At 39.1% G+C, this 61,012-nt stretch overlaps 3 protein-coding genes across 3 annotated transcripts in view; 1 reads left to right on the forward strand and 2 right to left on the reverse strand.

Moving 5' to 3' along the window:
* Positions 1-20,359, reverse strand: part of MGARP (mitochondria localized glutamic acid rich protein) — a 21,902-nt gene extending 1,543 nt beyond the window's left edge. Inside the window, exons 1-6 of the mRNA XM_056489724.1 lie at positions 20,207-20,359; positions 18,781-18,884; positions 17,649-17,751; positions 13,217-13,556; positions 2,202-2,250; positions 1-407 (exon numbers count right to left, since the gene is read on the reverse strand). The exon at positions 1-407 is cut by the window's left edge and continues 1,543 nt beyond it. Coding sequence (XP_056345699.1) covers positions 2,244-2,250; positions 13,217-13,556; positions 17,649-17,751; positions 18,781-18,884; positions 20,207-20,291 — 639 coding nt within the window. The 5' untranslated portion in view covers positions 20,292-20,359 and the 3' untranslated portion in view covers positions 1-407; positions 2,202-2,243. The remainder of the gene's footprint in view (positions 408-2,201; positions 2,251-13,216; positions 13,557-17,648; positions 17,752-18,780; positions 18,885-20,206) is intronic.
* A 952-nt stretch (positions 20,360-21,311) lies between these two features.
* On the reverse strand, positions 21,312-24,404 carry NDUFC1 (NADH:ubiquinone oxidoreductase subunit C1; the record flags this gene model as incomplete). The annotated part of the gene is made up of 4 exons (XM_056489794.1): positions 21,312-21,481; positions 22,229-22,320; positions 23,154-23,257; positions 23,885-24,404. Coding segments are annotated over 4 exons (717 nt in total), but the record flags the coding sequence as incomplete, so codon positions are not given.
* Positions 24,310-58,555, forward strand: NAA15 (N-alpha-acetyltransferase 15, NatA auxiliary subunit). The gene is made up of 20 exons (XM_056489599.1): positions 24,310-24,554; positions 37,667-37,751; positions 38,594-38,698; positions 39,320-39,477; positions 41,207-41,341; positions 41,514-41,667; positions 42,055-42,174; positions 42,829-42,924; positions 43,059-43,165; positions 43,574-43,646; positions 44,239-44,408; positions 44,941-45,093; positions 47,102-47,230; positions 49,635-49,848; positions 50,638-50,831; positions 52,924-53,032; positions 53,412-53,510; positions 54,222-54,365; positions 54,809-54,906; positions 57,086-58,555. Exons 1-20 carry the CDS (start codon positions 24,501-24,503, stop codon positions 57,284-57,286), a joined length of 2,598 nt encoding a protein of 865 aa, XP_056345574.1. The 5' UTR covers positions 24,310-24,500; the 3' UTR covers positions 57,287-58,555.
* Positions 58,556-61,012: the final 2,457 nt, after the last annotated feature.

Genomic DNA, 61,012 nt, shown 5'->3' on the forward strand with positions numbered 1-61,012 from the left:
TGCCTACATTTTAGCATGGAATGTTACACGGGTGTAACTATGCACAACAGTTTGGACCAAAGGTAAGAAATCACTGTACATATCAAGACAATAAAGACATGGGAGGAGTTTTTCTGGCATGGTTTAGTTAAGTCTACTGCTTCTCTTAGCACATGTATTTGGGACATGCTGAGTGGCTTGGCTGGATGCTACTTTCTACAGCAGAGATGTTAGTCACAGAAGCGTTTCTCTAGGCAGCAGAAATCATCTCTTGCAGCACTGGATGCTGGCTGTGATGACCAGTGTGTGGTAGGACAAACTGCACAGTTTTATGTCTTCAAGGAAGAGTATGAGGTTTCACACAGGAATCAGCTGGTTGGTTGCCACAAATATTTGCATTAAATTCCCAAAGGCATCCGCACTGCTTACTGGGAAAAAAAGAAAAAAGATTCTGATTTAGAGGAAGCAACAATAAATGATTAGCAACAGACACAATTCAGCAGGTCATTTTCTTTGCAAGCATTCAAAGCACACTGTAAATTTGCCTGCAGGTTACCAGTTAAGTGAATTACAGAGTACACACAGCACTGATGTGTAAATCATGCTTATCTGATGGCATGAGTGAATTCCCCTGCATGCTGAACTTCTACAAATAGCTACATGCTTACCTTTAAGCACAAGGTAAACCAATTGTTTTTGCTGAGATTACTGGTACAAGTAGTCCATAGCAGCATCAGTCTGGGCCCAATAACCACACTCAGTGGAATGGCTGAATATCTTTACTAAGGCATGCTCTGAGCATCAACTTAGGGCTTTATCTCAGGATTTAATCCATTACTTCCTCTATCACTTCACCAATAATCAGTAATTTTTAGAAAAAGTTAACTAGATAATGATTTCATTCTCACATCAACATCCTTTTAATTTAATTTTCTTTGTCTTGAATTCCTTAAAAGTATAATGTGTTTGTAAAATCAGAGTTAAGTTTCATACTCTAAAGTGTTTACAATCAAAACATACACACACAAAAAAAACAAACAAAAAACCCAACAAAACAACAACAAAAAAAAACTACCTGGGAATGCAATGTGGTTCTACACTCATAAATTAGCCAAATCACAACCAGTAATCTTTCAGCATCAAATAGTAAAATATTTCATAAAACTTTTTCCCCCTGCCAACAATATCAAATTGAAACTGAGTAAGAGGCCCTTTTGTAAACCTGTGTTGCTATACTCATGTAAAAAGGAATTTTTTTTTGGTCAAAAAGAGTCCAAGCAGTTTAAGCAGAATTGAGTGGACCTGTACACTAGTAGGAGATGAATCTATTTTTTCATCTATTTTCAATCTGTTATATCAAAGATGTTTCCTACAGCTTGCCTTCCCTTCACCTTTTCAGTTACTGTCTCTGCCTTCATTGACTGAGTTGGCTGTAGAGGGAATTTGTTGTCTAAATCAAAATCTGGAATAGCAACCATTTGTAAGGTTCTCAGATATTTACAAGGAAAAAAAAAAAAAGATTCCTAACTCAGCTTCCTAACTCAACTGCCTTCTCTATACCACAGCATTTGTGTGTTACAGAGAAGATAGAATTTCTTGGTTATTTGGTTTTCTGATGTGGTACCTTCAGGTATCCTTAGTTTTCAATTTGAACAAAAATAAAAACCTTGAGAGGCAAATGCTTGCAACTTTTCTGACAATAAAAAAATAAAGCCACATGAGAACAACAGTAGCAAAATAGAAAAAATATTATATTTAGTATTTTTCAATAGCACAAATTGAAAGTGCAGAGAGACTGATGATGAAAACATTATTTAAAATAAAACAGTCCAGAGGGCTGTTGCTTCATTGTATAGAACAATAATCCAGAAGTAAATATATATGCAGTATATAATTTAAATCAAATATCCAAAGAATATTTTTTGCCTGGAAGAAAGCTACAACTATCAGGTCTTTATCCAATTTACTTGGGACTAAGATAAAGCTATAAATAAATACACAGCATGACAATTGATATAGGATTTGCTCCTTAAGCTCTAAAAGATGCCAGCAATGGTTCTCAAAAAATAAGAAATACTTCAATAAAGTTCTTTTTTGTTGAGAGCAGAAATACAAATTCAGCATAAGTGCATGTGCACTTACCACATGCTGCAATTGCCACTAACTGAGAACAAAAGATAGGTGAAGAGCAGAAAACCACATGCTGCAACTGTACTGTGTACCTTTAGGGCTCCTTAGCAACTTCTTCAGGTGTCTTCTCCTCCTCAGAAACTGAAAATGGAGACAAAACACCAGTGAGAAACACTGGAAATTATTTATTCAATGGCATGTAGTCAAATAAGTTGTTTCCCTTAGCCTAAAGGATCCTTGGACTAAAGAGATAGAATTTACAAAGCTGTGTTAGGTATGCAGACATTTTTCCTTTTAGCTTTTTAATTCTAATTTTCAAGGAGTTTAGAAGCCAAACTTCTAAACTCCTGCTTAAAATCTCCACAGTGATGATTTTAACACACTTTTTCTTTGCATTCAGTTACATCATTCAACTTTAATAGCAACATGAGATTGTTTATGGTTGTATCAAAGCACTGCAAGCTTTATTCGTACCACATGTGCTATATTTTTCTTTGCACCCATGCCATTTAAGAAAATTCTGTCTTTCAAATCAAGACAGATGTTGAAAAAAATGTGTTATATGCAGCACAAGGAGAATTTCAAAGTTCACATCCAGCCACTTACTGAGCAGGGCACTGAGCTCACCACACTACTGCACAGCACCTAATTTCAAAATAAGATTTTCTGCTAGCACTGTGGTGCCAAACACAGCCAACACTGCATCACTTGGGTTCTGCATGCCCTTCCTTGTCACTGTCTAACTTTTCCTCATGGGCAGAAGAAGCTGCAACATCCAAGACTTTACTCACAGATTCTAGGAATCACATTAAAGAGATAATTGTCTTCTCTTTCCATTCCCCATCATAAATGAGAGTGAGCAAGCAAGGCTCACAAAGTATGAAGTACCTGCCCAACACATATGCTTGAAGTAGCTGGAGACAAAAGGATCTATCAGATGATTAAATTTTATCCTGCAAATAAAACTTTGCAAATGGAATTCCAGGGAAAATCCACCTCTTTCCAACCCTGGGGCAGAAACCTATAAACTGGAGCTATTTTCATGTATTTAAACACAGGCAGATATTCTCTAATGTATAATTTATCTCTTGCAGATACTGCTGCTTTGTTTTCTGATTTCTGTCAAATTCATAGTACATTACATTTACATAACCTTGGAAAGACATCATGGGTAGCTTTAATGTCAAAACATTCTAACATTAGGCTGAAGATTCAGGCTGCAGTTCCATGATTGCCACTAGCTATTTTCCAATACTCCTTTCAGCATAAAGCAACCTGTCTCTACAAAAAGCCTGTAATAGGTAATATTTAGTAACAGGCAGTCCCTACACAGACACACTCTGCAGGAAGACTGGACACATCACCCAGCAGTTGCATGTTAAATTTTACTTGAGTAAATTCTCTCATACCCTGTTCTCCTAACCTTCCTGTCAGAGGTTTCCATCATCACACTCTTTTACTACTCAGTAGGAGGTTTGTCTCTGACTTTCTTGTTTCATCCTGTACTAAGCTACATTAAACACAGCTAAGTAAACAGCTTATTTCAATAAATGCAGCAAATAGCAGTTTTATGGAACTAGCATCCCATACCTTTCCTCAAATATCACCTTGCAGCTAGTTAAATATAGCACATTCTGAACATCAATTATTTCACTTTATTTTTCAGAGTGCTTTCTGGAGTTTGAAGAAGCAACAGGAAAAGAAATGCTCAGGAATTGTCACTTTTGCCTTTATAGGGAAGGGCTATGCAACAGAAATAGTACATTTGAAATTTGGAACTTCAGATATTTTACAAGCAATACTTGGTGAAATGCCATATATTCACTGTGGTAACAAGCTGCTGGGTTTCAGCTTGTAACATCAAACATTGAGCTTATATTACCAAAAATTCCTTCTCTGGCTGACAGTATTTAATTTTATTTATTGTGAGTGTTTTAATTTCTTTTGCACTAGGAAGAGTAGATCAGTAGGCAACTAGAGGGAGCAACATGGTCTTTTCTGCTTTTTTAACAAAAACCTCATTTCCTTTGGATGAGAATTGTGTGCTTATTTGTCATCTACATGAATACCTGCCTTGAAACCAAACATTAACCACTTGTACTGAAAAAATTGTCTCTGGTCCGAACTATTCCTTATGGCTATGAGAAAGGCAATCTAATGCAAAAAAATATGGATTCCTCCCAAGGTGTCCATCCATGTCTGTGTGGAGTAGCTGTCACTGCCTAAAATTCCAAGGGTCTTGTGGCAGGCATTGCATTTTGAAAGCCTGTGTCTGTAGGATGGGTGTAGTATGTTTAAATACAAAATAGCCCTTGGGTAGGGCACGAATCCCCAGCTGGTATTTGTATTCAAGTGGCTTTGCCATCCATCCCTTGAGCTGGACTGGCTGGAGTTCCATCCTTCCTGGTGCCTGGTGCATACTGCCCAAGTGGCTTCTGGTGTTTTGGGCACGATGAAATTAGGGAGTCTCCAACCTCCTGATGGCTACCCTGAGCGTTCATCTGATATCAGAACAAATCTCAGCCTGTTTTTTGGACAAGTCTTGGAACAGACACTCTGTATTCCCCTTACAAGGCCTGCACATTTTCCCCTGTCCAAGGGAATTGCTGCGATCCCAGGGCAAAGCCAGAGGAATGATGCCCTGGCAAGCTGAGAATGAACCCCTCCTATCTCAGATTTGGGACTGACATTTGTGTCCTTCTGCAGGAAGAACATCAGACATACTGCCTGAGTCCCTCACATCCTCCCCTACTCATCAGCTGGCAGCACAAAGCCTTACAAAGTTTAGGCATTTCTCCTTTGTGTTTCCCTGGATGTTAAATTTAACCCCAGTGCTATTCACACCCTGGGTTTTATTGTTGGTTTGTTTTGTTTGTTTGTTTGTTTGTTTGTTTTTATAATCTGCATGCATTACATATTTTTTCAATCCAGTTTAATCTCTTGCAGTTGCTCCATGTAAAATCCTGCAGTAACACCCTATTTCATACAAGATATTTTAATCTCTGCCTGGTACAATGGTGACTCATTTTCCATAATCCTTGGATGAAGGATTTTCTGTCTGTTCAATTATTGCAAAGTTGTTAATAAGCCTGTCATGAACTTTGCAGCAAATAATGCATGTAACTGAAATCACTTCTAATGTTTGTTAGTTCAAACACTAAAATATTAAGCTTTTTTATTTTTTCAGAACAGTTGTAGAGGAGTTACAGCATCTTCACTGGTTCTGTGTTGCTTCCTGAATGATGATTACCTTGAAAACCTGAAGTCCCTGCATTTCTTCATGCAGTGATTATTATGATCCATTTTGTCTATTTATGCCAGATTTCTTACCATTTCTACAGGCTGTAACTGAACAAAATAATCTGAATCGTGCAACTGCTTCTCTGCAATGAGGGCACATGGTATTTAATATTATGCTTTTTACTGAATGCCCAGCTGCTTTATTATCCTTATAGAACAAAACCACTCCAGCTCTTTAACATCTTTACCAAAACACCCACTTGCAGCATTCCTGCCAAATGGATCTCAGTCAAGTGATAATTCCATCCTGACCCATACAATTTAAAACTTGCCAAAAATTATCTTGTTTCCCTTCATATCCACAAAAGTGGGGTTCACTGAGCTCTTTCTTAATTCTCTGGGGAGAAACTTCCCCCTGCACACATGAATCCTTCATCAAAAGCACTGGAGTTAAATGGCTTCATAATTTTCCTGCTTCATTTGGAGTGTTGTGCTTCCCCCCATCCTAGTAGAATATACTATTCTACAGAATATACAGAATATTACTCTACAGAATACACAGAATATTACTCTACAGTATACAGAAGGTGTAATTCACAGTTTCATACAAGATATTATATTGGTAGCAAAAATCTCAGCCTGTATGTATATAATTAGCTATTTTTTTCTGAAAAGTTGATTTTTTTTTCCCTTAAGCTTTTTCACTGGTTATTTATCAATTTGCAGTTTTCTCCTGGGATGAGTAGCTGCATCCCAGTATTGCTGGCTACAGCTTTCTCCAATTTTGCCAGGTATTTATATATGCACCATAGCACTTACAGGTCTGAATTAGAAGCTTATCTTTCCTGTGATTTCAACAAAAGACAGTATAAAAGAACTTCAAGCCTCAGAGGAACCAAACTAATCACATTTACTAACTGCAGTCAAGGGGCTTTGCACATGGTATCACCAGCTGTTGCCAAAGCACTCAGAAGGATTTGGACATGAGGGATTTTGAGGGCAAGCATCCCCAGGTTAGTTAGAGCCACAACATAAATCCACTACACAACCACCAGTGAAGAACATCTGTGCAATACCCACTGCTGGTGTGGAACAGGGAATCCCAACCCAATCCCAAAACACTTCCTGCTCCTGCCCACGATGGCTACAGGCACTCCCAGGCAATCCTCAGCTCCTCTGCTTTAGGAGACAAACATTTGGAGAAGAAGTGCATCCTCCCAAATTGCAGGAACAGAACATGACTGGGCAACATTACACATGCACCTAATGCAGTAGCAAACCATTTCTGTTGTGGAAGCACATCTGGCTTGGGTTGAATAAATAGAGAAAAGGAAATTAACTTTACAGACAAAAGAAAATTATGGATTTGTTTTGAAAGCTTGTGTTCAGTTGTTTGCCTTTTTATTTTTTTTCTTTTTTCCTTTTTTTTTTTTTTTTTAATAAGGCAGCAGATTTAGGAAGCTCCAGTAGCTTATTACCACAATATCCAATACTTCACTTAGAAATATAATTTTTAGGCAATTATCTCTATCATTTCAATGAAAAAAAAACCACCCCACCAAAAACTGCTTCCTGTGTAAAGCAGTAATTCCTGCAGTCTTTAAAGACAATATTTACAAGTGCTGAACTTGCAGCCCTAAGAGTGATGCAGAACTGTACATTTCTGTGCTCTTACAGTAGAAAACAGTCCAAAGACAGGGTGATTCTGCATGCTCATGATGGTCAGTTTGAATTGTGTGAATATTTGTGAGCTCAGCATTCCCCCAGCAGAACAGAGTGGCAAGATAAGCAGGGACTTGTGTGCCCTGTGTGACTGACTCATCTTTGCTGCAACTGATTAATAATAAAAAATAACACACCCAGATTGACTTTCTCCTGCTGGTAATAAAGGAAACCCCCATGCAAGTGCATTGACTTCCAGAACCCAGATCCTACTGCTTGCATAGCTTCTTCCCCCAAAGCCTTCAAACTTTTAAAACAAGCTTTGCAACTTTCCTGGGACAGTTTTTATGCAGAATCAGCTTGAAATTTTGTCTGGTGCAAATTTGGCCAGCTCACACTGGCAGTCATGTCCTTCCACCTAGTAGAAAACATGTTGTAAGATGACCTTGAAGCAAGGGGGTGGAATTATATTTTTTAATCTTACTAGATTTTAAACTTCTACCTTGTATTTTTAAGTGGTTTTCTAAGTATGTTTTCCTTATTTAAAATAGAGATGAAGAAGACAGCTGTTGCAGATTTCAAAATGAAAGCTGTACTCAGTCTTTTCCTTGCTTAGGGAGAGGTGGGGATTCCTTCCAGCAGGACAGAAGTTTTGTAACAAGACCATACAAGATAACCCCAGCCTTCTCAGGATACAGTCTGTATTCTTCGCTCAGTTTTGCATTTCCTTACCAAGACATTTAAATATAACATGCTTTGATTCTAATCCTAATTCTTTGATTCATTTAAAAGTGATCTTTCCAGTTAGAAACAACAAAATTTAAACAGGCACTAGTACCCTGCAATTTTTAAGGGTATTTTAAAATACACTTTTCTGAGTGAATCACTTCACTTAAAGCAGTATCCTTCATATCATGATTTTTTTTCTAGGCAGTCAAGATGAGGCTGGTATCTGTAATGCCAAACACCAGGTTCAATTACTTTAAAAACATTCTTTGCAGAAGAATTTGGTTTTACAAAGCTAAAACAATACAAGTTAGCCAGCATGATACAAATGGAATCCACCTGGAGCACGCAAACCAAAGCTGGAGTGCAAAACAAGTCCTTGATATTTCAAGCTGCCTGTAACATAACCAATGCCACACACTAATTCCAAAGAGGGGGAAGAAGGGGAAAAGTCAAATTGAATTGTGAAATTAGAAAGAGTATTTTATTTACAGTCTTTTAGAGACCACCTTGCATTAGAATGGGATGCTTTTGTTTACAGAAATCTTCCTCAGTCAGGTCCATTGAAGGTCTCAGGGTGTCCCCTGAAATCTTAAGATAAGCAGAGCAAAATATTCCCAATCCCTTTTCACAGTTTAAAGTCCTGCCAATGGAAAACTGGCATTGGAGTAGAACTGGCTTTTTAAAAGTCAAATTCTGTCACGTTTGGAAAGCAATTCAAGAACTGATTTGAGAAAACCTGCAAAACAGAGCACAAGAAGCAGGGGTACTTGGCTCACTCTAATCCAGGGAGGAAAACAGCAGTAGCAGCAAGAAACTGTGATTCCCTCCAAGAGCAACTTCACATATTTTGGTTCCATCAGCCTTAGGGAAAATGGAGAGGGAAATTGTCCCAAATCCTGAGGGGGTGATGGCAGCTGAGGTCCCCTTCCATGCTATCACCAGAGCACCTGTCACCCAGGCATGGCTGGCTTGGCTTCCACACCTCCTCACTCTGCTCACAGAGGCTCAAACCACATCAGTAGGAACAGGGGGAATAATAACCAGTGAGGCAGTTAGGAACAGAACAGGCAAAGCTGTGCAGCTGTCCCTGTAACGTGACCAATTGGCCAGGAAGGTCCAGGCAGCTCAGCATGGAGGGATGCAGATACCCACCAGCAACATCCCACCACCTGGAATGTCACTCAGGAACATCTGAAATGCTCTCTCTCTCCTCTCTGGCATTTTTAAGTGAACATTTAGGATTCCAACAGCTGGAGCAAGTTACCCAACTTACTGCTTGGAAAGGGAAAGCACTTAGCACCTAAACATTTGGCTTAGAAAGGAAAAAAGGTACTGGGTAGTTGACCACAGACTAATGCCTCTCTACAACACTGTGAAATCAGCACTTGGGAAAAAATAAACTTTTTAGTTCCAAGCAGAGTCAAGGAAAGAACAATCACTCAGAAAAGCACAGATTATTTTTCACCCTGATTGCTCCTGTCCTTGAACACACAGGATAGGAACTGGCTGGCAGCTGATGGATTGTTTGTGGAACTGCCCTGGCCTGATCGTGCTGTTACTGGGACACATCATCAACCTCACCCTCCCTCACTAGAGCCTGTGGGCACCAGGATTTAGTCCCTCTGGCATTCCAGCTATTCCATAGGATGAACACAAACCAAAGGCTCAGTTTCCCAAGGTCTTTGGGAAATTGATGCAGAAAGGAAAGCTGGGATTTCTAACAAACCTGCCACTAAACAAATATGACATATTTTCCTTTTTGCAAGCCATCCACAAGCAATCCAGATAAAAACCCATGAGGTCCAGCTGAGAGCCTAAACCATGGCATCATGAAGCACATTATTAAGAATAAAAATTTTCATCACTGCATACAGAAAGAGAAACATGTTCAATCAGCCAAGCACATCACAGGTTGTTTGTGCCTGATGTAGGTCACTAGTTCCCAAGAAAAGCCTCATTAGTTTCTACTAATGACCAGAAGATTCCCTTGAAGAGAGTTTATTCTACAATCTATGATTAAAAAATATTCAGAGATGCCTCTAATGGTCACAATAAAAGAATAACAATGCATGTCAAATTAATCCAGAATACTTTATAATACCTCATAAAATTTCAAGAAATTTGTTTTATATGCTGTGGAATTGTAGCAATGAAAAGCAACTCTGTTTGTTTGTTTGTTTGTTTGTTTGTTTTAAACATAGATCAATCGTCAGTTACTGATTGGAATGGATCACAAAGAAAACTAGCATGAGTTAATATAAATGGTGTGTATGAAAGCACCCTAATAATTTGATGTATTAAATCCTTCAGGAGTTCTAAAAAAACTTCTAATTAAGACATTTTCTTTAGCATTCCTCATACAAAGTAATGCACCAAATTTTATCCACTTACACAGCTTTTAAAGGAGCAAAGTTGTTGTTTTAAAAGATGTTTTCCTCTTATTTGGGCAATAAGAAACATTACCTAAAAATTAACACCAAAATCCTCATCATTCCCATTCTGGTTTGAACTGCCACCACAGGAAAACAGCAAGGGGAGCCTGTTGCTGTCTCTTCTCTAAAGTAGGAGACTAACAGTATTCCTGTGGTTGTTGCATTTACAGGAAAAATTCAAACTCAGGTAATACTATGTGCAGTAAATTAAATGCCAACAGATTTTGTTGCCCAAAGTGAGTTGTGGCTTTCCAATTTAAATATATACAGTTATTTTAAGTTTCTTTTTAAGTCCTGACAATGAGCTATTAATACTAGCAAAAGCAGGGCATCTATTTTCTCCTTAATAGTGACATTCATTTAGGTATTATTATTCACTGTATGTCCTCCTACCATTTTTGAGAAGCTACTTGCCCCCTTGTTCTAGAATAGACAAATAGGAAGACAAGTTATTTTAGGCAGTTCTCCCCCTCTTACTCGTTTGCACTCTTAGCTGGGAACTTCTAGGGATTTTTCTATTTCACCAAAATCTTCCTCCCCAGCCCAGTGCATGCTGTAGAATTCTCTTTCTGGCTAAGCTGATCAAAACTGAACAGTCTCACCATGCACCAACAGGGGTCTTCAGAAATCTTTTTTCTAAATATTGTTCACTTTCTTCCAACAGAGATTTTCCAGTTATGCTACAGTGACTCATCTAAAATTCAGTTTTATGAAGGACAAACAGGAGGAAGAAGAAGAGACTAGTGGCCAGTGTATGGCAATCAGAGAGATGTAAGTGCAGCAGTTCAAGAGACAGACAAAAGAAAGTGATAAATATGAAACAGAAATACCCAACAGAAGGTCCAGATACAGATACTTCCCTTGTAGGATAATATGTATGTAATTCGATTTCTTAGGGCTAGATCAGTCTATCATAATCAGTAAAGAGAAAAAAGTCCTCATTCCTCCATCTCACACAAACAGATGCCTGGAAGGATGAGTCTGTTCCACTGAGCAACGTCATTCTGAAAGCCTCTGAATGAGTATGAGCAGTTGCAAATCACCCTGAGGACTCTTCAGTAATTTCCTAAGTGCTAACAGTGTCAGCACACCCAGAATTTGGTAACTTACCAAGCCAAGCCAGCGTGCACTGATTCTATCGGGTGCTTTTGTCTGCTTGGCATCACTGCGTGATGGGGTCAGCAAAAGTCCCGTCCCAAAAGCAGCAGCTCCTGCCCAGAGCAGCCTCCATTTGTTTCTCTAGGCTGCAGACAACTGGCATTGTAGTGGGTTTGAAGCTTAGCATGGAAAACACTGGCACATTCACACACTAATCCTCCCCAAACCCAGTCACTCACTCAAATGGCCTTGGAAATAACAGAGAAGAGACCATGCCCTTCAATACTTTCAAGGTTAGGAAAAAAAAAATTATGCTACAGAACTCAGGAAGAAGTCTTGAAAAGCACAGTCTAGGGACACCTTCCACTAGACCAGGTTGTTCAGAGCCCCATCCAACCTGGTCTTGAACACTTCCAGGGATGGGGCATGCACAGCTGCTCTGGGAAACTGTTCCAGTGCCTCACCACCCTCACAAAAAAGAATTTCTTCCTAATATCTAATCAATTTATGCTCCATGTTTCTCAGGGAAGACCCTCTTCAATAAAATGGCAGAAATATTTACCATACAGAAGATCCCACCTCATCCAAAAAATTAACAGTTATTCATAGCTAAGCATTGTGAAAGGAATACACAACCACTTCCAGACACAGCCAAGGGCTTATGAAATTAAAGGGAAATTCTGCAATTGCTCTAAGTACTGCAAGACATTTTTAAACATATCTCTTAATGGCTCTAATTCACCCAATTTAACATTCAACAGACTACTCCCTTTCTAAATGAAGTGGTCTAAATATTCCATAGAAATGGTATTAAGGCTCTAGGTATTTTAATTACTACCTTATAAATATTTCTATATGTAAGCAGTAATAATCACTGCCAAGGTACTTACTTCTTCTTTCTGTAAACTCTATTACAGCAGATCAGATTATGTATTGTTTTAAAATGTTATTTGTAATAGATTGTTTCACAGATAAGCACAGGAAATATTTATATTTGAATTAAAATCACATTCATACCTAGACCTTTCATAAAACTCAGCAATTAAAAGTGCTGCACTATTTCTCAAGTTTACTTGTAAAAAAGGCAATTAAGTTGCATCCATTCTTCATTGGAGTCACCAAGGAAAAAAGTGAAAATAATTCCAAATCTGTGAACACCTTTGACAGTACTATGATAAACACCCATAATGTCAAAATAATTTTAATTTCAGTTTGATCTGTGTTTTAGACATATCCTCTCAAGATTAGTGGTAAAACAAAATTTAAAAATACTTTAAATACTGCAAGATTAAATTATAATCCTGTATCTTGTGCATATTATGGATAGTTTTGCATTTGTACTATTGCAATTCTTTTAAAAAGCACAATAAACCAAAATATTTCAAACACCCTGACTGCTCAAAATACAGAATGTTTTACCATTTATACATTTCAGTGTTTAACAACAATTTGATGTTTTATTGTGTTATGAAAATTTAGCCTAATATATCCTTAAGATTGAGACCATGACGTAATTTTCTTTGCTATGGAAGAGCCTGTTTAAGTTACATTGATAGAACAGATATAATTATTCAGTGTATCTTTGGTATGGCTAGGGAACTAAAGTGTTTAGATTCCTTAACAAACCCTTGAGAACTTGATCACTGAAACAACTGTTTAACAGATCACATGATATGCTCAACCTAAGAAATTGGATGGGGTATTAAAATAAACATTTGACTCTACTTGTTTTAGACAGTAACTCTGGTGCCAGAGGCAGGATGCCTTCAGAGACACTGATTTAATAAACTTAATTACCTCATGCTCATGATATCTCAAGTCAATGCCTGTTTTTACTGTAGGACAAACTCCACTAGGAACACTGATGATCATTCTTAATGTCCTGTAAGAGGCAGAGCTTTAGAACCCACAACACACACACTCAAAAACCACATTCATAAGTTAACCTTGCAGCAGCTTCTGAATTAGCAGCAAGTTCCAAATTTGCAGCAGCTTCTGAATTAGCAGCAGCTTCTGGATCAGCAGCAGCTTCTGAATCAGCAGCAGCTTCCTGCTGTGCTTCCTCCACAGCAGGGGACACCTCTGGAGGCTGTAAGTCATCCTCCCCTCCAGCTCCTGGGGGTGGCCCAGCACTCTCCTCCTGTGCTGTGGGTCCAGCACTCTCCTCCTGTGCTGTGGGTCCAGCACTCTCCTCCGGTGCTGCAGGTTCACCAGCAGCTGCTGCATCAGCCTCTTCCGTGGCCTTCTCTGCTGCAGGGACTTCATCCACCTCTTCTCCATCACCTTCTAAGGATTTATTCAATACAATAAAGAGAGTAAAATGCATGCATGCAACAAAAATTTCACCAACTACTTTTTGTCATCATCCTCATTTAAATTTAAAGTGGGAAGCTAAGATTTGGGGTCAGAATTAAGAAAATCAGTAATTAATCCCCCACATTGCTAATGTGGCATCAAAAAACTATGTTTATAAGATGAGGAAACCATATCCTTAATTACTGAGTTCCATAACATGTTTCAGTGTGGTAAGAAAAGAAACTGGCTTAAAGCAAGTGTTGGAGGTGCAGGGCAGGATAACAAAGGACCTTGCCAAGTGTTGTTTCAAGCCACTCTGCTGAAAGGGCCAGTGATGGTACACACAGGTGCCAGAGGGAATTACCACGTGGAGAATAAGACATTTGGTCTTATATGAGTAAAAAAATAACTAATTTTAAGTGGTCAGAGTTAACATCCTTAGAGATATGACCACTTATGACTATTTTCTTTTTACAGCTCACAACTCTCTTTTAAAGACTTGTTCACATCACTCTGGGTCCGACTCCTCAGAACCTGAAAAACAGTGTTTCCCAGTCATGCATCACTTCAAATTCAGCTGAGGCAAGTTCATTAAAAACTTACAGAGCAAAGCAGCAAAGATGCTCAACCACCATGCAAACATGCACTAACATCAAGTTCACAAAGAAAAAGTTATACACCAACTGTTGTCACAGGTGCACCACTAGAACCAAATCACCACGGGGGAAAAGAGAGAAACAGAAACAGAGTTTGTAATACAATGTAAACTATGTGAGAATTGAAACAAAAGAGCTTAAAGAGACATAGTCAGAGTTGATACTTTTGTGTCTGTTTATAAACAAAACAGATCAATTTTATTAATTGGTCGTCTTATGCCAGTGAAAACCTATCATTTTGTGTTCAGGTTTCAAGACAAGTCCATTCATTGCTAAAAATCAAAACTTGGCATTATGCAACTGATTGTGTCCCTTTAAGAAAAAAATTGTTTAAAAAAAGAAACAAACCTGAATCCATTACACAAAGAACAGGCTAACAGCCAAGCTCAGCATTCAGTACACTTTATTGGACAGTCAAATATAGAGTGCATTAATTCAGAACAGCCAGCTTCTCCATCTCAGAACTGCCTTCTACAAAGCAGATTCAGTAATAAGCTCAATATGGTTTGGCCTTGCAAACATAGGTAGTTGTTTTAAAGTCTCACAGGAATGGAGTTTTACAATAGAAGGTATAAAGTCATCCCAAGGTAGGCTGCAATGTACCCAATGGTAAACGATTGTCCTTTGTTTGTATTTAACTTCCTCAGGTTTGGAAAGAGATTTCCCTTGTGTCTGGAAAGTGTAAAAGCAGAGTATAGATTAGAAAGTCTGGAAAGTGTAAAAGCAGACTACAGATTAGAAAGATTGAATCAGCTTGTGACAAGTTAAAAAGAAAAATCATTGCTAAAATAGAAGGAAATCAGGAACAAGCTCAAGGGACACAAACAACAAATGGAAGGCAAAACTCAGTATTCACTAAATAAGCACGGAGAACATCCTGCAAGCCAAACATCATTTTACATTTCAAATGATGTCCAGGATTTTCTACTGCTACTTTGAGCTACTTCGGGGCTTTTTAAACCCCTCCCTAATTTGAGAGTGGCTACCAGTTAAAAAGAGCCACAGAAAATTTGCTATCAAATCTGTTTCTAAATATCTGTTATCATTAATTAAAATACCACCACATATAATTTCAACACTAATAAACAAAGAACTCTGGAATGATTGTTTCTCTTGTTTTGACAGACTTGTTCACCAAGTACAGTTCTCTGCAATAGACATTTTGGGTTCAGGCATAACGGGAAAATCTTCCCCCATGAGAAACCATAAAAATCCTATCAAAAGAATCTTTGTTCAGCTGCTCTCTAGTATTAAGTTCTTCCACCTAGAAAGTTTTTTTACCATAGGCAGCAAATATGCCATGAAAATGCTGCTTGGCATACTGCTTTTCTATCCACCACTTCATATGGTTATCAGCTCTGGTTTAGAGTTTATTTTAAGCTTGATATAATGTGCCCCTAAAAAAATACCAGAATACTTGGAGAACAGAAATTTTAACTGCTCTTATCAGCAATGCTTGCTGTGAAAAAGTATAAGGACTGACTCTAAAGAATGCAATGGCACTTCTGGGAAAAGCAATACTATGCTAACACTCTGTGACAAGATAAACACAAAAACATGACTATGCAGGGAGCAGGAGAAAAAGGGGAGGAAGAGGGGTGTCAGCTCTTTAGAGAATGCACACAGGGGATTCTGTAGGAAAAGTAAGAACAGAACTGATGCTCGTTCTTAATGTTCTGTTCTTTTGGGTGTACACAGCTGGGAATAAAGAAGGATTTTAAAAAATGAGCTGATTCAACTGTGGTTTTGTACTGTGAATTGGAATTACCTACTCAGAAGTCCAACTAAAAACTGGTTTGAGCATTTGCTCAGGAGTCAAATGTTGAAAATAATATAGGAAACAAGTTTCAACTGTATTCATTGAATGGTCTTAGAAACATTTTGGACTTCTTACTATCAATAAAAAGGGAGGTAGCAATCATCTGCCACTGGTTGTGGCATTTATGTGACTTATCAAGCAGCACAAAGCAGCAGATGATGGGATGCCTGGAGAGTACCCAAGTTGCTGAGCACTTAGTACTACAGGTATTTCACTGCAGCATGTGGGTAGGCCAGGGCCAAAACTCAGTACCTTGCAGAAGTGCACCTAAAGATAAAAGAGGGAATACACTGACATCACTGGGAATATATTGGAAGGTTTGCTTAGTGCTTCTCTGTTCTCCCAGCTATGGCAGTCAGAATGTAATAAGGATAATCCTCACTTCTGCCCTGAACAGCAGGAGACCAGGTCCCCTAGGAGAGATCTACTTTGGTCCTGGTCACATTTTTCATTTTAGGGACAATGAAGGATTGCAAGTTGTGGCTGAATGCTCAGCATTTACTTAAACAATTGAGTTTTTAAACTACATAGTGTTCAGCTGCTTTCTTTTTTTGGAAATTAAGGTATTTTACTACTTTAAATCTTAAGATCTGTAATTTTAAAGTTCTGAAACTAAAACATGTATTGTAGAAGTTCAAGGCTAACAACTAAGGAAATAATTATAGAGGCAATTTAAACCATGTCCACAAGCTGAAAAAAAACTTAAATTGAATCTATTTTATTCAATTCTATTATTCATGTACACAAAAATATTAAATCAATTCCCTAGATGCCAACAATAAAAAAAATAAAAAATAAGGAAGAGCTTCAGGTGCTCTGGCTTCAATACTTTATTTACTTTTTAAATAACAACCAAATAAAAATATATAAAGATCATAAAGAAATTTTTCTAATTGCTTTTCCTAGCAAGGCGATGCTTGCCAAAGTTCCACCTTTTACATTAATTCTATAACACTAATTGATGTAGACAGGGACAACATTCCATTACAAGTATTTGAACTAACAAGGTCTAATTATTCAAGCATGAAGAGCTAAGTAAGGATTTGCTATATATTTAGGTAATGCCTGCGTTTCATTTAACCCCAAATTAGAAAAGACAAAATCAAAGTTGTAGGACAAAAAATTGATCCAAGTTAAATTATTTTTTTAAATGTATTTTTTTTTTCCCTATTGAGCTGTATTTCCTGATGGCATACTGCCTGAAGCCAACCTGTTGACTGAAAGATATTATCTTCTCCCCCCACCACTGAAAACAAAAGAACAAAACTGATTTTGACAGCATTATGTACTCAGTCAAGTTTCATTAAGCTTGCAGTAAATCAAATGCCCATTACACAATTAATAGCATTCACACATCAACTCTTTCTATCCAAAGAGACTCCACAGGTGGATCAAAGACCAGATTCACTGCCTGAACATTAAGGCCACTACCAAAATTTGTGCAGCAGCAGCTTTGTAACAGAACACTACACAACCACCTCTGTCTTCACTCCCACTCACACAGTTCAGACAAGGACTTGGACAGTGCTAAAGCCTGATTAAACAATCCAGAAATCTGTTCCAAATCCTCATGTACCCGGGGAAAAAAGAGAGAAGAGCTCAACTCACCCTTCCTGGACCAAAGATTGCTTTTCTGCTCCTCATCTCTCTCACGAAGAGCATTTGTGTGTTCAATATACTTGCTGCGTGATGAGCTGACTGCTCTGTAGGCCTGAAAGGGAATTATACCTGAATTTACAGCTACAACCCCAGAAATTTACCAAGCACAAAGAGGGGAGAGGGAGAAAAGGGATTTTAACAAGTGCTACTGCCCATCTTAAAATGCATATAAAATTCATCCTAAGCAAGGTTAAAAAAAGTTAACAATCTGCTATACTAATATTTTAAAGTATTTCATATTTCTCCATTGTTAGAAAGCAAATACAATATACCATGCAGCTTTTGAAGTGCTGCAGTGTTTCAGGAATTGAAAACAGCGTTTTAAAAGATAATTACATTAAGATTTCTATTTTTGTAATGTGGTAAAAAATCTGACAGCAAAAGAATATGTTATTCATCCAGAAATGCAATCACATATGTTTGATATTTTGAACAAATAGCTACTTACCATTCAAGAGGATTACTTTGTGGGATAGGGAAATATGTACCTCTCTGGGGTGTGCTAGCCACTATCTCAGTCTTGGGGGAGAGGGGTAGAAGTAAGCTATAAAAGGGAGGATTTAGGGATGTGAAGCACAGAATCAGATATATTTAAAAGCAGGGAAGAGAATGGTTACCAAAAACCTTAAAAAAAGCAGATGCTTTCAAAACTTTAACATGCTTTCTTGAAGTAAGTAATCTCTTCTTTTTTTGTGCCCAAATTAACAATCTTATTTCACATCTGCCTTGCCCACTTTGAGATATTGCTAATGTTTGTAGAGGACAAAGACAAGGCAAGGGGTTAAAGACAGGTGCCTTACTCCATCTTTGGGCACACTCATTTCACATATGTTTTAGATATGCTTTCCACTAAGAATGACCCAGCACTACTTACCAAAGTAACAGTGAAACAGGCAAGCAATAAGCTTTCAGCTTCACCAAATTCTCTTAAGCTGATTCCTAAGTTAGGCTGCCCTTAGCTATATGCTACAGTATCTACATTCATTGACAATTTGCATCTTGACCACACTCTCAAACCCAGAACACATTTTACACCATTCCAGCTCACAAAGCACAAACAGCTCCATCCCCAAACACTTACATAAAATAAACCACCAAAAGCAGCAACACCAGCAAGGAGATAGATCATCATGCTGTCTCTAGAAGAGCCAGGAACATTCCCAGTTGACATCTGGCGAGGAGGTGCTATAAAAACCATTAGGTAAATTGATGCAAAGTGCTGCTAAAATATGATCACGAAAAAGAATGATGAATTCTGAATCTGTATGGGAAAGGATGATTCAAAAAGGTTATAAAACAGAGAAGTACAGCTTATTGATGAATCCTATGACTGAGTAACACAGGGTGTGGTTCTCAAATGAACTGTCCATGGCGAGCTCTTCCTAAGAGATGTTTTTCTGTGAACTAAATTGTCCACCATCAGCTTCCAAGTACTGGGCACAGTCTATAAAGACTGAGGAATGTCAAAAAAAAAAAAAAAAAAAAAAAGGAATGTAAAAAAGTTCCTGACTAAGGCAGGTAAAATAATTAAACTGTCCTTATTCCTTATGATCAGCAGAAGTAATGAATTCTCTCTTCAGGCTAATAAGAGGGATTTTTTAAAAAAAGCTTTTTCATTTGAATTTATGGTCTTTCACTCTCAGACTGCTGACTTTGATACATGCCCTTCACCTTGTGCATTGGCCAACAGGGCAAAGAAGTAACATTACACAGTTTTTTACCTGATTGGGTACATATGAACTCTAACAGCAGTGCTACCCATTTATTTGTTATAAACTGATTCTTACTAGTCTTGGATTCCATCTGTATATCTCAAAAAGAGACCTATGAAAAACACGTAATTCCCTTGGTCAACAAAGCTTTCTTGCAGAATTTTGTGATCCCAGATTGGAAATGTCTCATTAAAAAAGAGCTCATGAAAAATAAAATGGCTGTGAGCATTGCAACTGACAGCTGCAAAACTAATCGCAACATCAAAACATTGCCACTGTGCTCCAGATTATGTTTAGCATCATCTGTCTCATGACACACTTCTCAGACTGCTCTCCAATAGCCGGGCACCCAAATGGATTTCGGTACATCTCTATTCTCGTTCAGCAGCAGTGTGTCCTTATCCCTCTCCCCCGGGGCTGCTAGCTACAGCAGGACAGCGGTCGGTCAGCAAGCTGCCATCGCCCAACACGGCCGGCAGATTTTTTTTTTGCCACTGGTTACACAACTCCTGATGCGCCAAAAGCCATGGATGCGGTACACCGGGTGCCCGGGGCCGGCAGCCCTGCGGAGGCACCGCCGCTCCGGCTGCTCCAGCGGGGGATGCGCGCCGCTATTTCCTACGGAAGGGAAGGCAGCAGCGTTTTGCCGCGGGGTGAGGATGGGGGTCCCGGGCGGCTCGGCTGCCCAGCGGATCGCGGCGATGCGAAGGATGCCCGAGAGCCGCGCCCAGCTCCCGCCCCTCGCCGCGACCCCCGCGCCGCCCCGCCGCCCTCCGCCCGGCCCGGCCCGCGTACCACGCTGCTGGAGGCGGCTGGCGGCGGCGGGAGCGCGGCTCAGGCGGGAGGCCAGCGCCTGCGAGGCGGCCCTGCAGAAGGACATGGTGCTGGCGGAGCGGCCCGGCGGAGCGCAGCCGGCTCTCGGCTGCTCGCGGCGGCGGCGCTGCCGCGGGTACCGCGGGGCGGGCCGACCGCAGCCCCGCCCGCGCACCTGCACCGGGCTGCCCCGGCACGGAGGGAGCCCAGCCCCTGCAGCGGGGGATGCGGCTTTCCGGCACAGGACCGGGGGAAAAACGAACATAAGTCACTTCAGTATCTTGGCTACTGGCGTTCGGTACTGACTGCAACGCGGAGTAACAGCGCTGGCATTTACCGAGGACAGAGAAAACAGATAGGGCAGAACTACTGCTTTGCCTAAAAAGGAATTTCTCCAACAGCAAAAAAAAAAAAATAAAGTAAAATTCAGAAATAACTAAATTCACGGCGAAGGGCAGTCGGGTTAAGCCCCGTGCCAAAGGCATGCGGTGCTGGCAGTGAAACGCTCGCAGGGAATTGCTGCTCTGGGATCACGTCCCCTGCCAGTCATGGGCGGCTCCGGGTCCGACCTGTGCAGCTGTCCTTGTCCCACCCACACTGGTAGGCAGCTGCCCTGTTTCTCCTCCTGTCTCCATACAGAGCTTCTTTGTCCCCTCCATGATCCAGCTAATGCCATGTGCCATTTTTCCAGCCTTTGTCCTTGACTGACCTTGATGCACAGAGGGCAGAAGTGTTCAGAAGGCAGGGCTCACACCCACGGCTGGCACGGGCTGTGCACTGCCACCACTGTGGGCACCTTTCAGGCAGGGCCAGTTCTCACCATGCTCACGGAAAACTCGTATTTTAGCATCTATACAGACCCTATTCCTGTATTTGCTTATTTCATACCTTTAGTAGCGAAAGTGATGGCAGAGCAAGAATACACTTCCGGAATATTTACTGAACTTCATCTGAATGGATGTCTAATTTTGTAATATACCTTCCAGAACAGCAAAGTACTGAAAATAAGACTGATAAACTGTGAAATGGAAAAGCCACATAGAACAACTTCAAGACCAGCAGAATGAAATACTGATGGCAAAGAAAGTAGTTTCCGGTTTCTCCCAGACTTTATAATTTATTTTTAATTATGCACGTGAAATGTATGAACATACAAGTAATTAGATAACTTTTAACTTCTTCTGTGCTCATTTGCAGGACAACAACCACGTACACTTTGCCCTGTAGTGCACATCTCTTTGTGACCATGTCATCAGCCTAAGAAAGAAGAGAAAAAATTATTAGCAATAACAAAAACAGATGTGATGAAAGTGGTCAGAAACATCTCTTAACATCCTGCATTTTTATCTGGAGAGGAATGTTTATGGGGTAAAATAACCACAGCACCACAAGCTTTTCTGTAGTATGAGGAATTTTTTCATGTGGCATATTAATTGCTCTGAGGCCATAATCCCCAAAGACTTCTTAGCAGGCAGAAACACAAATTATGGTTTTTATACTAAAAAGGGACAATGACCACATACACTTTGCCCTACAGTACACAACTAAATAGCCAATGTAAATTGAGTTTACATCATTTTATGTGTAATATAGAAGTGAAACTGAGAAAAAAAAAATACTCCACTGTATACAAGTTAAAATAAAACAAAAGATGAAAAGATAAACTATAGTTAGTCACTCCTGTTTTCTTGCCAGTGAGACATTTATAGGTATTTAGTTTACAATCTTGATTTATTGAAGACAGTGTAAAGAGACGTGTTATTTTCTAGGAGTCTGCATATTCAAGATAGAAAGGTGAGAAGGAATAGGCACACAAGTGAATATATGAAAATACAGATCAGCCACTTTGTCATTTTAAAGCTGGGAATGAGTTACAAGAATAGCAAAAGCCAAAATGCAAAGTACTGAGGATAAAAAGAAGAACATAAGTCAGTTCAAAAGATGTCAAAGATCTTCAGAATTTGTGTTCAGCTAAGTCAAAAGCAATTGTATGTGCACACTTACTATGAACATGCTGAACATTCCTCACACTTATGTTTTCTCTCTCGCTTTCTTCTTTCATATTCCATCTCATCTTCTGTATGCTCCTTGATAAGCTGTAAAATGGCAACAATTATAAACAGCTCTACAATTCACAGCTGGATCCAGACAACAGAGTTCTACAGAATATAAACTAGCTGTTATCAGAATGCAAACCAGTATGTAATAACTGGATCCATCCAGAACACAACATATGTAAATTAACAACTTAAAAAGGTGTGGAAACAATGCCTCATAGGACAAACATTTTCTCTTGACCAGATGGGAGGGCTCCCACTGCAAATCAATTCACCACCCCCAAAGAAGGGGAAAACCCCAAAGGGAAGCCATCCCACCCCAAAAGCACTGTGCTGTTTATCCTGCACGATTCTTCCTGAGAGCTGCTACACTCTGCTTACTTTAACAGCATAAAGTCTGTGAGTTCTCTGAAACAGAGAATATCTGCACTTTGGTGAGGAAAAAGGGGTCTGAATCTATTGAAATCAGCCAAAACCACCTTAACCAGCTGAAAAATAAGAAGAAAATGGATTGGTAGTCTGATAAACTCAACATTATCTGGGCACACCCCTAGGTCTTCTTTCTTTTTAGAAAGACCACGGGGAAAATAATGCCAAAGCATTAACCCAACAGGCTTGAAGAATTAATTCTGTTGTGGCTGTTTTAAGTTTACAACAGAGAGAAGATCAAGAAGCTGTTCATTTCTTAAAATAAGAGCACAACATAAAGCTGGGAAAACATAACTAATGAACATAATCATGCTTCGATCTTGACACCTGCTATGACCACCCATTACCCAATTAACTCAGTAGGTTGCAGTCACTGCATTCTTATCACTATTATGATTTTTAAGGAATAATTAAGTCCAACAAAACCAAATGAAAACACTTACAAAGCCCCACAAGGCAGCACTGGTGCCAAACGCCATGCCAACTCCCAGCCAGTTCGGTTGCCCATTATTCGCTTTTTTCACCACAGATGCAGAACGAGTAAAAGCTAAAAAGGCATAAGATTACAAATGCATTAACACTCAAGGTTAGACTCATAAAACCAAGAAAAAAAACCAAACCACAACGCAAACCCCAAATGAATGCAATGATGAAGTGGTCTCCATAACACTGTACAGCCGATCCCCGTAGGATCCTCACAACTCCCTGATCCACCAGAGAGACGGGGGGCTGCCAACTCAACAGCAGTGCTTTTTGCCCGTTCTCCAGCCACAATAATTATTTCCTCCGGCACTTTCTGCTCTATAAGGATGCCCTTCTAAAGCTCCCAGCCCCGGGCCTTCCCACCTCCCATGCTCCGCTAACCAAGCGCGCTCCGGGCAGGCACCATCGCGGAGACACACGGTGAGCCCTCCCCGAGGCTTGGCAGCAACACCAACTCCAAGCAGATCAAGAAAAGATTAAAAAATAACTAAAAAGCTTCGATTATAAACAGTAAAGGGAAAGAAGCTACCACCGAAGCTTTCTGTGACCCCAGACGCGGACTGGGTGGCGGGGACACCCCAGCGCCTGCACAGGCAGCGGAGCTCCCGCGGCCCCGGGTCCATGGGCTGGGCCGGAACGGGACAAACCCCACCAGCCTGCCCCAAACGGCTCTCGCCCCGCCGCCGCTCACCAAGGCGCGGTGGTGCCGCCGCCGCCAGCCCCCAGCGCCTCACCGCCCTCAGCCCCGCCGCCATCTTGTCGCCCGGACGCGGCTCCGCCCGCGGGGGTGGGACCTGCCCGCCCCGCCCGCGCCCCGCCACCCGGGCGGGCGAGCTCCGCCGCGCCGGGCCCGTCACGCCCTGCGCAACCCCATGGCTCCCCGCCCTTCCCAGCAGCGCCGCCGCCGCCGCCGCGCCGCAAGCACGGCGGGCCGGCCGCGGCTGGGCGGCGGAGCCCTGACCACTGGCGGGGCGGGGCCGGCGCGGGGCCGCGGCGCATGCGCGGGGGCGCCGTGACCCGGCTGGGGAAGCGCGGCGCTGCCATTTTGGCGGCGGCTCGGCGGCCGCTCGGGACCACGTGAGCGCGCCCGGGGCTGGCGCGGGGAGCCCGGCGCGCGCGGCGGCCGGAGGGGCCGGGAGGCACCGGGAAGCGCCGGGAAGGGCCGGAGGGCCCGGGCCCGCGGCGGCGCTCCAGCGCTCCGGCGGGGAGGCTCACGGCGGCGGCCGAGCGGCGGGGACGGGACGTAGCCCGCCCGCCCACTCACTCGCTCTCCTGGTCGGAACCCCTCGGCGGCGGCGGCGGGGAGGATGCCGTCGGTGAGCCTGCCGCCCAAGGAGAACGCGCTCTTCAAGCGCATCCTGGTGAGTGGCGGCGCGGGAGGCCCGGCGGGGAGCGCGTTGAGGAGGCCCCAGCTCGCAGCTCGAGGCGGCGGGGAGCGGAGCCCCGGCGCCACCGCCCCGCTGGCGGCTGCTCCGGGCCGGGGCAGCGGGCCCAGCGCCGCCCGGCCCCGCGGGCTCCGGGCCGCGGCTCCCCGGGCTCCGCGAACGCCCCGCGGCCGCTTCATTCATCGCTCGCCCTTGCAGCGCGTCCTGCCCAGCCACCCGCCCTGGGTCCGCTCCATTCCTTTTCTTGTTTGGTCTTTTTTTTTTTTTTTTTTTTTTCTTTTACAACTCATTATTGTGCCGTAGACCCTAACGGTGTTTGTTGGGAAGATGGCTTTCGAAGGAGGAAGTTGAGAAAGGATGAAGGTTTTTGAAGTCTTCCCGAAGTTTTAATTTGCAGCCGACTCCTGTGGAAATTTGTCAATCGATTTTGCTGGCGTATGGATGAGAGAACGTTCAGTGGGATTTAGGCGATAAGCCTGGTTTCAGAATGGGGTTAAGATGGTCTGCAGTCCAGATACCAGCAAAGTGTGCCCAATTCAGCTACATCTTAAGGAATTTGTTTCAGCTTTCATGCGGTGTTGCAGGAACATTGTGTTTTTTAAGGACATGGGTTGAATTGGAAATGTCTTAAGTTTGTTAGTGAGCGACTTCAGTTTATTTATTTAGAAGATTCTGTATCTAGACCGAGCTGTTTTCTCTCAGAAGAAGTCAGCTTTGTCTAAAAATCTCAATTTGTCTTGCAAGTAGACTTACACTACTATTTTAAGTCATTCCAAAAATCAGAAGTAAGATGAGTACTGTTGGAGCAGCAGCACTCTTAAGATTCTCTAAGTTTCAGCACTCTTGAGCTTCTGTACATTTCTGCCACTTAAGTGGGAGGGATGTGTGCAGTCTTCTGTCACTTCTGTTTCCAAAATATTTTGTGAAAATGGAGTGAGTAGAACTAGAAAGCCCTATGAGCAGGCATGTGACCTGAGACACCCAGTTTCAGTTAGGGTTAGAAAGTAAATATGGTGAGCTATAAATCTGATTTCTGCTTTGAAAGATTCAGTCATGCATCGAGTTGATATGACCTTGTACTGAGTATGTAGTTTTTGATGTGTTATGGGCTGGGAAGGATTTAGCCTTGCTGCTCAGTGATCCATCCTCCTTTGCATCGAGGATGGTTTGTGTGATTACAGGGCACACTGAATCAAGGAGCTTGCTGTGTTTAAAACTGAGCGGGTTTGGTTGATTTTTTTTTTTTTTTTTTTTTTTTTTTTCTTCGATGTGTCTATTTCTGTGGTAGGCAGGAACAAACGAGGAATGAGTGTCTTTGGAGAAAGTGCTGGCTCAGCACCCTTGCATTCATAACTTGATTCAGATTAGAAGAGGTGTGCCCCAGTGCAAGCAGATTTCTATACACTTTTGTTTTTTTCTTAACTGAAAATCTTTACTAAAAATCGAGGGGTTTGAGGTATCTGGACAGGCTAAAAGCAGTTGTGTCATTGTGATCTTTTCCTGTGTCTCACAGGGATGAGCCTGTGAGGCAGATGTGTTGTCTGGTATTTAAGACTGACTTGTGATGAAGTATCTTTGTAACACGTGGTGAATAGGAAAGGCTTGAAGCTGATTTTCATCACACTGAAAATTTTGCTAATGGGCTGCTTGTCTGCCTAGTTATAGATGATGACTCTACTTTGTTAAGTTTTTGGTTATGTGTTTGACTTGAATTAGTGAGGCATCTTTTAGGAAGTCCTAAGAAAAATTATTTCCCTTCTCCTGTGCCTTCACACTCTCTCATCCTGCAGCCTCTCCTGTTCTCCTCTGTCTTTTCTGGAGACTGTAGCACTTCATCCTCTGCCACCCCTTGTGTCCTGTGGGAGGCTGCACAGCAGTAGGAGGAGCTGAGGTCTGCCTGAGCAGCTCTGAGCCCCCTGCCAGCAGTGATGTGGTCCTGGGGAAGCCCATGCTGCTTCCTGGCCCAGCCAGGCCACGTGTGCTGTTCAGCATGCCTGGATGAGATTCCTTCAACAGATGCTTTGGGAGCTGGCCCAAGTGTTATTGAAGCATGCAGTACCCTTTACATATGTAGTTACAGATACACAGGCTCTTAATAGAAGTATAAACCCATTCCCATTCTGATTTTCATGGAGATAATAAACACAGGAGCTAACTGGATAACTGCCTCGTATTTTTTGCAAGTGAAGCATGAAATTGGGGTTTTTTCAATCTGTTTTGTGTGTGTTTTCAGTTCCCATGGCCTAATTTTTTATTTTTTTATTTTTTTTTTAAGATGTATACCTGTACCACAAATATTACCAACCTTCCCAGCTTTGCATAGCAAAGGGCAATAATTGGCTTTTAGAGTTTGGCTTTTTTTGTTTGTTTAGTAGTAAGCATCCTGCATGGTCAGTACCTTTCTCATGTGTATGGATTTGCTCATAAGTCAGCATTTCCACTTACCTGACAAATTCTGAGTTCAGAAGCATGTACACATTGCATTTTCCAACACAGTGTAACTAGACTAACCTCTTCTAGTCATTTTTCAGGCACGTGGAGGTTCTGATAGAAACATTTTTCCATTTGAAAGACATTTTACAATTCAGAGTTCCTGTAGTACAGCAGGAAAGAGATCTACATGATTAGCTTGAATAAAAAAACACCCACAGGATTAGCAATCACTGTTCTCCTTAAACTTGCACTTCCATTTTAAAAAAGTGTCTAGCATATGTAATTTTTGTGCTTTTAACTGTTTACAATTCTCTCTACAAGTAGATGTTCTACTGCTCAGAGATTCTGAGGAATTTAGAGCAAAAGTGAATCTCAACATCTGAACATTAAAATAATTGAGTCCTTATGATTCTTTCGAGCACACACAGTTTCTAGGCAGTTGAGAAATTGCTGGGGAAGAATTCAGGTGGAGGCAGGGGAAAGGATAGAATAGTAAACACAGCATGGTAATGGGTAAGTTGGCATTTTGGTACACAGAAGGCTGGATGCACTATGAAGTAATGGAAAAAGTAGTTTACTCCATTTCCTTCCCCACACCCCTTACTATCAACTATAGAACTACTAGTTATAGGAAGTATGAATGACTGATTTTTACTTTATTTTTAATTAAATGTAACCAATCAACAATCCTTGACCATTCCTGGCATTTTGCCACATTATTAATCTGCTGTATCTAGTCAGGTACAAATCATCAATGATGTTCAGTTTTATTTTGCAAATCCCAAAGATAATAGTCAATTAAGTTTTCTTTGGATGTAGAAGTTAAATAAATTTATTGAAATGGTACTGAAGAAAAAGTAAATGCAAAGCTGTTAGAGGTGCCATATATTTTGTGGAAGAGTTTTTTCAGTCCCTTGAAATATCAGGATGAAGTTCTTGGAATTCTGGCAGACTAAGGTGATGTGAGTATTTTTCACCATGCTAAGTGAACTTAGCCTTTAATGAGCAAAGAGAAAAAAGTCAAAGTATTTAAGAAGTGAAACATCGTTTTATTTTATGTTGGAAACAAGCAATGCAGTTGTGTAAGTGTGTTCAGTTCTTGTTTAAACAGTTTCACTGACTCACAACTCTTATTTTGTGCTGTAGAAGTAGTGTGCTGAGGAAGAAGATGCCTTCCTGGTCTCAGCTGGTGTATATTGCCTTGTGTGAAGATCAGAGATTCCCTGTTCAGGAATTTTTTGGCCATTTTGACACATGGAGGCTCTTCATCTTTCACCTCCGTCAGTTTCCTTAGGTGCTGTGCAGGCTTGACTGGGCACGGCCAAAATCCGTGTGCTCCAGTGGGGAATTGCAGTAATGAGAGTGTCTGCTGCAGGGCAGGGATGTGTCACCTTCACTTGTCATTTTTACCTTAACTTTGCAGTGCTTGAGGGCATTGTCTCTGAGCTGGTGGTCTTCCTTTCCTGCTGGCTGTGACAAGTGTTCTGCCAAGTGATGTAGGAACTTCCCGGTGATAAAAAGCCTGTTGAACAACCTCTCTTCAATGCCTCTGCTGTAAATATGCCAAGTCCCTCGTGCTGGGCCATCTTCCTGTTTCTTCATTCCAGAATCTGCTGCCTGGCCCTGCACTTTGAAACTAGAAAGACCAGTGCTTCTCCTTTACTAATACTTTCATCAGCATGAATCCTTTAAAAAGAATGTTCTGTCTGTAGAGATTCAGGTGCTGACTTTGATATTGCTGAGGTGGCAGACTTGGAAATCTCCTCTTACATCATCTTAATTTAAGATTAAAGACTTGATTTCCAGAATTTCACTTTTATCAGTAACCAAGTAAATTGGTTTGTTTGCAATCTTTGTTGCATTTGTATGGCTGTACAGTAGTCAGGAATTTTACCATGTACTGTCTTTCAGTTGAAATATGGAGTTGCTAACAAGCAATTTTCCAAGAGCTTGTCTGTTGAGATGCCAATCACTGGGTTTTTCTTTGCCAAGAGGAATACCCTGCTTGGTCAGTAGTAGTAGGAAGAGAAATGATTTCTTGGCAGAAACATTGGAATGGAAGTACAGGATAGACTTGCTGCTTTAAGCAGAATTACTGATCTTATTTTTCACAACTATTTCTCAGAGCTGCTTAAGAAATTAATTACTGTTTGAGACCTTAGGATGCCACTGAGGATTCATTTGAGCAATACATGTGTTACTAAAGCCTGTTCACGAAATTAGGCCATTTTTTGTCACTGGGGCTGTTAGAAATTGTAGAAGCATGATTCACTGCTGTGGACTTCTGAGGAGCAGCATAATTTTACCTGTTTCACTGGTGGAAAATAAAAGACTCAATAACAGAAATATCCTCAGTTTTAAGATTATCACCAGTCTTACATTGTGGTGGCTATAGAGACTCTTAATTGAACCCAGTTTTAATTGGGGCAATGAAGTTAATTCCATTTGTATGCTTCTGCCCTTTATTTTGGTTAGAGTTTGATGAAGCTGTATTTATTTCTGGTTTTGAAGGGTTTTCTTAATGAGATTTTGTTGACTGCACTTTTTCTGGATATCTTAGGTTTAAATCTCTTGTCTGCAACAGCACTGTGTCAATGCAACAGGAGTGGGCCTAAGGAATCCTGAATTTTCTGATTTTGATAAGGAATTTAGAGAAAATTGACAATTATTCATTGCCACCCTTAAAAGTGAGGCCAGTGAGACTTGTTACAGGGATTTCTGTTTGCTTATGTGATAGTACAGAATCAACTTAGTGAACCTTGTAATGTTGAACAACCTTTCTTATCTTAATAGACCCATTTAACTGTTTCTCAATGCTCAGTGCTAGCAGACCTCACCTTGCATACCTCAGTGCTGAGGGTGAGGAGTATTCTAGGTGTAATACATGGGTAGCAAGTGCCAGTAGCCTGGATTATTTTGTGAGATACATGGACACTTCAACTCAGGTCTGAGTCCAGAACAACCGAGGCTCCTTTAAGCATTTTTCTGCCACATCTTGGAATTTGAATTGATACACTTAGTTGTTTCAGATGATCATTAAAAACCAAATGTATCCTGTGCATAGTGGATCTCTTGTGAGGTACAGTCAGTTTCTTGACTTCAGGGGTGAAACCTGAATGTAGGGGTTCCAGGGTCATGAACACGAGTCAGCGTGTTTTAGTTGGCAGGGCCAAATTCATGGTAGTTCTCCCCAAGAAGAGATTAATTAGGCAAGTACAGGCCAACAGAACTGATGTTGAATAGTGGTTTTTTTCAGCAAGTCTGTCTTCAGTAAGTGAGGATTTCTAGTATTCTAGAAGAGCTGTAGTTAACTATTTGTCAGCCCCTATTTCCAGCTGAATTTTGTTAAATATGGGAATGAGACCAACTCAAAAACATAGACATAACATAGATTTATTTTTTTTCTGCCTTAGTATAAAATGTAAAGGTATACATATTTCTTACATTTTTCCTAACTAATTTGAATGTTGGTTTTTCTTCTGTTCATCTGGTTGTATGCTACCAAGCACTGCAGTTAGGAAGATATCAGTGGCTTCCAAAAGGCAAGGCATGCTGTGCAGAGGAGGATTTATGAATCCTTTGAACCATTTCTGAAGCTGTTACACTGAGCAGTTCAATTAATTAACACTTCAGAGCACTGAAAGAAAATAGTTGGTTTCAGTTTGACAGCAGAAAACTATGCAAGTTTGTTCCAGAGTTTTTCAGCATTAACATAGCTGCAAGATTTGTGTGGTTCCTTCAGTCCTTGGGTTTATACATAATGTGTTTTTCTTAAAATTGAATCTGTGTGGTGGGATATCTTTTGCCTGGAGCTGCTGAGCTGTTTGGTATGGTTAGTGCTGAAAGGACCCACTAATTCATGGTGAGTAGTAGCTCCTAATGCTTCCAGCTTTCAGAATCTTCTTTACTACATTTAGCTTGAATTAGTGCACCTTAGTGACTTGACCTGATCCTGTCTACCTGTAGAGAGAGGAAGTGTGCTGGAAAACAGCCTTGAGCTGCCCAGCACCTGAATTTACTGTCTGGTGAGTGCTGCATCTGAGCTGTGCTGGAAGAAATAGATAGAATCAGAGTGGCAGATGTGCATATCCTGTGATGTAAGTGCACACCTTAGGTAATGCAAAGGCCAAGGATTCCAGTGCTTCCTGCTGCCACAGGTCTCTGAGCGTGGTTGGCAGCATTGCCATGGGATGCCCCAAGTGTACATCCATGACTGCCCCTGGGAGAAGCTGTGGGATCCACTAAGAGCACACTGCTGTAGTTGAAAGTGTTTGTTAGAGAATCATAGAATAATTTGGGTTGGAAGGGACCTTTGAAGGTCATCTAGTCCAACTCCATGTCCACCATGGAGCAGTTCAAGCCACAAAACCCTAGGGAAGAGGACAGCAATGTCAAATCTGTGAAATGTTTTGTTTGAGTAGCCCCTTCATTCATTTATTCCCCATTCCTCCTGGGGCTTGCACATACAAGTAAAACTTTTACCTGTGCCCATGTGTAGATCAGCTGTTCTGGTAACTCTTGTATGTGATAGGGAATAGTCCCCAGTGGCTATGTCACTTGCTGAGGGAGAGGGGCTGAGTACAGTGAACTACAGAGAAGTTCAGTTTGCCACTCTGCTGTCTTTTGGGGCTTAGTCCCAACTTTGACACTCATTTGGTGAAGAAAATCGTATTCTTCAGCTGGTCTGTCACAGCATTGGCTAAATTAGGATGCTTGCTTTTACAGCATTAGTTATGGGTGAGAAGTGATTTCCTGTGGGGGTTTTGGTGGGGCTTTTTGTTTGGTTGGTTGTTTTTAAGTATTGGGGCATTAGGTAGTTTCCATTCATTTTACTTCAGTTAAATTGCAGATATGGGGTGTTACATTGGAGTGAAAAGTGTGACCTGGTAAAGCACAGTCTTAGAAGAGAAAACAGTTAAAAGTTCTTCATACTGTTTTTGTAAAATTCTGTCTCTTTAATGGAAATAGAACACTATTTTTGGTTCCTGTTCAATTTCAAAGGGCATAACAATTGGTAATGTGATCCCATCCCACTCACCTGGTTCTGTTCTATGGATTTTATTCTCACATGCTCTTTTGTAAAACCAGTTGTGCTGATTCAAGTAAGAATAAAAAGAAAGTCAGTGGTGCCCCAGTGCTCCCACTTGTGAGCTCGGGGAGGAGATGCTACCTTCTTGTCTTTGATAATTACTCATGAGGAAAAACCTCTAGATTTGCTTGCTTCAGGTGAGAAGGCAATGGTGCTTTCTCCTTTATGTTAGTCTTCTGTGACTGTCTTCATCTTACTCATGAAACACTTTTGGGTCTGCTTCTCACCTGTTTAATCAGCTGCAGAATCCTGGCTGGATAGACTCCTATGAGACTTCTGTTTTGTTTTACTGATGCAAATTAGTTCTGAAACACTGTTAAATCAGCTAGGTTGTACCAGTGTATTTTCTCAAGTGTCCCTGCTTGAAAGGGAGTTTTCTATTTTATGTTGTGATCGAGTTGATTCTCTATGTAGGCTGGGTGGTATTTGGTGGCAGTGTAGATTCACTGTGAAGCTTCTAGTCAGGCTCATGGAAACTCCTGGTGCTATGCTGAGCTAGAGCTGTTGAGCTGATCTTAACTATTGATGTTACTGAACATGCAACAAGCTTCAGTCTGCAGTGTAGCTATTATAAAATGTCTTAAAATAGCACATATAAGTCTGAAGAGCTATTAAATTATTTACCTTAGTTATTAAGTGCTTGCAGGATGTGAAGACAGCTTTGTGATAAAAGAGGATTTGCATTCCTGGGTGTGAATATGTGCGAAATATTTCATGTATAATGAAATATGGCAGAGTCCAGTCTGCTGTGTCCTGTTTATTTCATCCTGAGGGGCATACCTATGTGTCAAAATGCTGCCCTTGACTATTATCCTTTAGTTTTAGTTGGAAACACATTTATTTGACCAATAAAATGTCTATTTGAGAGGGAAGAATTACTTGGGAGGTAATATATACTGCTTTTTTATAGGTAGCTGTCATGAGTTTGATGCTGGCCAAATGCCAGTGCACCCATGAAAAATCATTCACTCATTCTCCTCTGCTATACTTGAGCAGAGGTGGGGGAAAAAAAATTAAAAAGTAGTTCATGAGTTGAGGTAAGGATTGGGAAGAAGCATTTTAAGGGCAAAACAGGCTTAAAACTTAAAAAGGTATGAAGAAAAAAATTACTAACAGACTTTAAAATTATATAATGAGAATAAAAACAATTGAATAGCCTACATCTCAAAAATACAAAAATCTCTAAAATGCTCTTGTGACAATGTATTTGTTTACACTGCATATAAAGAAAACAGTGCTGAATTAAGTTTGGATAAAAGTCATTTCTGCTATGGTAAGCAGCTCTTAGTGCTACTGTAATCAGTTGCAGGCCCTTGTATAACAACCCTTTGGTTATCTGGTTCAAAATCCATGTCAGTGTTCACTACCTGTAGACTTGACAGCAAGGTTTAGAGAGTAGATGGGAAAAGATTCAAAAATGGAAAGCTGGGGCAAGGGGAAAATACTCTCTGTGTGGCCATGAGCTGTGGCTAGATGTAGGTAAGCTGTAAGTAGTGGGAGTCTTTTTACCTTTCTTCCTGGCAGCCACCAAAGAAGAAATGTGGAGGAATTTATTCACATTTGACACAGTGAGCCATGTGCATGTGTAAGGCATCTGCTGGCCAGAGACTAAGTCTGCACAAATCCTTTAATACAATTCAGAGAACACCAGAATACAAGCCCTCCTTCCACCTCAGACTTGGGATTCTAGAGAATATGGGCCATCTCTGTTCCTTAAAATTTCCATGTCAGTCTGTCTAGTAATTGCTGTGTGTTCTGACCCATTGAATAAATACTTGGTGGTGGGGGAAGCAATGCAAATGCAAATTGTCACTTACCTCCTACAGTCTTGATGATTTTGATGGAGTCATACTTTGCCTGCCTCATCTTACTAATTCTTTGTAGAATTGTATTAAAGCAGATGTCATTTCCTTGCTGTAAGGATAGAAAATCTGTTAAGGGGTATAAAAAGCATCTTGGTGTGTTTTTGGAATAGGTTGTAATTCTGGCCACAGCATGTGTAGATAAGTTTGGTAGATGTCTTAAAAGATCTGGTAACTTATTAAATTAAAAACTTTGAAGGGCAGGAAATGTATGATGGATTCAGTACTGATGTAGAGTCAGATTCTGTTCTTCTGAAGCATTAGCCTTCTTAACTTTACTCTTTTAAAGTTTAGCTTTTATGTTTTCTCATTGCATGATGTCACAAGTTGTAGCTGCAGCACTTGTCTGTCAAGCATCACAAGCACGCTCTCACTGCTGGCTTTGAAGTTTATATGTGCAGGAATTGAGCTTAGTGCAGGCAGCTGTGCACATCTAGCCATCTCTGAAACAGAATAATATGTTACTTCTGCAGAACATCTGTCCTAAAGCAAGGGTTGGAGCTCTGGAAATGACTGCTACAAGCTATTCATCTGGAAGGAAACAAGCTACCCAGATGAATAAAATTCCTGATTCCAGGAAGCCTCTATCTTTATATCCCAGGAATACTTGACATGTCACCATTCCTGCTTCTGTGACTTTTTTGTTTTTTAATTTAAATTGCTGGTTCTTTTATCTTTTCTTGCTCAGAAATTACTGGCTTGCTTAAGGATCTTCTTTCCCAGGCTGTGTATATATTTTCTGTCTCCTTTTCAGTAAAAGATTGTTGTTTGAATTGTCTGTTCCTTGAAACTATAGGTTCACTGAGGTTTGTACCAGCTATGGTTGCATATGCTTCTATCCTGACTTCCTTCTGTCTCATTCACACCTTAATTTAAGCTTGTTAGCCCATAATCTCTCTGGAGAATGAGTTAAGTATGTGTACAGCTTCAGGCAGGGGAATCTCAATGGAGCTGTTGGGCCCATTATGAAGAAAGTCTCTTCTGAAGAACAAAATGTGACCTCAGTTTCATTTGCTCCTTTCCTTCCATTGTCAAAACATATGGTGTGTACATAGAACACATACACAGAATAAGGAAAATAATAAAACAACTCAATTTGAAATGTTTGCATTAACAGAAGGAAGTAAGCTTGAAAGTATTAACTAGAAAACTTGGAGAAATTGTCTACAGGAAATCATTCCAACTTGTCTTGATCCAGAAATAACCTATCAAAGGAGACCTTTGGTGCTTTACTGGGGAAATATACAGAGCTATATTGTGGAGATAAAAGTATATCCACATTGTTTCCTGATAATTTGTTGCCCCTATCAAAGTCGTTTCTGTGTTATGAGAACCTTTCTGTAGATGTAAATGAAGCCTAAAGGAAGAATCTGTTACAATTCTCAGTGAGTTTGCTCTGTTCCAAACTGCCCTGCATTATAAGCTCTGTATCACCCTAGAAAATTTTATGTGCAAATATTTCCTGTCTCTAGCATATATCCCATCTGGGATATATGACTTTGCTTAAACTTCAAGGTGAGAGCCTGGTTGTTAGAGTACAATAAATGGAACCATTTAGTGATAAGATTTCACATTCTAGCCAGCATCTGAGCTAGGTGAACTCCGAGCCAGACTGCAAAACCCCAGAGTGCCCCATCTGCTTGTGACAGTGCCTTAGTTACACTGCAGACACATTCTTCAGTTCCTGTGGCTGCACCTCTTCTGTGACAGGTTCTGCTGCTTTCACAGCTACCTGGGTGGGGGCAAATGGCAGCTCCACTTTTCAGGGAGGAGGCTTGGCTGGTAACCTTTATGACTGATGGTTTCAATTAAAAAAAAAAAAAAAAAAGTTTGTCAGCTCTGACTAGTGGCTGTTTATAGTGACTCAGCCAGCTACTTGAAAGTTGATAATGACTGGAAGGTATAATACCCAGTCAAGTTTAATAGAGAAAAAAAAAAAAATAGTTGCCTGTACAGATTTCCTCTTACCTAACTCTTAAAACGTCCTTTAGCTACGTGCTTGCAGTGCTGACTTTCCTGTCCTTGGTGAACAGAGGGAGTTGTCTCTGGAAGTGTTCAGAGTCAGGGTTGGATGGGGCTTTAAACAACATGTGCAAAGTGTTTCTGCCCGTGGGGTGGGTGGAACTTGGTGGTCTTTGAAGGTCTTTTCAAGTTGAAACTATTCTAATTCTTTTGTTTGAGTACATCTTGCTTGCTCTCTCTGGGCATCTTCCTTCTCCCTCCTGTTCCATGTGAGCAATTCCCTTTCTCATAAGGGTGGTGATGGTGTAGAGGGAGCAAGACAGGTGGTTTGTGATGCATCTTGGTCTTCTGTCATTATTTCAGCTGTATGACTTTCATACTAGAAAATAATAGATGCACTTGGTGTTTTACCATTTTTTTACACCTTTGAAGTTTATTGTTGGTATTTCCAAGAGAAAACCAGAGACTAGAACACCATGTTTCATTTTTGAAGAGCAGCATAAAACACAGAAGTTGTAAATATGCCTTTTTTCTTTTTCAAGCATTTCCCCTAACATTCATGTAACTTCCTAAAGTTTTATTTTTAGAACCTTCTGCCTGAAGGGAAGACCCCTTGGGTCTGCCTTTCCTAAATATTTTTGTGGAGAGTGCTTTGAGGACACATGGTGTCCATATGTGCTTATGAATGCTCTTGGATAATTGCTTTGGAGCAGCGTGAGGAAAGATGGAATCCTGAGCAACAACTTACTTAGAAGGACTGGAAAGCTCTCAGCTGTGTCCAATTTTTACACCCCTATCAGCCATCCTGCCACCAGAATGGATCCTCCAGAGTCAGTGAGGTCCTCTTATGAATAATTTTGTAATTAATAACAGGATTAATAGGATTTGGGTGGGTGCTCAATCAGTGTGTGTTCCTGTACTCCAGGCTCCTAAATGTTTATTTCATTACAATAAAATTCAGTGTAAGAGCTTCCAAGCATTTGCTGAACTGCCTAAAAGGTATGAATTTGTGTTTATAATGTTATTTATTTTGCCTTATATTTAAATATGAGCACAAGAAGTAATAAAATACTAAAACTGCTTTTAAAAGTTCACACTGTATGCTGTTGTGCATCATGGTCACCTTTCATAAAGACTGAGGCTGAGACAAAAGACTTGGACTAAGAAAACAGTAGAGGAAAGTTTAAATTCCCAGTATGGCAAGATAATGTTACTATATGCTAGTTGTGGAAGTTTGGATGTGTGAGATACATGGTGTAATCAAACTGATGGTAAGAGGTTGCTTTCAGAGGTACTTTAAACCAAGTTCCAATGATTTATGTCTTTCAAGCTTGTGTGATTGTTGGAGGTTGTCTCATGGGATTGCTGTCCAGGATAGTTGGCCAAAGTGGGTTCAATGCTTACCAGTGTGACAACATAAGGTTTGCTTTCATGTTAAGGGAGAGTTGAATCTCTTTAGGCACTTAATTTTCTGGTGGTGTCTTACCTGAGAATCTGCTGTACGATTATATATCTTCACTTACACATTTCAACTCATGATGTTTCTAACATTTTTTTTTTTTTTCCTGGCAATGGAAAGAATTTTTAAACACAAGAAGCTCCAATAAACAGAGTTCATTAAAATATTACTACCTTACTAAAAAAATTACTAAAATCTGTAGCTTTACTGATGCTTAATTTCAGGCATGCATAAATACTTCCACTCTAAATATTTTGAATCAACTTATTTTGTTCTTCAACAGAGGTGTTATGAACATAAGCAGTATAGAAATGGGCTGAAGTTCTGTAAACAGATCCTTTCCAATCCCAAGTTTGCAGAACATGGAGGTAAGTTTTCAAATGGCATGTGTTGTCTTTTTCACTATACTTTACAGTAGAGTAATTATTTTAATGTTTTATACCCCTTCACTGCTAACTTTCTGCCCATAAAGCAATAAGAACATTCAGGAATGTGTATTAAGCACGTACTGGTAATTTGACTTACTTGTCATTTTAAAGACTAATCTTACCAGTAGTCATAGTTTCCTGTTCTTTATCATTCAAGTCTAAGATTCATGGTGCAAATTTCCTAATACAAGTATGCATTAGTTAAAATACTATTCCAGGGAAATTGATATTCACTCACATAAAAGTGAAAAACAAAAGAAGAGGCTGAATATTGTTCAGTACTCTGTCAGCTCTGTGGGCTGCTATTTTTCTGAAGGTATAGTTGTATTTTAAAAGAAGAAAAAGGTGTTTATTCCTTCACTATATTTTTAGTCAGCTCGTAATACTGGGTTGAAAGTCTCTTTGCACTGTTCAGAAATGCTTTGTGGGTTTTTTGCAACTACTTTGGTATGGGTGGATGTGTAGAAATATCAGAGTTGTGAATAAATACTTGAGTAGTTTAAAAAAATCTCCAAATTCTTGTAGAGCAGACAAGTTTAAAATAAAACATTACTTCATGTTTTCATGGAAGTAATATAAAAGGTTTATTGCTGTGTATGATATACTTAAGTGAATAATCTGACAGTAGAATTTTCCATGTGAGAAAAGAATGTGAAATCTTGATAGTGTGAACTGAATCTAAATTTGCATTTATACTATGTTTAGGGTTGCTATATGTTGCTTAAAACCCATGAAAATGAATAACTGATACTTATTTAATCTTTTTTGTCTTTGTTTCTTAGAAACCTTGGCAATGAAAGGACTAACATTGAACTGTCTAGGGAAGAAGGAGGAAGCTTATGAGCTTGTGCGCAGAGGCCTGAGGAATGACTTGAAGAGTCATGTCTGTATCCTTTTGGAAATAGGGCTTTTGCTGATGAATTGAAAAGCTTGATTTCTGCAACTACTTGATTTATAGAGTAGCAAAAAAGCCAGTTTAAACTTCAGACTGGAAGTTCAGAGTTTTCAATTTTTGATAAATATTTTGTCTAAGCTGCCCAAAGGGCAGATGCTTTGCACTCCTTGCAGTCACAGTTAGTTCACATATTATTCTGGCAAGCATTGTGTATTTTTATCATTAATCTGCAACTGTGAACTTATGGTGGGCATTTAAGCATGTGATTTGCTTTGGAAGCTTGAGTACTTGCCATTATATTGTTAAAGGCTGGGCATATACTTAGAGTGCAGGAAGTATGAGTGTTTCAGTTGTCTAAAATTGTGTTCAGGTAAGTCTAACAGTGTTTTCAGAGATCCTGTTACTTTATTTCTTTCCCCAGGTATGTGAAAAGTAACCTTTACTATTATATAGATTGTATATATATATAACTGGCAAAGTTCTGACAGAAAGAATCATAATGTCCATTTATAAAACAGCTTGAGAGCTTGTTGCCAGCTGTTCTATCATTGCCCTGTTGGAGCTGATTTGTCCCTGCTCAAATTCAGTGGAAGCCTTAATAAGAGTTTTCCAGGTTGGCATGTTTATGGCCTTCTTCAGAGGTCAGACAAGAAGTATGATGAAGCTATCAAATGCTATAGAAATGCACTGAAATGGGACAAAGACAATCTTCAAATATTGAGAGACCTTTCTCTGCTACAGATTCAAATGAGGGATCTTGAAGGTTACAGGGTAAGTATGCATACTGCATTTAATTACCATCTAGGGAACCACAGCAAAGGTGGCAGATTGGATAATGACACTTCAGAAAAGATAGTAAGTCCAGAGGGTTAAAACTGTATGCCACTCTTTCACTTCATGAAAGTAAAAGCAGATGTGCTACTGAGCAATTTCTGTAAAATACAAAGATTTAATGGCAAATTAAATGATGCATTTTCAGCTCAGTGCAGAATCACTTGCCTTACTGGGGTTTGGTTTTTTTGATGCTGTGTAACTCAGCTGTAGATAATCTCCAGTCTTGTTCTTCTCTTGAAAGGATTCCTGTAGGTAAAAGGCAGGCAATGTGTTCAGAATGTGACTTATTTAGGCAAAGGAGTTTGTATTTTTTAGAAACTTAGTGTTATATATCCCTCCACCTTTACATCAGTGGCCCCCTGTTTTCTCTTAGCAGTAGGTAATAACAGAACTGTGTGCTGCATGAAACATATTTTGGTTCTTGGCCAGCTTGGGCATTAGTGATTGACAGCTCCATTTTTTTGTCAGGTTTTCATCTTTTTAGGTTTCCCTTGCACCTCTAAAGTTGTGTTGTTTAAAACATATTAGTTGGTTTCTTCATGTATTACTTTCAAATTAGGGTAACATTAGTATACCCAGGAGCAAATTCTGTGCTCAGAGTTGTGTGGAACCATCAGCTGGCACAGGTCCTCAGAAAACTTATTCCTGAGTCAGGGCAATTCACTGATTTTTTTTTTTTTTTTTTTTTTTTTTTTTTTTTTTCATATTAGTGATTTGGAAATTCGATTCCACTCCTGCTGAAACTTAGTGTAGGAGCCAAAATGCACATTTGCAATATGTGCTTGCAAATTTCTATTTTCTTGGCCTCTGGATAAAGATGAATACAAATTTTGTAATCTCTAAACATACAAGTAGCACATAGTTACTGAATGCATTAGGGATTAAATGTTAGGATGCTTAGAAATCAGTAGTTTACGGCTCTCAAATCTGGGAATACAGTAGTGTTTTCGTTGGTTGTTTGGGTTTTTTTTTCCTTTGCTTTGAATTCCAGCCTCTCCTACCTCAAAATATTTTGAGTGATCATCATTGTGTTAAAACAGCTGTAACTAGTTTTACTTCTTTGTTAATCCCTCTTTCTGACAGGTTAGGCATTTTCAGTAGGAAGTAACTTTTTTCCTTTAAGTTACTTGAAAATGCAGGAGTCTATAACAAAGCAAGTTATGACATTTTCCTCAGATGAAAATTGCATGATACCAAGCAAATATGTTGTCTTTTCCAGCTGTAATTATGCTCTTGCCAAAGAATAGGGATGTGTTTGCGTGACCTGTATTGCCCAAGAATACTTCCAATTATTTAAATACACATGTACTTTCAAGGTTAATTTGAAACACCAGTAAATGTTCCTGCAATTCAAACCAGGTATCCTTAATTACATTCTGTTCATAAGTGGTTAGACAGGAAAAGCATGTGTGTCATACATTAACAAAATTAGTCTGACTCATCAGGATTTGGTTGGACATGTTATTTTGTGAAGGTTTATTTTTTTTATTCAGTGAACACCATTATAGTTCAAAGTTTATTCTTTCTCTGGTTAATAAAATGCATATCCAAAACTATTTCTCAGTGACTTCCTTAAATACCAGAATATTGAAGGCAGAATATTGCCTAATGGATTCTACAAAGTATCTGAGTAAAGTCAGGAAAATGAGCAGCTACTTTTTTGCAGGAAACAAGATACCAGTTGCTTCAGCTCCGACCTGCACAGCGAGCATCATGGATTGGTTATGCCATTGCTTACCATCTGCTGGAAGACTATGAAATGGCAGCAAAAATTTTAGAGGAATTTAGGAAGACACAGCAGGTAAGAGGAGAATGTGAAATTGGTATATGGAGTGCTGCTTAAGCAAAAAAAAAAAAATCCCATTCATTTCACAATGAAAACTTCATGCAGTTTCTTTTAGTCAAATGAATTTGATCCCAAATTTTGGAATTCCAAGGCTGAGCTATGTCCTGTGTTTGGCTTTCCTGTGTAGACATCACCTGACAAAGTGGACTATGAGTACAGTGAACTGCTGCTCTACCAAAATCAAGTCCTCCGGGAAGCAGGGCTGTATAAAGAAGCCTTGGAGCATCTTTGTACCTATGAGAAGCAGATCTGTGATAAACTGGCTGTTGAAGAAACTAAAGGTAATCACTCACTTTCTGAAAATACATTTAAACATATAGCATGCAGTGGGATGTCCATACTGTCAGCTTGTCCCATCTTTTGGAACTTTGATTTGTTTTTAGCTTAATAATTAATAAGTGAGGGAAAAAAACAAATCACGAGCATTCTGCATTAAATTTTCAAGTAAACTTTCAGGAATTACAGGCCAAATTGTAAAATCCTACTAGAATTGCAGCTATTGTCAAAGTAAAAGCATATCTGTCAACTAGTTTGTAATGCTATATGTAGTGCTTATTTTTTCTAAGAAATTTGAATCTGTATGGAGTTAAGGATTATGTGGAGTGATAAATGTTACACTGCTTTAATATCTTGTTACCTTAATTTAAAACTTCTTGTTTTTCACACAGGGGAACTCCTGCTTCAGCTTGGCAGACTTGAAGATGCAGTTGAAGTCTACAAGGGACTGCAAGAAAGAAATCCTGAAAACTGGGCTTACTACAAAGGCTTAGAAAAGGCACTTAAGCCAGGTAATGATTTGGTATCTTGTACTAAATAAGTTTTTTCTGCATGTTTGAAATTAATATGGTTATTAAAAGCTTGTATTGCTTTAAATACTAAAACTATCATTTAAAAAGTCCCCATTTAATGGTCATAATGTTTGGGTTTGTTAAGAAAGACTGGAAATATTTCTTGAGTTGTTGTTACTGTGTTTTATCTAAAATTATAGAATCATAAAACACAATAGTCTGAGTGTGGTTGAAAGAAGAGAATTATTTCTTAGATGACAGTTTTAATTTTGAATTTTTCCATTACTGTCTCTGTTATCTTAATCTTATGTTGTAGCTGATACAACTGAATGATCTTCTTTGAAGGTTTTAGACAGCAATAAGGCAGGAGCTCCTTTTAAGATAAGAGATAAGCTGTTAGTATTCTAGTGCTGGAAGAGGAATTTACAGAGACTGAGTACCTTGGAGTCATTCAATTCATTAGTTTTAGTAAAAATGAGGAGGAAATTCTGTCCTTTAGGAAGGATATAGTCACTATATGTATTATATTATAGTTGCTACATATTGATTTTTTATTTATTTTTTTTTAAAGTCAGGTATAAATTATTTTCCCTCTCCCCCTTTTCCTTCTTGTCAGAAAGGAAGGGGAAAGTAAACTGTAAAATTTTCTTCCAGCTAATATGATGGAGAGACTAAAGATCTATGAAGAAGCCTGGACTAAATACCCCAGGGGACTAGTTCCTAGAAGATTACCATTAAACTTTTTGTCTGGTAAGTGCATTTTTTGCTGAGCAGGTAGTGATAAACAGTTGTGTTTCTTAGATTCTGATTTAACAGTATAAACAGCCTGCAATTGATGAGTAATGTCTGGTAAAACAAAATCAACAGGTCTTTTTCCTCTCAAGGTGAAAAGTTTAAGGAATGTCTGGACAAGTTTTTAAGGATGAATTTCAGCAAAGGTTGCCCACCAGTCTTCAATACTTTGAGGTCACTATATAAAGACAAGGAGAAGGTAAGTGTTCTAACTAGTTCTTACATGTTCTGCCACATAACTATGATGTATAGAAGAGAGGAAGGAAACCATTTTCTTCAGTGTTCACTCCATCAGCACTGCTTTAGATGACCTGATATAGCTGGGAGAAAAGTGAAGTGCATACAATGGGCATGCATCTGCCAAGCTTGTAAATGTAGAAAATTTAAGATTTAGAATTTGAAGTTGTGTAAGTGTTCACCAGGGAGGCCTGGTCTTAATTTGTTAAAAATAGAGTGAGATTGAGTACATTCTCAAGTGCAATGTAATTCAGGGTATTGCAGTTTTCTTACCAAAATAACTAGTTTGGGTGACACCAAGTAACTCAAGTTGAAATAAAATACTATCTGGCCCACGGATTCTTTTTTCTGTCTCGTCTTGCATGTGTAGGTGGCAATCATAGAAGAGCTCGTGATAGGTTATGAAACCTCTCTAAGAAGCTGCAGGTTATTTAACCCAAATGGTGAGTGCTGAGACTATTGTACTTCATGAAGTAGTGCCTGGTTTTAAGCATTGTGTGTCCATTCAGAGGTGGGGAAATAGGGAGTGAAGAAACACAGGTGATGTAGGTTTTTTCTATTTTTTATTTTAACACAGAACTGAACCATAACTGTCAAATAGAAAGTCTGTTTGCAAAGTATAATCACTTGTTCTAAATTTTTTTTCCTGGATCCATAAATTCAGTCATCTCTTTGCAGTTTTGAGTTCAAGTATGCTATTTTCAGGACTTGAGTTTATCACTCTTCAGGAAACTGAAGTTTGAATTCTGTGTCAAATATAACTAGAGAAATGTCAAACAAAAGGCAATATATACTGATAGTACAATCTTCAAGGAGAGGTGTAGTTTTGGAGCTTTTGGTGGGGACTAGGTTTTGTGTTCTTGGAGGTTTCAAAAGCTCATATTTCAAACCTGGAGCCAGTTGTTTGGAAGCTCTCCTAGGTCTGATAGAGTGGCAGAATTAACTTCAGTGGCTGTGTTCATAGCATTCTACTTCTGGTATGTTGTTTTAGTAATAAACTGAACAAACAACCTCTCTCCATTTTACTGCTGCCAGATGATGGTAAAGAAGAACCTCCAACCACTTTACTCTGGGTCCAGTATTATTTGGCTCAACATTATGATAAAATTGGACTGCCATCCCTGGCTCTAGAATATATAAATGCTGCTATAGAAAGTACTCCCACTTTGATAGAGCTCTTCCTTGTGAAGGCAAAAATCTACAAGGTAAGTTTGGCTTTATTCATAGTGACCAAAGGTTATTAGTTTGTTAGGAATTGTAGTGAGTTTCTAGGTAAGGATATTGTTTAGCTACTTGAGGTGGGGTTTTCTGCTGCATAGGAAAAAGCCTCTGTGTAGGTTTTTAACTCGATAAAGGAGAAATGTGCAGCAAAATGTGAGTTCTCAGTTTAAAAATCACACTGATAAATTAGATTGAGTCTTTCATCTGTTCTTACCCCCTGGCTTTTTAGCTGCTTAAAATAGTTCCTCAAGTGCACTATGATATTGTATCAGAAGGGGATTATCTAAACTGGTTCTTTAAGCATTTTCAGGAGAAACATTCAGTGTTAAAAGACCAGTAATTCCATAATGAGGAAAGATACTTAACTACTTATTTTCTTTAAAGATTTTTTGCTTTTGAAGAAAGCTTATTTGTTTTTTTTAAAGTCTAAAAAAGCCTACTTATATCAAGCAGTGAGTAGATAAAATGTGTGTGCTTTATAATTACTGAACCTGACTTAAATTTCTATCTTTATAGCATGCTGGAAATATTAAAGAAGCTGCAAGGTGGATGGATGAGGCTCAGGCTTTGGACACAGCAGACAGATTCATCAACTCCAAATGTGCAAAATATATGTTAAAAGCAAACTCCATTAAAGAAGCAGAAGAAATGTGTTCTAAGTTTACACGGGTTTGTTGCATTTAACTAGAGATCTTTGGAATAATGTGGGCCTAATCCCTTGTGGAATAACTTTGTTTTTAACTTTGCACTCACCTTCACTATCATCTTTAAGTTCTGTTTCAGAGCAACTATGGTTGCTTGCTCTAGTTATGGTAGTCCATAGCAAGGTTTGAATTAATCTTGCATAAGCATGATTCCATAGTAATAAGTGAAAACTCTCTATAACGTTTTAGATTTGGTTGTTTTTGCCAGATAGGAAAAATACAGCATGCCTGTTGGAGAGAACTTCTGAGAAATAATTTTTGCACAATGATCTTTGGACTTAATTTTATTTTGTAGGACACTTGAAAGATGTGGTGAAGTTGTTCATGTCTCTTTTTTCTGATGGTAGTAAATTAGAGAATTCAGATGTCTCTTGGAATGTAATTTTTGTGTAGCTAGCAGCTTGAGAGCCTTTGTGAGGTGTTTTCCTTGTGTGAACAATGTTTCATCCCCAAGTCCTTGTTTATTAGTGGTGAAGGAAAGCTGCATGTTACACCCCTTTTATTTTTCCATGTTCTTACACATGACCAGTTATCTGGAAGAAAGATACTGTGTTATGGAAATTGCATCATTTTATGCATCACTTTTTGTCCCTGCAGTAACCCCATTTTGGTAGGTTTGATAGTCACACAGGTTAGTTACTTTTTAAAATGTACTTGTTTGATACTGTTCTTTCATAACTGCAAGTCCAAACAGCTCAGTGCAGTCTCTCCAGACTATTTGTCAAATGACAGTTTTGGAATATTGGCAGTGCCATTTGTGTGTTGTCTATGGGAGACAGACAACAAGCTGTTGGGATCTACCTGCAAAAGTAAAGCCTTTTCTGTTTGTCCCATTTTCTCCTCTCTTAAGGAGCAGGAGAAACCTGGAATGTAAGGTAGATTGAACAGAGAGAAGGGGGAGTGGTGTTTATAAAGGAAATCTGAAGGATCTTGTGAAATGCAGGCTATGTGCAGGCAGACATGAGGGGAAGTTCTGTTTTATATATGCTTGTATGCTTTATGTGGGAGTTTTGATGCAAACCCACTACGACTTTAGGTTAATTTGATTGGTAAATTAATTTAATTTGGTTGATTAATTTGACCAATTGACACCTCAATGCCTTAAACAGCTCTAAGATGATGTTGAAAGGAAAGCATGCCAGCTACCCAAAACTGAACTTGAAAAATATAATTTGGTGATGTTTCTCTTTAGAATCTTATTTATCTTCATTTGGTCTTGTCTCGTGCTCAAGTACAGGCTTCTTAATTAAAAAAACAATAATTAGAGGAGTCCTAGATTAAGCATAATGAAAATAGAACTGACACTTTTTCCTTATTTTTAGTTGCCTAAATCAGGCAACTAAACACTGTCTTTCTCTTTCATTGTTATGTCCTATGGATCTGTGCAAGTATATGTAAGTATCAGATTTGAGAGGCAACTGTAATCCCCTTTTTTGAACCAGGTGTTAACAGTATTCCTTCTTGCTATTCCTCTCTACTACTGATTGCATTAGAAGTAATCATCTATTACTGCTACTGTGAGGATGCTTAGCTCAATCATCAGTTCTCTGGAAGATGCAGATGGAAGTTTTAGTTGGGGGGAATCCTGCAGGATTTCCTGCAGGTTTCAGTGTCTTCTTGTGGGCTAGGACTTTTCTGCCATTTTTTCTGTGCTACAATGTGTTATTTGTGTGCACACAGTATTAAAAACACTGAATGAAGGTCTCTCCTAAACTAAAGATGAGGAACTGTCACAGTGAAATAGTCACTGCCTGGCTCTTTGTGTCTTTCTGACTCTTCCAATAGGTATAACAAAATTTTTAATTAATCAACAAAGCTAGTAAATTTTAACTGTGGCATTTCTAACTTTCAAGACTCCAGTTCTGAGATTTAGCATTCTTTATTGTGCTTTTAATTAGGATAAGATAAAAGAAATGTCAGGTGATGGATCAAATGAAATTTATTTTTTGTGTAATGCTATTTTTTGCTTTTAGGAAGGAACCTCTGCAGTAGAGAACCTTAATGAAATGCAGTGCATGTGGTTTCAGACAGAATGTGCACAAGCCTACAAGGCAATGAACAAATTTGGAGAAGCACTTAAGAAATGCCATGAAATTGAGAGAGTACGTATTCAACTCAACTGCTTAGGTTGGAAAACACTGGTTTAAGTGTACTGTGCTGGTATGTTACTTTTCTGAGCAGTAAGGGTGCATTTCATGTAGTTTCTGGAGAGATTTCATGTTGGTTACTAGCAAGTTTGTATAGTTGCATTTCCTTCTAGAAGTGCCATTGTAAACTGTGTATTGTGAAAAGATTTTATTAAGTTACTTGAAGACCCAGATGAGACAGAAAACTGTCAAAAATAATCTTACTTCTGGCAGTATGCATAAGAAGTGAGTATTCAGGTACATACTAACAGTATGTGAACTTTAAGTCCAAAAATAAGTGGATGAGCTGACAAGCCCATCCTTAAAGTAAAGGACTGGTGTCAATTACTATTAAGGCAGTGGTTTAGAGGTACACAATAAATGTTACTGTCTTCTCATTAAAAAAAAAGCTACCGTTTAAAAGAAGCTATTGCAAAGATAAAGATTTCTTAAAATAGAAATTTTATTAAAAAAGGGGAATACTTGCACATTAAATGTAGATATCCATAGTGAGGTAAACAACAAAACTTGAATGCACAGCTTTAAAAAGAAGCAGGTATGGGTTTGGTTTTTTAAAGCACATTAAAGTCTATAAAAAAGACCAGACAGCTGAGGGTGTAAAACAAGTGTTGAAAGAGAAGAACTTAATAGGAAGCTGTGCCTCTTTGCCAGTAGAGAGGTGTTAGGAGATTTCAGCACTGCTGCTTTTCTGCAAGAAGGACTCAGCTCCAGAATATTCTCTGATTTGAAAAAAGTGATGTAAAATTATCAGAGTAACCTGGCCTAGTGAAAATGTGCCTGCCTATGGCAGAGGGTTGGAAATAGATGATCATTAAGGTTCCTTCCAACCCACAACATTTTGTGACTTGCCAGGACCATGTTTTGTATGCACAAATCCTTTAAATAAATAAGTGTGAGATTATTTTGAGTAAGAAAAATTGGTCCTGTAAAATTGTCTTGGGTACCAGAAAAGGTCAGCAAATGAAGTGATAACTTAGGCTGCCCAAAAAGTATTTCTGAGGATTTAAGTCATTATGTTTAATTTATTTATTGGATTAATTGATTGAAGATGTAATAAAGTTCAATAATAAGATAAGCAAATTTATGTTGAATTCAGAAACCATCAACAATTCTTTTGTAAGAAAAAGCTGTGCCTTCTAAATCTTTTAGAGAGGCCAGTTATGTGGAAGGGACAGTCTAGTTAGTGAAATGTATTCTGGTTTTTAGAAGCACTTTTGATCTCATACTTCATACCATAAAGGATCTAAACTGTCTTAGAAAAAGTAGGGGAGTTGATCTCATGTGTTTAATAGCTGATTCATGGCTGGGAACACAGAGTAGGAGCAAATAATCAGCTTTTGCAAGAAAAGGAGTTTATCATGAAGATTACTAAGGCGTGTCTATAGAGTCTTCATTATTGCATCAATAAATGATCACAGGAACAGACTGAATACTGCAAGGGCAGCACCTGCTCTGTCTCAGTACTAAATGATTAAGCAGCCCATGAAATGTGATGTTCAACAGTGTAGTCAGTGACAAATTCTCTGCCTATGCATAAGTGGTAAAAGGTTTTAGAATAATTATTGCTGATCAGGAATCCTGATACCATTAGAGATAATGCTGCAAAAACTTCTGTGCTGGTGTGGAGCAGCAGTCAAAAGGACACGTGAGCAATTAAAACTCCAGAGGTAGTACTTTTCTTCCATTATGTGAATCTGTCACACTGTTTATATCTGGAGTGTCACACCTTCTTAAAAATGTGCTAGTAAAACACCTGCTGTGGGGTAACTTCCAAAGGAGGCTGCAATTAGCTTGTTGTGCTTACTCTTCTATCCTGAGCTTTGACAAACAAAGCTGAGTTTAGGATAAAGCTATATGAGATCATAAATACTTGGAGAAGGTCAAGAGGGGAATGACTTTTTGCTGCTTCTCAAGCAAAACAGGGACACTGGATGGTGTGGAAAGCAGAGCTTGAACAAAAGAAAGTACTTGCCCACATCATGTCTGATTTAAGTGGGGAATTCATTGCCATAGTATTTAGTGGAAATTAAACTTAAAGTTTTGCATTAAAAAAAAACTAGAGCAATTCATATAAAAAACTCGTCAAATTATGTTTAAATAAAATGACTGTAAAACCTTAGTTAAACTGGAAATTCTCAGAGGTAGTTACTTTTAAGAGACTGAAATTGGTGTGTTTTGGTTCTAGGCTAAGATGCCTTCTGTCCTTTTCACCATGACTTTATTTTTGGGGGGTTTTGTTAATGCTTGTAATAGTTAGGCTGTATTTGTCAAGCAGTAGGCTTTTACTAAATCATTATTTTGAAAAGTTAGCATCTCTGTGTTAATACTTGCTAAATAATGTTGTGTTTCATTGTGACAGCATTTTGTAGAAATCACAGATGACCAGTTTGACTTCCATACTTACTGTATGAGGAAGATCACCCTTAGGTCTTACGTGGACTTGTTAAAACTAGAAGATGTGCTTCGACAACATCCCTTCTACTTCAAAGCTGCACGGATTGCCATAGAGATCTACCTGAAACTCCATGATAATCCCTTAACAGATGAGAATAAAGAGCACGAGGCTGATACAGGTATTCAACCCTCAGGGTTTATTCAGCATGCAGTTTCACTAATTAGTGGGTATTTTAGGGAGGTCTAGCATTCGTTATGGTTGTCTGCACAACTCAAAGTAGGCAATTTGCAGCTTGGACTGCATGGTAAAGTAGGTGTTCTGCTGGAAGTTAAAGTAATGTATGCTTTTGTTGTGGTTATTATAAAACAATGATGGTTGTAGTGAGAGCTGTAACTCTTAAGTACAAATGTTTGTGTTATGGAATGACTCCAAAAACATGAATTTTCATGGTTGGTGCATGGAATAGGAGATTAAAGCAGATGTGCTTGGTAGTAGCTCTTTCTAAGCATTTTATCAGTGTGCAGAAATTTCACTAGGTAGCAACTTAAATTTTATCATCTCTTGCTTCTGATGTTAAAAAAAAATAACATTTAAATAATCTAATTTTTTTCGTCCCATTTCTGATTTGCAAGCAGCTTAAGCAGATAAGGCTTGGGGCACCTCAAATGGTGCAATAGAGGATCCTTCAAGAGAGAATCCTTTAAGTGGAATTTGTCAAGTTTTAGTATTTTTCATCTCATTAAACTACTGTTTTAATTTCTGCCCCCTCATTCCACTAAGGAATTTGTGAATTATGAAGCATCAGCATAGGCTAGAAAATAATCTATCCATACTAAATAAGCTTTTACAAAGGTAATGACATCATTAGTAGACATGATTTTTAAAAAGTGATGTTGTCTGACAGCTGCTTGATGCTGTTAATACTAGACATCATTGTTGTGTGGTTTTGTCCTTTGTGTCTGTACAGCAAATATGTCTGATAAGGAGCTAAAGAAGCTACGAAATAAGCAGAGAAGAGCCCAGAAGAAGGCACAACTGGAGGAGGAGAAGAAAAATGCTGAGAAGGAGAAACAACAGAGGAATCAGAAAAAGAAGAAAGATGATGATGATGAAGAAATTGGAGGACCGAAAGAGGAACTTATCCCTGAGAAACTGGCAAAGGTGCTTACCAATGTAAAAATGAAATCTTAGAAATTTCTAGAGAAGTTGCAGTGAGCACACATAAAATTTAAAAGCCATTCAAATAACTTGTTTATTATTCTGGTATGGCATCTCTTCACAGGCAGCATTTAAAAAAAAAATTAATTTCTAGGGCTAGTTTGTTAGATACAGTGTCAGTAGTGTGGAAATCACAGGTTTTGTGCCTAGTTCTCAAAGGCAGTAATTGAAGTCATAAACATTTGCTACATGTGGAATTATCTCCATGTGTCTACTGCACTAACTTGTTGATTATACCCTGTTTCTAGTTGGTCGTGTGGAAGTCTTTCTATCCTGTATGTAAGGTGATTATCATTCACTCTTTTATGCCCCCTGATAATCTTTTGTTTGCATAGTCAGCCTGTGAAAAAGGAGACATGGAAGTGCTGAATGCTTTAACAAGATTTGTTTGCATATATTTTGAATGGGGAAAAAAGGAATAAAGAAGCTGTAGTAGTAAATAGCAGACTAGACTGAGATGGATTTAGAGATCTGGATTAAAAAATATAGAGAGATAAAAGGGAGGTGACCCAGAATTTTAGCAGAAGTTATAGGTATAAGGAGCAGGAAAACACTCCAAAAATATGAGGGAAAGATAAAATTATAGAGACTGGAAAAAATAATTTATAGTAATAGTAGTATAGATTGCAAGTCTTTATAGAACCAGTATTCTGGGTCTGCATTCATACTATTCACACTGAAATGAGTTGTATTTGCTCTTGAGGGGATATTTGAAAGTTGAGTCAGTGAACTTCACTCTGTAGCCAGGAAACAAGTGACTTGTTTTATAACTTATTAAATAACTTGTTAACTAGTTATTATGAATATTGTTGATATTTCCATTGCTTAGTTCACTGGTTGCAAGGAGCAGAATTGTAGTGCTAGGCAAAATGGAAGTGGAACAGCATGTGCTGAAACTGAGCTCTGTAGTAGAGGGATGTCATGGGGATAGCCATGAAAAGTCTAGCCAGTCCCCAAGATAAGGAATAGTTGCAGATGTATAATGCATTCCTGCAGATCTAGTTATGTCTTTAATGTGCATATGTTAGTATAATATAATTCTGAATTCAATATCACAAGCATGATATAGACACTTCCAAATGCAGTTGGTGCTAAACCCAGTTTTGACAGAGTTGGTCACTTGCAAATAGTTTTCCTGAATCAGCTGCCCCAAGACTTGTTTGGATATGTATCTTTGGCACTAAAGGCATGGCTTTAAAATGGGATTTTATAGGTTCCAAATAGTTTATGTGGACAGTGTGTATGTAAAATCAGCAGCACATAGAAGTAATGTGTTTTTAGGACAAGTGCTGTAATTATATTTAGCAGGTGTCCATTGTGATCTTCAACTCAAGTTATTTGCAACAAAGTGTATCACTTCAACGTTGCTGAATGGGTATTGGCACACAACAAGATTTGTATTTGCTTCTTAGAGAGTAGTTTCTGTTAATAAAAAATAATTAAGGACAACAGACAGTTCTTGTTTCAGTAATCCCAAACCCCTGTGTGCAAGATATCTGTCTCTAAAGAGCCCTTGCACAGAATTAATTTGTGTGAAAGCTGTCCATTTACTGGCTAAGATCAGGAGACCTTTTCAAATATCTAATGACTTCCAGCTTGCTGTTGGTATTTTGGCTGGGACTGTCACTATGACCTGGCAGCTTTCAGGAACCTGTCTGAAGCTCATGTGAGCAGAATGTCATGAGTGTTTATCAGTCATTTGCCATCATCTCAGGCCTATGTATGTAGGTTGGTGTGGGCAGCCACACTGTCCTTTTCAGGCTCAGCTCCAGTTGTGTTCACTATTGGTGTTTGATAGAAGGAAAAGATCTGTCTCTCTATAGCAAAACAAGATTTGTAGCCATCATAAAGCAAATATTTTGGACTTCTCAGTTTGTGTTTAGGCATTGAGTGAAAGTTGCAAAATTTGTAACAGAAGAGGTTCTAAGCATCTTATGGCACTACCTTGGGAGAGTAACTCTGAGTCAGGAATTGCTGGTTTTTGTTGTTGTAGTTAACTTTGACTTAGTTGTATGTCACTTCCTTGAATCTGTAGGTTGAAGCACCTTTGGAAGAAGCCATTAAATTTTTAACACCCCTGAAGAATTTAGTGAAGAACAAAATAGAGACTCATCTTTTTGCCTTTGAGATTTATTTTCGAAAAGGTAGGTGAGAACACTTAATGAAAGAAAGCAATTTGTGAATTGTAGAGGTATATATTGAAACTTAAGCCTGTCCCATCATGACACAAAACTTTTCACTGCACCAACTCCTCAGCAATGAGCAGTTTGTGAAAACCAAAGTTTGAACATTTGATGATTATCCACTTAATTCACTGGTTAAATAGATGAATGTTATTAAAAAAAGCTTTTGCTTTTTTTTTTTTTTTAGCTGAGCACACTCAGCTGTAAATTCTTCTGATCATTCTAATTCCAAACATTACTCCTGTAACACAATGCAATGAGTTCCTACCACAGGTTTTTTAACATTTGTCAACACTTTTTTTTTTTTTTTTTTTTTTTTTTTTTTTTTTTTTTTTTCCAGAGAAGTTCCTTCTGATGCTTCAGTCTGTGAAGAGAGCCTTTGCTATTGATTCTAGTCATCCTTGGCTTCATGAGTGTATGATTCATCTCTTCAGCAGTGGTATGTATTTGGTAGGACTCCATTTGTGTACACTGCCAGGTGATGCCAAACCTGCAGTCGCTGATTTTTAGCACAGTTAATTCAAAATATTTAAACCAAAATATTTAAAGCTTTTAAAACAACTGATTCATGCTAAAAGTAAGCATGGTTATTATGACGGCATCTGGATTTAGTTTAGGAGTCTTTCCAGTATTGCTGAGAATTTTTAAAACTCTGAGCAGGATGTGAAGCCTGAAAGGGAGAGGCAGTGAAGAAATGGAAACTGCATGCAGAGTGAGGGTTGTGGCTTCTCAGCTGACAGCCTGTGTCAGCATGCAAGGAGAGGGCTTAGAATTCTGTCCTTGTTGGTAAAACTTGGAATAATTCTCTCCCTTCCTGTGCCCCAAAGGTGACCCTTTCTCATGGGGGCTACAGAGTACACACTTAAGAACAGACCTGTATGACATTAACCTTTAAGCCTAATAGGTTTTAATTAGTAAGGGGGAGAGTATATTAATGTAAAAAACTTTGGCTTTTTCTAAGCATCATTTAAGTGCTGCAGTTAAGCTTCTTCTAACAACATCCAGTATTTACCTTTTCAAATTTCAGCTATCTTCCTTTGAGATACTTTCCAATTATATTAATAATGTAAACATGAAAAATTTAAAATAGATACATAAATCATATTTTGTTGTGATTACCTGTGCTCACCTCAATTTTTTTTTCCAACAGTATCTGAAAGCAAGGATCTGCCTGATGCTGTTAGAACAGTGTTAAACCAAGAAATGAATCGGCTTTTTGGAGCAACTAATCCAAAGAACTTCAATGAAGCTTTCCTTAAAAGAAACTATGACTCACTGCCACATAGGTTATCAGGTATTTTGCCTTTCTCCTTGTTCTGCCCTAGTCTTCTGCATTTTCTGTGCTTCCCTGGCAGTGGTATCTCAGTATCAGCCCCAGTGATGCAACAATCACTTCTTCACTCTGGAGTGCTTTTCTTCTCTGTGTTTTTCTGACAACGTGATTGCTAGGTTGTCTCTGGTTTTCTTTAATTTTGTCTTTGTGCTGCTGAAATGCAAATGTTGGGACCTCTGCCCTATTGATTCTAATTTGTGCAGAATGCTTGTTTTAATGTTTTGTTTGGAGCTTCCCTTCTACCTTCTTGGGTGTCAAACTTTATGTTCCAAATTGGTTCCATTATGAAATACTGCTGGAGAGTTCAGTCCCCCCTCTTCCTCACGTTACCGCTAATTTATGTTTGTATATAAGATGGTTTTGGTAATCCACTGGGTGATTAGTTTTATTTTTATCTCCTGTAGCTGCCAAAATGATGTACTATTTAGATCCTTCCAGTCAGAAGAGGGCAGTGGAACTGGCAATGACCCTGGATGAATCCCTTATTAACAGAAATCTTCAGGTAACATATTTATAAATTGTATACAACTTCTCTTTTTTCTGTGGAAGCTTTAAGCAAATTTTAGAGGTAAGAGGGAGATGAAATCATTGCTGTGCCTTTTGGTAAAGAGGTTCAGTTGTGAGACAAAGGGGTGTCAGGTTCATCCCAGTTGAAATACTTAATATCTTTTTTGCACATTTAATTTAGTTTTGTGATAATATGAAAACAGCAGCATCAGAAACTATATTATTCCTACAGGTAAGGGAAAAATTTAAGAAGCTTGAGAGAATTCACAAGACAAAAGAAAAGGTGATAGTTTGTCTGAGCTTTGGTTGCACACAGGCAGCTGCTCACAAGAAGAGCAGTGGTGCAGACTCTGGGAAGGTTTTCCATGCTCAACTTTCTCCAAGCTGTGGGAATTACCATAGGTTTAATAAAAGTTGCATTTGCACAGTTTTGCCTTAGAGTGTAGTTAAGTGAAAAGCTCACCAATTTGTGAGTCTGTGTTCCATTCTGGTGGTCATGGAATAATCTCCCTGTGACACTGCCTCCGTGTCCCTTTCCCCATTCCCCTGCTTTCATCTGGGAAGACTTGTCAGTTCTGACTTGCAATTTACAGTAATCTGTGCACTCAGTTATTTAGATCTATTGTGAGTAAATTTGGTAAATGTTTACTTTAAAATTATTCTTTTGTAGACAAAAAATTGGATTGTCCAAAAAACATCTCTTAGGAAATATAATGGGTTCAATAGAACTTTAATTTTGAAGGGTTTTTGATTCATAGAAGAATTTTTGGACCAGGCAGAGGGAAGAAAAAGAGACCATAAAGGACAATTTGCCTTGATTTGTAGACTTGTTTAGGATGTTGAAAATCCAGATCCTTTCTTTATTCTAGCTGTTGTGGTATGGGATGCAAACTCATGTCTTTTATATTCAAAGTACGTATTTAGCAATTTTGCATAAACTTGTCTTGTTTGGATGTTGGTTTTTGGCTTTGGGTTTTCTTACTGCTTGAGTCGTCTCAAAGAGCTTAATCTAGTTTTTCAATAGATTTAAAAAACAAAAATTAATTTGACTTGTAAGTGGGATGCTGGGAATTTGACTGGGGAAAGATTAAGTGTAACCAAAAATGCTTGGTTGTTTCGGAGGTTCAAACTTGGTAAGACAAGAAGATTTTACCAACTCAGCAGTGCATAAACATCCTGTAAAGTACATTGTGATAAAACTGAAAATTTGAATTTAAACATGTTTGGTGCCAACATTAAGGAAGAGTTGGACTTCTACTGAACTTCTAGATGAGAAATAGAAGGTACCCTAAAAATGGAGAATCTGGAGAAGTCTAGGTGTTTGTTGAAAGGCATTTTTGTGTGCAAAGAGATCAAATTTATTACACTTCATTGTAGTGAAGACCAGCTGTCTCAGTGCACACTGCAGGCATAAAGCCAGATATATTTGACCTTTGGTGGATGCCAGTATTACAAAGAGCAAATGTGAGGAAAAGGGGTCGTTGAGGAGAGCTCCATAATCCTACAGCAGGAGGGACAGAGCAGTTAATCCCAGTACGCAGGAGAAATAATAACTACTAAATGTCAGAGGAGCAGGAGAAGCCTGCACACAGCCATGGGCAGGTGTTAAATGCAGCCAGGCTTTAGAGGGGCTCAGTAGGTTGGTTTCTCATGTTTGGAATGCAGGCTGAAAAAAATTCCACAGCAAATCTCCTTTTCTACTTCTAAATCATGAACAACAATGGACAGGAAACTGCATATATCTGAGAAACCTGATAATATCAGAGGAATTTGATTTGATTGAAAGCTATATTATGTGTTGCTGAAATGGTCAGTGTGTCCCAAGAATAGTGGGGTTCTTGGTTGCCAATTAGCAAGAGTAACTTTTTTTTTTTCAGGAAAATAAGAAAGAAGAGACAAATTAGTATTTAATTTTATAGTCAAGATTTCTAGCTGTGTATTAGATCCCTTTTTAAACTGTATTATTTCAAATCAGACTACACTGGTATTTCATGCTGTGTTTAGTTAAAATGTCATTTGATGTTGATGTCCTTGGAGCATGTTTGTGGCAGAAATACTTTTTTAAATTTGTCTTGTGAGATTATCCTTATCTCAGACAGTGGAACTGTGTTGTGAGTGTTCAGCTGAAAGTTTAAGAAACCATAACACTTTTTTTTATTTTTCTCTTTAATTAGACTTGTATGGAGGTATTAGAAGCTTTATGTGACGGTAGCCTTGGAGACTGTAAAGAAGCATCTGAAACTTACAGAGCAAATTGTCATAAGCTTTTCCCTTATGCTTTGGCTTTCATGCCCCCTGGATATGAAGAGGATATGAAGATCACAGTTAATGGAGATAGTTCTGCAGAACCTGAAGAACTGGCCAATGAAATATGAACAACTTTATTGGAAAAAAATGACGTTGGACCATATCTGGTGTATAATATTTTTGTCACGCACCTGCTGAATTGTTCTAACTTACACAAAGAACAGAAGGAAAAAAAACCCCGTTGCCTTCAAATAGTTTTACTTTTTTTTTTTTATCCTGCTGACAAAGTATATATATAAAAAATATCTAACATATTACTGGTTATAGGTTGTTTGGTTTCTTAAAAAATTAAAAGCTGCTAAAATTGAAAAAAAAAAAAGGAAAAAATAAACAACCCTTTTCCTCACCTACCCATCCATGTTTTTAAACTAATTTATATGAGACCTGGAGGTGTGTAGCCCTCAGAGCAGGTGTGTGGCAGAAATATTAACTTTAAATTTGTCTTGTGAGATTACTGTTATCTCAGACAGCAAAACTGCTGTTTTAGCACTGGATTCTTTCACTGAGCACAAAGAGTTGATGGGGCTTTAGCATCTGACTGATTTTGATACGGGGGATGATTGTGTCCATAGGAAGTACGCAATGTGAATCAGAATATACAGAGAAACCTGCAACATACTTGCTATGTTGGGGTGCTTGGACATACGGATATCAACCAGAATTAAGAAACATAGTGTGTTCAATAAGCTTGTTGTGTCTCTGAAATTCACTGTACACGATCAGTTCGGTGTTCTTGCACCACAGTTTTTACCTGAAGGAACCAGTTAAAAATGGTCTCTCTTGGAATCAAACTTGGGGTGGGGAGAGGAGAATCAACATTGCTGTTCTTGAGATGAACCTATCAGTGTAGGTTGGCCAAACTTTTTAAAACTGTAATGCAAGAACCAAATAAAATTATGCACTGTGATGTGGCACCAGTTAGAAAGATCGCATGCATTTTTCACGTAGAGTGAAAACAAAATGAGAACATACTATGGCTTGAAGTTGCAAAGAGGAAAACTCCTGACTACCATTTTGACTGATCAAGAGACTAATAGATTAAAACCTCAGCAGGCCTTGTTCACGTTATGCAGAAAAAAAAAAAAAGTGCTGCAGTTTAGATACCTCTGGAACTTTTCCACAGTGTCACAGGTTTGTAATACTTGAAGCCCTACATTTCTAAGACTATATTTCTTGCTCAGTTGTTTCAGGCAAGCCCAAGACTTTGTAACTTTTAAGGGGCCCAAGATTTTTTTTTCAATAACAGACCAGCTTCTTATTCCTGCAGTTACAGATGTAATTTCCTTTGTCAAACATAAGGTACCAAATATAATGCAATAAAACGTTTTGAAAAACAACTGTGTGAATATTTAAACCAATCTATGTTGTTGTACTTTGACAGTGAATGGGTTTGCTGGAGTGCAGCTCAGGGCTGGCTTACTGTGCTGTCCAGTCATGCTAACAATGTCACTGCTGATGGGTGGTCATTGAGTATAAAGTGCAAATGCATTCTATGTAAATACTGAATGTCTGGGAAGTCCTATAACACGATGCTTTGCTTTTAAATCCACCAGTGTTAGGATGAATTTTGTTTTCCAAGTCAAGCTTCAGTCTACAAGTCTACTGTGTTAATAATATAGATAAGTGCTCAAATGTTTTCTTTTGTAGGCTCAACATATAAAACAGAGCAGAAATAAACTACAGCTTACAAAGTGAGTGCCTTCTTTGCTGCAGGAGTTCAGTTACAGAGTATCTGTTGTGTGGATACACAGCCTTCCTCTTCCACATAATGGAATTCAGTGATTGACATGTACAGTTAAGAGATCCCAGGAGACTTACTGGGGTTTGTAGTTTTCTAACTGTCACAACAACAGGCTTTTGTTTGTTGTGTCTTCAGCTCCACTTTCTTTTCTTGGTTAGCCTTTGTGTACATTTGCAGTGTAGTTCCCCTCAGAAGTGTGAGTTGCTGTTTTTGTATATTTAACCTAATGGGCTTTTAGGGACTAGAATACCTACAGAGCCTTTAACTGACTCTGGCATTGATGTCTTGATCTCAGTTGTTTCTGCAGCCTGAGATACTTTGACTGCATGTCTTCTGCAACTCTGGAGATGGTTCAGTCTTGCCTGCACAAGCTGTGAGCTTTTGGCCTTGCCTCTTGAGTATTGCTGCCCCTTTCCTGGCTGCTGATGCTTAAACTGGAGGCAGATGAGTGTTCACTTGTTACAGATTGTGAATTTCATCAAGCAGATTTTTTTTTTCCAAATATGGGGGCTTTGCTGCCTATAAATGGGATTATTTCCTTTTTCACTGCCTGTTTTTGCATTGAAATGGATGAACTAAAAGCTGGAAGTTAATTATCTTTAATTGTGCAAATGGGGAAAAGAATGCTTCAATGGGCCTTCTAGAAGTCTCCATCTACACATCTGTTTTGGTTTCCCTAAAGACACTTCATAACCTTGCTGAAAGGCATCCACACTGCTTCAGAGATGGTGCTTTGGATTAAAGAGTTTACTCATCCCCTCCCAGAAGACTGCAAGCCCAGGACAGAAAACTACACCAAGAGTTTGCCTGAAGATGGAGGTTCTTTAATTGGCAAAGATTTTGTTATTCCTTCATCTTCACATCTGTCCTGTTAGATTCAAGGCTGACTTCTGAGGAAGAGCTTTTAAGAGCTGGAAATGAAGTTGAAATCCAGTGCAATGAGTCTTTGGTAGTGCAGAGTGCTGTGCTGCAGTGGAAGCTTTCCTTTATATGCTGAGATCCAAAATTGTAATCACTGCTGCTTGGCTGCCAAAGCAGGTGAGCAGGGAATGCAGTTGTGGCCAGGGACCTAGAGCACTGGCATGATACAATTTGGTTTGATTCTTCATGATTTTCACTGGACAAGGAGGATTTCATCATCATTGGAGGCACTGGTCATGACATGTGATACGGGTATCTTTCCTGGGAGAAAAAAAAAATCAGACAATAAATTTTTCCTAGATAAGAGATGGTGGACATGAAGCAATGCCAGAGTTAGATGTGGGCTTAAATTGTAGAGAACTGGGAGCTGTGGTTTTCCCTGTGATGGTGGGTGAGGTACTTGCTTCTTCCATGTAGAGACCGAAGCATGCAGGCACATGTGTGAACAAGCAGGTAAAATAGCCTCAAACTTACCTATTTAGTAATTAATTTCTTTGCATATTAAATGCCTTAAAAGCTACATTTGACTTTTTTTTTTTTTTTTTTCCTTCTGTAGAGGTCTTAATATTTGCATGTTCATAGAGGGAAGGCTTGTCCTGATGCCTGCTATGTCAGCCAGAGCACAGAGGGAAGTTTGTCACCCAGGTTTTCCCCTAGCATGGAGAGCAAATTCCAAGTTTCCAAGAGAGCTCTCTAGGGCTAGATGAGGTGTTTATGATCAGCCTGTTAAATCTTCCTTTAGCATTTGGATTTTCCATGTCTGGAGGTGCTGCAGCTCTAACAGTAGACCCTGGATGTTGGTGTAGCAACTCACAGATTGTGTTTTCCCTGTAGGAAAACACCCCTGAGGGCAGGGGAGATCAGGCCTGAGGAGCCAGAGGTGCAAATACAATTTCATTATTGTGTGAGCAAGAGAAATAAGAAGGCTCAAGGTCTCTGTCTAATGTGATGCCCTTGGGGGTTGGAGCAATGTGCCATCATGCCTGCAGCATTCACATGTTGTTGCCACAGTTCTGTTTTGGGCATGTACCACTAATGCCAACAAAACCACTTGATACCATAATCCAACTCAATAGATCCAGATAAAAATTTTATTTTTCTCGTTTTGTGATTACTTTAACTGCATTTCTAA

This window comes from Oenanthe melanoleuca, chromosome 4 (genome assembly GCF_029582105.1).
Source record: "Oenanthe melanoleuca isolate GR-GAL-2019-014 chromosome 4, OMel1.0, whole genome shotgun sequence".
NCBI classification, from domain to species: domain Eukaryota; kingdom Metazoa; phylum Chordata; class Aves; order Passeriformes; family Muscicapidae; genus Oenanthe; species Oenanthe melanoleuca.

Bases quoted from the DNA above. Each gene is read 5' to 3' on its own strand.
- NAA15 (XM_056489599.1), top strand. From the start codon at position 24,501: ATGCCGTCGGTGAGCCTGCCGCCCAAGGAGAACGCGCTCTTCAAGCGC. The intron at 37,752-38,593 runs GTAAGTTTTCAA...TTTGTTTCTTAG, and splicing joins CAAGTTTGCAGAACATGGAG to AAACCTTGGCAATGAAAGGA. The intron at 47,231-49,634 runs GTACGTATTCAA...TCATTGTGACAG, and splicing joins AATGCCATGAAATTGAGAGA to CATTTTGTAGAAATCACAGA.